Source organism: Festucalex cinctus, chromosome 2 (assembly GCF_051991245.1).
Source record: "Festucalex cinctus isolate MCC-2025b chromosome 2, RoL_Fcin_1.0, whole genome shotgun sequence".
Taxonomy (NCBI): domain Eukaryota; kingdom Metazoa; phylum Chordata; class Actinopteri; order Syngnathiformes; family Syngnathidae; genus Festucalex; species Festucalex cinctus.
This window is the reverse complement of record NC_135412.1, coordinates 5493449-5565537: the sequence shown is the minus strand read 5'-3', so window position 1 is coordinate 5565537 and position 72089 is coordinate 5493449. Positions and strand designations below refer to the sequence as shown.

At 39.4% G+C, this 72089-nt stretch overlaps 3 long non-coding RNA genes across 3 annotated transcripts; all 3 read left to right on the top strand.

Moving 5' to 3' along the window:
* Positions 1-30908: 30908 nt before the first annotated feature.
* On the top strand, positions 30909-33234 carry LOC144014917 (uncharacterized). Its single transcript, XR_013282638.1, has 3 exons — positions 30909-30987; positions 31097-31177; positions 32229-33234. It is a non-coding gene; the product is annotated as an uncharacterized LOC144014917 (long non-coding RNA).
* A 9856-nt stretch (positions 33235-43090) lies between these two features.
* Positions 43091-45810, top strand: LOC144014918 (uncharacterized). Its single transcript, XR_013282639.1, has 3 exons — positions 43091-43533; positions 43627-43727; positions 45119-45810. It is a non-coding gene; the product is annotated as an uncharacterized LOC144014918 (long non-coding RNA).
* Positions 45811-56017: 10207 nt separating this feature from the next.
* On the top strand, positions 56018-68156 carry LOC144014915 (uncharacterized). Its single transcript, XR_013282637.1, has 3 exons — positions 56018-56057; positions 58995-59103; positions 67890-68156. It is a non-coding gene; the product is annotated as an uncharacterized LOC144014915 (long non-coding RNA).
* Positions 68157-72089: the final 3933 nt, after the last annotated feature.

The following is a 72089-nucleotide window of genomic DNA, read 5'->3' as shown; positions in this document are numbered from 1 at the left end:
ATTACCATGGCAACCCAATATCGCCTACTTGAAGGCTGTGATGTCACTTTTTAGCACGACCATAGTTCTCTGCAATGCAGAAGCTGTAGACTGTTACAAATCCATCCATCCATTTTCTATGCCACTTATCTTGTTCAGTGTAACGGGGAACTGGAGCCTATCGCAGATTACTTCAGGCAAAAGGCAGACTACACCCTAGTATGGTGGCCAGTCAATCACAGGGCAAATCTCGAGACAGAAAACTATTGTCACTTACATTCGCTTTATAAATGACTGGGAATTGAACCAGACCAGCGAACCACAAACAATCATTGACTCTGTCAGAAAGAAACCTTATGTAGCAAGTCACATAACATTCATTTGTTGGTAACATTGCACATTAGTCTGTCCATTTACAGACACACAAAATGGAAAGGTCAGCCTGGGAAGGATATGGCAAGATATCGCTAGCAATGATGCGTGATTGTAAGGGAGGGGCATGAAACCAGCAGAGGAGTTTGCAAGCTGTTCCACCGCCGAGAAGATATATTTTCGCTTTTCCACTTCTTTTGAGTCATGTGACCAGATTGTTGGCTAGACTTTTTATTCCCTCGAAAATTAATGGATTACTATTCATGCTCGCTTGTGTCCACTTTCCTGTTACAGTGACTTGCTCGCCGAGGGTCCAAACTGAACTACTACTTATTTCTTCTCATTTGATTTTAATGTCTGCGATTGGCTCTCAACCAGTCCAGGGTGTACCCCGCCTACTGCCCAAAGTTTATAAGTTTATACTTCTTCCTACTCCTTTTCGAACATGTGTCAATGTGTAGCTAATGACTGGATGAATTATTGCAAAATTGTTATTTTTGTTGCTCTAATGTTGTGTTTGTTGCTTTATCTGTCTTGTATTTTTTCCCCTTTTTCTATATGTATTCGTATAATTTGTTTTTATACATGTTTGAAATAAATTAAGAAAAAATAAATAAAAAAGCCAGCTGAGATAGGCTCCAGCACTCCCCGCGACCCTTGTGAGGAATAAGCGGTCAAGACAATGGATGGATGGATGATTTTAATGTTTATAGCCTTGCACAAAATGCTGCAACCCTCATGTGCTAACCTCAATGAACACCTGACAGGTAACGAGACAAGCTCCATCTGTGCATCACTTGTTTGCGTGACGCGTTGAGCTCATTGACAGAAGAGTGACATTTGATGTGGTGCAACATGGCTACCAGGGAAGATGTTGAGGAACGGTCATAAATGTGACCTCTAATACAGGGGGGAAAAAAATATCAATTCTGGCTTCTTTTTGAAGAATCGGTGATGGACAGTTGGGCCTGTTTCTCCTGGGAAAACAACATAAAGTTTATATTGCGCCACTGCGCTAATATGGGCGTGCATTCTACTGCAGCCTTGACTGACAAGGCAAAGATGCGAGGTTTTTCTTTAAATGAGAACCGTATTTTTCGAATTATACGTCGCTCCGGATTATAAGTCGAACCAGCCAAAAAATGCATAATTAAGAAGGAAAAAAAACATATATTAGTCGCAGTGGAGTATATGTCGCATTTTGGGGGGAAATTTATTTGGTAAAATCCAACACCAAAAACATACATGTCATCTTGAAAGGCAATTTAAAATAAAAATAAAAGAGAGAACAACAGGCTGAATAAGCGTACGGTATATATATTATCATGATATGAACGTCACGATACGATAATTATCACGATATTGTCGGGGGGTTGGTGATATTTAAAAAAGATCACAATATTGTAGAAAAAAAAAAGCACAATATTGTGTTTTTGTGCATAACAGCAATACATATAAAGCACCTACAATCTCTAATAACAATATTGAGGCACTTACTTGCTAATGCAAGCACTCATTGATCGCTTCACAAGCAAATTAGATCCTCCTTCATCTGACAATTACAATAGATTTTAAACATAGAAGGCCAAAACATCCCTAATGAAAATTAAATTGCACTAATAAACTAGCCACTAGAGGGAGCTAGAACTGCACAAGTGGAAATCAACATGACTTTTTTAACAAATGTGTTCCTTTTAAAATATTGTGAACATGACGACGACGATATTGTGGTAGTTTTAATATCACGATATCACGATATCACCCTTATCGTTACATCCCTAATACTAACGTTACATGACTGACATGCCTGGTAATGTCAGTAACGACGTAACATATTAAGAGTTTGTAGCGAGCAGTGACGGGAGTCGGAGTGTTGAAGGGCGGAGCCAAAGGCTGGCGTTTTATTGACATCAGCTTCTGAGGTCTTAACAGCAACTCCCCACTCAGCTCGAAGCTAACAGGCTAACTCCCCTTTTCCACATAACAAAAACTTCCCACCTGGAACTCTCCCTTCGTCCCAACGTTCCGTGGGTGAATTATGTTCCCATCACGACAAGTTATTCATATAACTCTAGCATAAAGAACATGCTAACAAGTTTACCAAACTATCAGTTTCACTCCAAATCACTAAATCCAATGAAATCTTCATCCTCGGTGTCACTTTTAAACAACTCCCCCAATTCGGGAGGTAGACGATGCAGTTGAACTTATCAACACAGGCCTAGAGCGCCCTCTTGCGGTTCAGTGTGAAAATAACATGTGAAATTATATAATAACGTGTTAATTTCACACATAAGTCGCACCCCCTGGCCAAACTATGAAAAAAACTGCGACTTATAATCCGGAAAATACGGTATGTGCTCTCCTGAGTTCCTTCCTACTCGTAAGAACTTGCCTCAGATGGACAAACCTGCGTGCATGCATGCATGCATGCCAACTATTAGTCCCAAAATTGATTTACTTTTTGTTGGAATAATTTGACAGCTCGGTGGGACAGATCTCCAACCGTCTCCTCATGCCTTTGCCCGTGACTCTTCCCTTGCATCAGACAGCCAGTGATGGATGGCTTAATTAAGATGAAAGACAATGAGTGAGTGCTTTTCATTGTGTTTGGTCTCAGTGGTTTGTGACAAAAAATGGATTACTCTTCTAAAAGTGGTCTCCTTGGGGAAATGTCACATTTAGCATTGAAACACATCTATCTGGATTGGCTTGGAAGAAAAAAAAAAAAAAACTGCACACACGCACGCACACCCACACAAACGCATCCCTGGCATTTAGATATGTCTGTGGTGGTTTAAAAATAGAGACATTTTTTTTGTTGCTGTTCATTTGCTTGAAAAGAACTCAAACTGAACACTCTGCTCCCAATAAGAGAGACCGTCAAACATCCGCACCTTGTGCAAACATCAGCCTCGTCGAAAGAAGCATACAAACACGCACGCACACACGGAGCTGGGCACATCCAATTCACAAAACCTTCCGCTGCCGTTATTGCCTGCCTCGGTAATAACATGTTATCCTTTTGAGTATTCTGTCATTCTGTTTTAAGTACACAGGGTACACCCAGAGACAGACAACGACATTTATGTGGTCACAGAGTGTGAACTGGACCAGGCAAGTGAACCACTAAACCAGCGGTGTCCAAACTTTTTCATTTGAGGGCCACATCCAGAAAATCAGAAGGATGCAAGGGCCACATAATGTTATGAAGAGAAATTGTGTTTAGTCCTAAAAATTGTACAAATAATTTATGTGTTCTTTTGCATATTTAGAAAAATGCTACAGTATATAAACCAATTTATTTGTAATATGGCAGTTTGTAATATGGTTTTGGAAATTTTCATTTTATTTTTTATTTTTTATTTTTTTTAATTTAGTTTGTTCTAATTAGTTTTTTAAGGTAGGTCTGATAGTTTTTTTGATTAGTTTTAGTTCTTTAATAAATGCTTAGTTTTAGTTTAGTTAGTTTCAGTATTAGTTTTAGTTTTTTTTTGTTTTTTTTTGTTTTGTTTTTTGTTTTGTTTTTGTGTATTACTTGTGCACAATATTTAAACAAACAGCATGGGCGCAACGTCATTATTTTGGTTTATATCAAAATAAATCTAAAAACATAAAATGCAATTTCAGGTAGTTTTTCTTTTTTCAAAAGCATCTTCGTTTTTATTTTATTTGTATTTTATTTCGTTAACAAAGTTGTTTTGAATTTTAATTCATATATATATATATATATATATATATATATATATATATATATATATATATATATATATATATATATATAATCTCGGATTCAGGAGGAGCAGTGTGGTTTTCGTCCTGGCCGTGGAACAGTGGACCAGCTCTACACCCTCGGTAGGGTCCTCGAGGGTGCGTGGGAGTTCGCTCAACCAGTCCACATGTGTTTTGTGGATTTGGAGAAGGCGTTCGACCGTGTCCCTCGGGGAGTCCTGTGGGGGGTGCTTCGGGAGTACGGGGTACCGGGCCCCCTGATACGGGCTGTTCGGTCCCTGTACGACCGTTGCCAGAGTCTGGTCCGCATTGCCGGCAGTAAGTCGGATTCGTTTCCAGTGAGGGTTGGACTCCGCCAAGGTTGTCCTTTGTCACCGATTCTGTTCATAATTTTTATGGACAGAATTTCTAGGCGCAGCCGAGGCGTTGAGGGGTTCCGGTTTGGTGGCCTCAGTATTGCATCTCTGCTTTTTGCAGATGATGTGGTGCTGCTGGCTTCATCAAGCCGGGATCTCCAACTCTCACTGGAGCGGTTCGCAGCCGAGTGTGAAGCGGTTGGGATGAAGATCAGCACCTCCAAATCCGAGACCATGGTCCTCAGTCGGAAAAGGGTGGCGTGTCATCTCCGGGTCGGGGATGAGATCCTGCCCCAAGTGTAGGAGTTCAAGTATCTTGGTGTCTTGTTCACGAGTGAGGGCAGGATGGAGCGAGAGATCGACAGGCGGATCGGTGCAGCGTCTGCAGTGATGCGGACTCTGTATCGGTCCGTCGTGGTGAAGAAAGAGCTGAGCCAAAAGGCAAAGCTCTCGATTTACTGGTCGATCTACGTTCCCACCCTCAGCTATGGTCACGAGCTGTGGGTCGTGACCGAAAGAACAAGATCCCGGATACAAGCGGCCAAAATGAGTTTCCTCCGCAGGGTGTCCAGGTTCTCCCTTCGAGATAGGGTGAGAAGCTCGCTCATCCGGGAGGGACTCGGAGTCGAGCCGCTGCTCCTCCGCGTTGAGAGGAGCCAGCTGAGGTGGCTCGGGCATCTGGTTCGGATGCCTCCTGGACGCCTCCCTGGGGAGGTGTTCCGGGCATGTCCCACTGGTAGGAGACCCCAGGTACGACCCAGGACACACTGGAGAGACTATGTCTCTCGGCTGGCCTGGGAACGCCTTGGGATCCCGCCGGCGGATATCGGCCGATACTGCAAAGCTGGGTATCGGTATCGGGAGCAAAAAAACAGTATCGGAGCAACACTAATTACAATGCACTTTGTAAAATCGTAAATACTTGAATCTCTATAGGAAACCCTTCTATGTTGTGAATGTGTTTGTTACTCTGCTAATGTCCACCGGTCTAATTAACCCACCAAGTTGTTTCATTTTCGAGTAAACACAGCTACGCACCTCCAACAATTTCAGTTCAAATTATTGATGTTTCTTGATGTTGACCTACACCAGTACAAAAACATATATTCAGAGTTACCATTTGCTTTTGTTGGCTCATATTGTAATGCGGAGAAATCCACTGCACAGAAATATAAATGCAACACTTCCGTTTTGGTTCCATTTTTCGTGAGCTGGGCAAGATACTTGAATTAGTTGTCCGTTCCCACGACAGCTCTCCACCAACACTCTTCTTCTACCTATGTTGCTTCCATGCACCCTCTCTGTCAATTTCATCCTTAATGCAATTCTCTTTGTATTGAGTCGGAGCTTGTGCGTTTCCCCACCTGAAGACCTCCAAGAGATTTTTTCTGGCAGAATTTACTGTGCACCAGTGCTCAATCCCTGGCTTTTGTTTTCTATATTTTATCGTGCGTTTCCTCTGTTGTCGAGAGATACTTTACTCCCTTCTTCTCTCCGAGATGCCACACGATATAACAGTCCTCCCACGTCTGATCCGCTGCCAAGAGGGCGAGTGGCGCATTTGTGCTGTTTTTGGATGTCAGTATCTGACCATTCGTAGCTACCTATCTCTCTGTCATGTTAGTCACCACTCTTTAAAAACAGGCAAGTCATTGCAGCATGTTTTTTTGTTTTCTTTAGGAGAACCAACATTTGTCTTTGATAATATATATGTGATATAGTGTGCATTGTGCCCCCAGCTCCCCCTCGCAGGCTAGATCTATCAATTCCCTGTCACAATTAAGAAACATATACTGTACTGGAGGATGGGTACATTTTTATTTTTTTTTAATTTATTTCAAACGTGTATAAAAACAAAGTAATTCTAAGAATACATATAGAAAAAAAGGAAAAATACAAGACTGATAAAGCAACAAACACAACATTAGAGCAACAAAAATAACAATTTTGCAGTAATTCACCCAGTCATTAGCTACACATATACACATGTTCGAAAAGGAGTAGGAAGAAGTATAAACTTATCAAGTCCTACCCCCTTAACGTTCATTACACAATAAGTAGTAGATACATAGACTGTCTCTGAAAATTTGAATATTTTGATAAAGTCCATTATTTTCTGCAATGCAATTAAAAAAACAAAAACGCCATACAGTCTGGATTCATTACAAATCAACTGTAATATTGCAAGCCGTTTATTATTTTAATATTGCTGATTATGGCTTACAGCTTAAGAAAACTCAAATATCCTATCTCAAAATATTAGAATATTTCCTCAGACCAAGTAAAAATAACTGCCATAATCAACTTGCAATATTTCAGTTGCTTTGTAATGAATCCAGAATGGCATTTTTGCTTATTTAATTGCATTACAGAAAATAATGGACTTTATCACAATATTCTAATTTTCTGAGACAGTCCTGTACATATATATATATATATATATATATATATATATATATATATATATATATATAAATTTTCATGTCAATATCAACACTAATAATGCAGTAATAATAACAATAATAATAATAATGATAACAACAATAACCAATATTACTTTTCATTGACAAGCACTTCCTCTTTCCTATACTTTTCAAAAATGTTGATTTTCTATTTCCTTTTGAACTGGTCTATGTTTGGACATTGTTGTAAATCAATACTCAACCGGTTCCAAATTTTCACTCCACATACAGATATACAAAAAGTCTTCAGTCTCTCACAGAGGATTATCTAAAACGTTTAGAAACCTAACAAATCATGTTATTCTTTAGAATATGTGTAATGTCATGTAACCTACATACGCGAAAACATAGCCTTAACAAACAGACTACCCCATACAAATTCCACAATGGTTTGATCCTTCACATGATGATTCTGACGAATCACTGACACATGGACAAACGCCCGGAAGAACATTTTCTCTTGATATTTGCTCACTGTGGATGACATAATGTTATTTGGTGCATTATTTTTTTGCTCATTTTAATGACTGAAGATGCTTTTGGAATTTAGGCTATTTTTCTGGAATGAACGTTATCTTTTTGGTGAATGCAGAAATAAGCAGCAAATCAGCCACAAGACCAGCTTTCATCTTTTTCATCAGTCAAATATGTAGAGAAGAAAAAAAAAAAAGTCTCAGTCCTCCCACATTCATAGAATGATCAGGAGCAGCCATCTGTGACACCCCCCCCACCTCACCCACATATCCTCACACTCTTCTCACTCCAGTGTGACAGTGTAGGTGACAAAGCTAACGACAACTGAGAATGATGTGTAGTTGCGCCCTTTTTTACTTCTCATTTTTGTCAGATGTGCGGTAACTACTGGCAGTGTGACTTCTTCTTCATGTTCTTGGTGTAAAAGGGTCTGCGCCACGTGTGGCACACGATAATATGCTTCGTTTCAGCCACGGGGAGCAGCATTTCTTCGATGACTCTTTTCGACATGCTGCTGGTCGCACTGTCCCTACTTGTCAGAGTCGGGTCTGGATAACACGCCGTAGCACGGCGGCAGCGAGGGACGTGAACCACTCTGTGACTCGCCGGCTGTGACACTTTGGCGCATTTGATTTATTCCAGCTCATCTCCCTGCATGCTGTCAGTCAGAAGTGATGCTGATGTTTCACCTATGTGGCAGAGGCCGGCGTTTAATACACGGATGAGAATCGAGCCATTTTTGACTGTGGAGGGTAAATGGATGAGGCACATTCCTCGTAACAACTGATTAAACAGTCAGCAGTTGTGCTTGACCCTTGAGTCACATCTATAAGTCAATATTTCATCGTTCACCTACTGTGCCAACAGCTGATGTGCTGTACTGATCTTGTCCAAACATAAAAGAAAAAACAAACAAACAAACTAGACAGTGTTTATTGCACATCAAAATGTTGTAACACAGCTTAACTATGCTATAGCGTTGAGCAGAAACATTTGTTAGTTTAGCTTTTTTAGCTGCTGGGCTACTAAAAAGGAAGAAAAAAATATATACATTTACCACTGTCCATTTACTGCTTAACATTTACTCTAGTTATACATCTCCATTCCAGGAAGAAAATTTACTCTATTTATACATCTCCATTCTAGGAATTCTGCAGAAAAATTGAAACCAACCAATTGTTCGATACATCTTAGTACTTTATGAGTCACATAGGGCATATTTTAGCCTCCACATTTAAACACACTGGGAACTTGGTCCTCAATCCATCCATCCATTTTCTCTCCATAGCCTTTCTTTTTTGATCTGTCCACCTAATGTCACTCTGTAGCCCCGCTATCCGGAGCGCCTCAGTTCCATGGTGTAAAAAATGGATGACCAAAGGTTGATCCATTTCCTTTTTTATTTTTGATAACCTGTGTTGTGTCAAGCGAACCATCAATGAATTTTTGGTTTCGCCCACATATGCATTTTTTTTGCAGAAAATCAAATACACGTAATGTTCAGAGTTTGGGCTGAATCTTTGATCCAAATTTATTATTGATTTTTTTCCCACATGCATTTCTCACAAATGATAATCTCATAAAATATCTGCTCAGAGGTTGCCGTTTTTTGGCTTGGAGTGTTGGTAATTTTGCTCGAACAAGCAGGTCCTGTAAGTTCTTATTCCTTCTGAATGCAGATATAATTATTGACTTTGGCATCCAAGGTACTGGTCCCAATACCTCTGCATAACTTTACTTCATTCTGTTATGGAGGATCTTGGCTACTGAGAAATACATTGATATAAATTGAATGAGTTTATCTGGATTTTGTTTTTTTTCTCTTGATAAGATTTCAGACATCTTCTCAGGAATGATCTAGAATAACCTCGTTTTCGCAGCGCTTTAAACAGAACCTTTTTTTTCTTCACTCACTCATTCACACACGTAAGCTTCTGTGAGTGAGTGAGTGAAAAAAAAATAAAAAATCCGTGCGTGCTTTCAAACTGCCGCGGGAGTGTCGTCACGCAGCCGACACGTTCGCCCGGCCCTGTTTGTGACACGCCCCGCCCCCGCTCTGCGATTGGCTGGAGGGTTGTAAACACTGTCTTTCCACAGAAACCTCCCGCTGTTTACAAAACAAACACAAAATGGCAAAATACAGGCTGGGGAGGTGGGGGTTTAGGGCGAAGACTAACAAAAACACAGATGTGTAGACTGAAAGTTAAAGTGTGTACATCCTGTATTTAAAAAGTGCATTTTCCTGAGTGAATCCGGCAGACAGCCCCTTTAACTCTGCATTTCTATCTTTTCAGGGTGCAGGTTTTTTTGTTTTTTTTGTTTTTTTCTTTTCCAGAATGGGCCTCTGCATCCAACTTCACTCGAATCAAATAAAGCATTGTTTTTATGCAGTTATGCATGAACTTGAGTTGAGTTGAGCTATCAGCACAATCAATTTATTTCCTGCAACTCTCTGAATGTTTCTTTTTTCTACCAACACTTCTTTTTTTTTATTTTATATTTTTTTTTATTGTTTATTTGTTCTACCAACACTTCTAACTTCATCACTTCAAACTTCATTTTGCGTTTGCAGCACTCAACCAAGTCTATTCCATGGTAAAAATAATCAAGCTTTATCTAAAGGACAAAATCCTTTTTAAATACGGCTGTTTCCACCACATTCACATAGGTTGCCAACATCACATGCAATCTGTTCAAGTCAAAATGCAATATAGTAATGCCCACTATTTGGGATCTGAACAAAAGGCTGCGATGTGAGTCGCCTAATTTATGTGCAACATGCCTACCAACAGTGCATCCAATCTGTTAAAGCGGACATGCATTTTGACACCTGCTATTTGCGATCCTAGTAAATGATGCGGGTTGTCTCAGCAGCAGCTGGGATTTCTGCTAAGTTCTATTATAAGTATGATCTCAATGTGACACATCCCACCGTTAGGTAAAGAAAGAGCTAGATATCCGATTTTGATGGTGACATAAATAAAGTTGTCTTTCCAGCTCAGTGTAAGAGGCACTAAGAAAAAATTGACATGTTGGCAGCTGTATTCTTTCCTTCTTTTTTTTTTCTTCTTCTTCTTTTTTTTCCCCTTTCCTATGGCTCCTTCAGTTGTTTTTTTCTAGGTATTTCCTGTTGTGACAAAGAGAGAAAGTGACACTTTTTAAAGGCATTAAAACAGAAAAGACATGCTAGTTGCACAGACTGTGCTGGTGATTTCTACATTGGGATCACAGCTGGAAGAATGTCATCAGCTGTTGTATTTTTGCGTATTGCAACTTTTTAATCAGTGTCAATGGACAGCAATGTAGAAGTGACAGTAGGCATATATCATCCATCCATCCATCCATCCATCCATCCATCCATCCATCCATCCATCCATTAGTGATAGACCGATACGTTTTTTTCAGGGCAGATGCCGATACCGATTATTCGTCGTCAAGGAGGCCGATAACCGATATTTCAAGCCAATATCATTTGCAGTAAAAGAGGAAATAATTGTGTAAAAAAAAAAAAAAGAACCTTTTTAATTTTAAAACATATAAATAATAGACAGTTTTTGATTAATTAAAAATTTTAACAGAAATTGTAGAAAATGTAGGGAACTTCCAGGGTCATCAGCAATGTGTTAAGCTAAACTCAAAACTAAGCAAGCAAATAAATAAATAACTAAATAGTTTTCTACTGTAAATAAAGTTTTCCAAAATTTCAACAGGATTTCTAAATTTATTTGTTTATTATTATTATTATTATTATTATTATTATTTTTATATAAATTAAAAAGTGTTGGGACTTCCCAGTGTTTGCAGTGAATAAATAAATAAATAATTTTCTAAATTTTTCTACTGTAAATAGTTTTCCAAAATGTCAACATAATTTCAATTTTTTTTTTTTATTATTATTTTTAGTGAATTAAAAAGTGTTGGGACTTCCCAGTGTTTGCAGTGAATAAATAAATAAATACATACATAAATAAATGTGTTTTCTTAAGTTTTCTACAGTAAATAAAGTTTTACAAAATTTCAACATCATTTCAAATTTTTTTTTATTTAAATTATTTAATGACATAACTTGATTCCAGCTTTATTGCCCTTCAAATTCGTAAAACGGCCGATGCCGATATTTGTCAACAAGTCAAATATCGGCACCGATAATCGGCCCGGCCGATAATCGGTCTATCCCTACCATCCATCCATCCATTTTCTGAGCCTCTTTTCCTCTCAAGGGGCCGTTTCTGTGGAAAGACAGTGTTTACACCGCTCCAGCCAATCGCAGAGCGGGGGCGTGTCGCAAACGGGGCCGGGCGAACGTGTCGGCTGCGTGACGTCACTCCCGCGGCAAGTTGAAAGTATGCACGGATTATTATTATTTTTTCCACTCACTCACTCACTCACTCACTCACTCACTCACTCACTCACTCACTCACTCACTCACTCACTCACTCACTCACAGAAGCTTATGTGTGTTTACAAAACAAACAAAATGGCAAAATACAGGCTGGGGGTGTGGGGGTTTAGGACAAAATCACCCCCACACGTTATGAAAACCCCATATCTATAAATTGAGAAATTTTTTTTGTTTTTTTTTTGTTTAAATCCTGTATTTAAAAAGTGTATTTTCCTGAGTGAAATCGGCCCCTTTAATGTAGGTTTAGAACTGATATAAATTTGCAATTAATTGTGAGTTAATTATTGAAGTTGTGATTAATTTAAATAATTTCAATTAAAAACTTTAATCGCATGACACCCCTATATATATATATATATATATATATATATATATATGTTATTTTTTTTTATGTGTGCCCCTTCCAGTTCCATTTCCTCTTCAAGTCATCTTAACAAATTTACTAAATTGAAAACAAACGAAAACCAAACAAAGCAAAATATTTGAATGAGTTCACTAATTCACATCAGGCTTCCTCAATTCTGGTCCTCGGCGGCCAGAGTCGGGCAGGTTTTAAATTTTTCCGTCGTCCAACACGCCTGATTCTAAAGATCAGGATCGTTATCAGGCTTCTGCGGAGCTTGCTGATTAGCTGATTATAGGAATCAGGTGTGCTGGAGTAAGGAAACGTCAAAAACCTTCGAGGTTTGGGGGAAGCCTGGTTTCGATATTCGTTGAGCTGAAGTCTTATAAGATTTGCTGAGATCTCGCACAAGTTCTTCTAGTCTCATTAGCTATGTGGAGATATTGTGTACAGTATTTGATGGATTTGCCGTCAGGGACCTCATCGGAGTTTGTCAACCTTGTAGTGCAGTTCTATTCCTAAAGGAAAATAGATTCCTTCATCCACCGTAACATACAGTAGATGATCGCGTTTCCTTGAATCTGCTTGAAGGCCTTGCCTTCTATCAGTTTGATCCTTGACTTGCAGACCCGCTCATAAAAAACACAATACAGCCTGCAATACCCTCTGCCTCACCTCAATCTCATTTACCTTCATAATTCCTTAGCCGCTCTGCCAACACACTGTCTCCCTCCTCCTCTTCTTTTTTTTTTTTTTTTTTTTTTTTTTTTTGCTTCGTCCTCCAGCTATCAGGCTGTGACGCAATCCTGTTGCCATGTCGTTGTCCTCCGGCTTGGAAGAATTATCTCTCTCTCTCTGCGCTCGGTGCGTATTAGTATGTGCTGGTGTGTGTGTGCGCATCCATCCGTGCGCGTGCGCGGCGTCGCCGTCGCCTGTTTGAACACGAGATTTGCCTCGTTCGCTTGTGCGCCAGCATCAAGCTCGACAACCATGAAGCCTCTGTTGAGTTGGCCTGACATTGATGTTCACCTCCGTCATTAGCTGCGTTTATTGCACGACCGTATTTTACAGAATTTTATCAAGCATGGCAATGCGTAACATTCACGCCCTGAATAGTGGCCATGAAGGAGCTTTTGGAAGGCAGCTGAGTCAGACCTTCCTCAATAGCTTGTAAGCGGGTGGAGGGTGGGAACAATGCAGTGAATGGGGGAGCCTGACTACAGTATTAGTCTGTGTTTTTATTCTGTCATTTTTTCTCTCTCTCTCTCTCTCTGCAGGAGAGACATTTCTTGGCTTGCTTGCTAATGAATTACATCCTGCCTCACACCAAGTAGCAGAGAGAGAGAGAGAGAGAGAGATGCACGCATGTGTGGAGGGGGAAGTGGTTATGGGATAGCGAGGAGTGACAGACATGAGGATGCAGTGGAAGTGAGTGTGGGTCTCATTACTCTCTGATCTTGTGATCTCTACCCGTCAATGATGCTGAGTGGTGCTTTGTTGAGTGTGAGGGAACTGAGAGAAGATAGTAGGAAACAAATAAAAAAAAGAAACAATCAGAAACCAACAGCCCAGAGCTGAAGTCGAAAACAGCTAATTTGCTGTGGAGTTGTCATTTTTTTTTTTTTTTTCCCCTTCTCCCCTCTCTGTGCTCGCCCTCCTTTCCTGGAGGAGGAACGGTAGTTAATCCATCGCCCTGGCTTTGAGGATTGGCTTTGAAGGATGAGGCAGACAAGCTTGTGCCAGAATACAAGGAGCTAAAATGTTTGCAGTGTCTGATGGCTCAGTAGGAGAGGCCTTTAAAGTGTGAAGCTTACTCTCGGTGGTTTTCTGACGTTTCAGTGTTATGTCAGAAGCACACTTTTATGGCGCTGTTGTTCATGTCATTCTGCCGAGCGGCTTGGGAGCACGCAAAGGAGCGAGCATCAAAGCCAACAGAATTTTGTCAAAAAAAAACAACAACAAACGTATAATGTTACTTTCCAGTCATAATAATAATGATTAATAATAATAATAATAATAATAATAATAATAATAATAATAATAATAATAATAATAAAGATTTACAAATATGCCATTCCATCATATCAATTGTAAGGCACCCAGATTCACTCCATGAACTTCCTAAATATAACACCAAATCCAATGGAATTTGGATGATTAAAATGCAAAGAAAAACAGAATCCAATGATGTATGCATTATTTTCAACTTATATTCAATTGAGCACACTACGATGACAAGATATTTAATGTTCAAACTGAGAACATTATTCTTTTTTTTCATATATTTTTTCATTTTGAGTTTGATGCAAAAATCGACTACTTCATTAGTGTGTTGAGTGACATAAAAATTATGTATTTTTATTGACCATAGAAAGTTATAAGTTAAAATTACATCTATTTGCATAATGAAATTGTCCGCCGATCGCAGTTTCAATCTTGATATTCCAATTGATCAAAGTAAATCTGTCGGCTTACTTTAAACGGGAAATCTGATTTTTTTTGTTTTGATTTTTTTTTTTGCCTTAACCCAAACATTGACTGCATGTAAACATAATCACTGATACAGCTTCAGATTTCTATAGCCATTTTTTTTTTCAACTTTGTAGACTCAAATCTAAATGTAACTTTATTTTGTTAGCCATTGCACAACCCACTCATAGTTAGGCGCATGTTGCTTCAGCAATCTGAAAATTTCAGGTGACAAATTTGGACACATACTGTAGGTACAGAACCAAAAGCCTTAAAAAATGTTCATGATGACCATATTCATATTACGTTATATTAGGGGTGTCAGGCGATTGAAATTTTTAATCGTAATTAATCGCATGACTTCAATAGTTAACTCACAATCAATTGCAACTTTTATTTCTGTTCTTAATGAACAAGAATTTTTTTTTTTTAAGTTTTCATACTCTATCAAAAACAGAAACAAATGTTAAACTAATAGATGGCTGCTATCTTTTAGTAGTGATATATCAATTTCATAATTCATAAAATTGAGTTAAAATTAAAAAGATGTACTAAAAAAAAAAGTGTGATATTGATTTGTGTTGGTCATTTTTCTGCCACTAGATGGCATGATTGCATTTTGTAAGATATTGGTGACAGTTCAGTTCATTTTTCTTTTCATAATAATAGCAATCTAATCTTTAACATGAAGTAACTTGTGAAATTCTGCACATTTTTTAAAATTGCAAAAATACAACTTGACCCCAGTCTCCACAAATATATGCGTTATTAATAAATGCATTACTGCTAAATTTTGACTGGATGTCTCTGCTGCGTTGCGAGTGAAATTGTTACTTTCCAAGTAAGGGGCGGTCATTAATCGTGCGTTAAAAAAATTAGTGGCGTTAAAGGAACTTTAAATTAACTCAAAATTAGCGCACTAATTTTGACACCTCTACATTATATTGATTTTGAACTGATCATAGGCACTGTTTTCAAGGAAAAACTTCTTCTATCAAGGCATGTTTGTTCCCCCATTTCTAAGATTCCTCAACATCAGCAGTGATGACTCACTTGCTTCCCCTGCAACTTCCCTTTGCAAGTGTCTTTCCCAGTAAGCACCTTTCGCTCAGATTGCAGGACGTCCTTGATTCATCTGACAGAGGCCTCGCTTGTCACGCCGGGTGTTGTGTTACGGTGGCAGCTTCCTCCCTGTCCTCAGTGTGTTGCGGAGGTTGGCGGCAAGGGTCTCCGAGTCTGAAAGGCAAAAAAATGGGATGATAACAAAGCAGTCGTGTTGAGCTAGGCATGAATGTGTTTACTGTCAGTTTTGTTTTGCATTGTTTTTAGTCATTTCGGGAAGTGTTAGCTTGTTTCGGAGAAACAAGGGCAGCATAGTTGATCGACTGGACAAAGTAAAAACAAAAAAAAAGTAAATAAAGGAGGTTTTTTTCACAAATTCTTACTTTTATGAATCTTGATTATTACTCATATGGATGACTACGGCATCAACAGCAAACACATATATGTAATTGGAGTGATTCATTAACTCATTTACTCCCAATAACGTATAAATATGTTTTTTTTAATGTTCTAAGTGTCCCAAAGACGTATTTATACGTTTTTTTGTTTTTGTTTTTTTTATGCTAGAGCATACAGAAGGCTTTGATGCAGCCTCTCAACTGCAAAGAACGGTTGCAGAAATGGTAGTTATTACACAAACGGCCAGCAGGTGGCAGCAGAGCAAAGGAGATCAACCAGGGCCATGTAGAAAAAATGCTTAATTACTTACAATTTTAAATAGATTAGTGAAAACTGATGAAACTTAGCTCTTTTCTAATGCTAATTGCTGCAAAACGGAAACAGATAGAAACATACTTTTTTTTCCTGATGAAAGAAGAGACTTTAATCTTTCTTTTGATAGGTTCCATGCTTTTATAGCAATAGAACACAATATTCTGTGGGCCTTGCAAAATCAGTCAAAATCCAGTAAAACAGCAGGGAGCGAACGGGACTGCGTCTGTGAAAATGGTTGGGAGTGAATGAGTTAAACATATTTTCTCTGTTCCATTATATTTCCTTTATGAAGTGAAGCTAAAACCTCATCCAGGAAGCAAGTGGTAAATATGTGAAGCAAGATACACAAAGACACACAGAAACACACAGTGAATAAAATAATTTGAGCTGTAGACTGATACTATATGCATCCCCTTCCGTCCCTAAACGTATGAGTCCTCATACTTCTGCTTGGAGGGGGACAAGCAAAAGGAAAACCAGAAAAAAAAAGGGTTAGTCTGTCTATATTTTCATGATGAAGTGAGCTTGAGTGCATGGATTATTATATCCATATTTACAAATAATCACCTCTGATTGTGTTTTGTATTTAATGATAGGGATCAGAAAGAAGCAAATTGAGGAAAACAATGATGCTAATGGCATTTATGGATTTGAATTTTCATTTTCGCAACTTGTGATGATCTCATAAATACCGTACTCCATGGGACAGCCAACATTTTTCTCATATCTTTTTCGATATTGACTGCTTGGTAAACATGAAAGTGCTGCATGCGGCGGCTATTGAAGGTTCACTTTCATGATGTTTTAGTTATTAAATTTAAGAAGGCTTGAGGGCATAACGTTGGAAACCATATGGACCTTTTGATAAAGCTTTGAAAACTAAAAACATTTTTAGAAGGTCAACTGAGCTCCAGCGACACACACACACGCACACACCCACACCCTACACCTCCCCCCAAATCCATGTTACACACAAACTACCTACATTGAGGATCAAAAGTTTGGGCACCCCAACTAAAAATGTTTATTAATGTTTTAAAAGGCAAAGGAAAGATGGCAAAATCTATCAAATGCATCAAATTACAGATGAGAAATTCAGACATTCTTATAACATGCAATAATAATAATAAAAATAATAATAATAATTATATATATATATATATATATATATATATATATATATATATATATATATATATATATATATATATATATTTTTTTTTTTTTTTTTTTTTAAACATTACACTTGTGACTTTTAAGTTTCACTTGATCAAGCCATAGACTTTTGTCCTTCAAAAGAAGCTTTGCAATTGTATTTTCCTTTAGATTCATCCTAAGGTAAGTCACATCCTTTAAAAAAAAAAAAAAAAAAGTGGGCTCCTTTGTACTCTTCTCATGGAGAGTTTTGATGCTTGGGGCAAGTCAGATGCTTAGTACAAGATGTTTTTCACATGAGAATAACAAGGCATTATTTTTGTGTCGTTTAAAACCTCCATCTAGCGAAAGAGACAGTCTATATCATGGTATCGCCTGTTTTTACATCATATTTCACTTAAGCCAGTTGCCTGATAGTGCTTTGGATTCTAAGCAGTAAGTATCTATTTCTAGCGGGGAGCTATTGATTGTTTACAAAAGCACATTGCAACCGTGCGCCCCTCGAAACTCCAATTAGATGTAGCGACGCGGCTGCTCGAGGAACGGCGCATCCCTTTGAAGTCTAACCACTATGGGATGAGAAAAAGTAAATAATGGATTATTATTGTTATTATTATTTAAATTGAGTGCTCCTCAGAAGAGTATCATACTTCAAGAGCACACAATCCTCCTCCTGTGTTCTCCCAAGCAAAGCGAGGATGCACTTCAGTAGCATGTAATTACTTTAACGTGTAGTTTCCCGCAAGAGGCCAATTTCCTTTTTTTTGTTGTTTTTAAAAACAAGGAATTATTTGATAGTAGCAATGTTGTCATCTTTGCAGGTTTCATGTTGTAGAGCTTCCTCATCAGTCAAACAAAAGTTTATCTTCAGGCACTGCTAATAGCAAAGGCTGCCTGTGTGGTAGGAGTGCAAAGAGAAATTGGAATAGCACCCTCCCCCACTGCACTCTGACTTTTAGAAATTGGGAGATGCTTTTGAAAACAAACACTGTCTCATGTTCAGCATCTTTACTCGACTCCTTGCGGTCCTCCCAGCAGCACAAGTCAGCCTCTATTAAATCACAACACTTAATCTGCAACTGCGCTCGTGGATATTTACATGGCCACGGTCTCATTTAGCCCACCGCTGTCCCCTCTGCCACTTTAACACGCCCACTCTCCCTGCTCACCTGATCCTCCAGCCTATCTGTCACTGCGGGCTACGGTAGACCCCCATATTTCACAGGGTTTACTTTCCATATTTTTTACTTGAAACCTGAAAATCGGCGACTACCGATCAAACCCCGAATATATTTTATGTAGTTGAAATCAGAGACGATCCACCCACTCAAACACATGAGTTGTCATGACTCGGGTCATGCAGGAGTAACGTTCGGGTCTTGTCTCATGTCTGGAATCACGCATGGGTTAGGTTTGAGTTCATGACCTGTTAAGTTTGAAGTCAAGTGTCTGTTTTGTACTGGTGTAACCATCATCTAGTTTCAACTAGTTTAAGACTATGTGATGTCAATAATCTCTAATGCAATGTGATGTTATGTGATTCTCCCCGTGCCCGCGTGGCTCTTCTCCGGGTACTCCGGTCTCCTCCCACATTCCAAAGACATGCATGGCAGGTTAATTGGGCGCTCCGAATTGTCCCTAGGTGTGCTTGTGAGTGTGGATGGTTGTTCGTCTCTGTGTGCCCTGCGATTGGCTGGCAACCAGTTCAGGGTGTACCCCGCCTACTGCCCAGAGCCAGCTGAGATAGGCGCCAGCACCCCCCGCGACCCTTGTGAAGAATAAGAAAATGGATGGATGAATGGATGTCATGTGATGTCAAGAATCTTTAATCGCGTTACGGGTTCAACAGCCCATCAGGTAATTCCATGTCAGTATTGGCACCCACATTTTTTAACAATACACTTGCCTGCGATGTACAAAGCATGACTCCACAAACTGGCTGCTACCGTATCATTGGCGAGCCCCCCCCCCCCTGCAACACAAGGATCAATCACACAGGAGAAAAAAATGGCCTGCAATTTGCCACTGACTTTTGGAGGTATGTGCTTTCATTGTACTGTATTTGCTAAGTAAATGTGCTTTAAGCAGCTTTGTTACAATTGGCAGGGTAAAGACGAGCTGGCCTGTTTTTCTTTTCATGTTATTCCATTACGGTGTAGTACGACAAAATCAGTGACTTTTTTGCATGTTCGCTGCATTGTTCCCCTCTGTTGTTGGTTGAAATACAATTAGTAAAAAATAAGGAAAAGTTCAAATATATATATATATATATATATATTAGGGCTGGGTATTGCCGCCACCCTCACGATACGATACGTATCACGATACATATGTATCCCAATACATGATCTTCAAGGCGATACGCATCGTGATATTTTACATTAATTTACTTGCATTTTATAAGAACAGCATATGCATACCTAAAGGATCTGTTTATTTTGCTGAATGACAAAAACGTTTTTGTTAGTAGGTCTTCTGGTTTACCACCAAGCGGCATGTCTGGTCGAAATGTGTACGCGCATATATCAAAGTATTAAAATTGCAGCTCTAAAATGTGCTTATTTGAAATATTTGGGGAAATAAAAATAGCATTTTTCTTTCATGTTGCACATTTTATTTTGTTTTTTTTTAAACAAAATATAGGAAAATTGGTACATTGAGACATGTGCCATGTTATGTTTATAAGTAAATAAATGTTGATATTCTTTCATTTTTCTTTGCAAGACACAGTGTCCAATCACCTGCGAGCTATTTTTGCATTAATTGAAGGCAATTAACTTCAAAGACGCTGCTGGTTTTTATTTTTTTTTACGTACAATGCAAGCTGCAAAGGCAAACATTAACTGCCTATTTAAAGTGAACGAGCAATATCGATTCTGACGCCTGCGTATCGATACGTGTATTGTAATGAGGCCCGCAACGATATATTGCTGTATCGATTTTTTTGAGCACACCCCTAATATATATATGTGTGCGTGTGTCTTTACACTGGTTGGTGGTGTAATAATTTTGTTCAGCACTGAACTACTCCCTAGTTTAGTAGAGCAACAATTTATTAAAAGTAAACCCCAGTCAATCCAACTGGGAAGATAATGTAAACACATACATGAGTAAAGAGCTAACAATGCTATTTGCTAGGAGTAAAAATAAATAAGACTAAACATAATTGTGTTTTGCTCGCCCATTAAGGTTGGGATAATATTTAGAAAGGCAGCCCAACAATATCCAGGAAGCAATTAAATTGTATTAAATGTCCGCTGGAGGAACCGATGGACCTGAAGGAGGGGGTTGGGAATGGTGGGTTTCAAATGGATGAGACTTGGTCTAATTTTCTTTCAGGAGGCCCTGGCAATAAAGTGTGGCTTATGGTGATAAGTGGAGAAGAGCCAGAGCACATCATTGCACTTATATAAACCATTGGAGGGATACATGGCGTGCGTGCGCCCATGTGGACGTGCGCGCCGTTTCAACAATCATTTCCAGCTACAGCATATCTTGCTCTCCGCAGCTTGACCTTGACATTGTTTCTTAACTAAGCCCTCCCACAAGTCTGCTTTGTCACTCACTCGTCATCTTCATCGCCATCCTTAATCTGGAATAACAGCTATTCTCCCAAATCCCATCACAGCCTTAAACCAGAAGCCCCCGCCCAGCTCACAAACAGCAAGTCGAGAGGAGACAAAATCACTTCTGACAATGGGGGGAAATGATGGGTAAAGGCGGACGGGTGGTGGTGTGGGGGGGGTGAAGTGCAAGTTGTCAACTGTCAACCAGTCGTCACATGCTCTTCATGTCAAACATATCAACACCTTGTTTGGCATACGTGTTTTCACTCCAGCTCACCCATGACATTTAACAAGGTAAGCAGTGTAAATGGATGGAAGCATGGACATTCGGTTTTAAGACAAAAAAATAAAAAATAGTCAATGGTTTCATTCAGACATAAACAGTAAATCAAAATGAAGCTTTATTTATACGCTGGAGCATCTAATATTGAAGACAATCACTTCAGAAATGCTGCTCAATCTTATTTGTACATGCTTGAGAACCTTTTATCTCCATTACAAATCATAAAAATATACATTTTTTATATTATTGTATAGGGGTGTGAATTGCCTCGTACCTGACGATACGATCCGTATCACGATTCATAGGTCACGATTCGATTCGATACCGATTAATCCCGATATGAATTCACAAGTCGACTGTTGCGATTTTTTTTTTTTACTCAAATTTAGAAAATACCATTCAGTAAACTTGTACAGGTACACTGTAAGATTTGTATGAAATTTGATTATTTATTGATCTCAAACTTCAGTTTTATAACTGTGAGCCACTGTATTTAACAAACAGGTTGTAACCTTTTTTCACATTAGAACAGCATTGAAATAAAATATTAAGGCTTAATGTTCCATTAATATAACATTCTTCCATGTTTAAGGTGTGAAAGTTAGACGTTTTGTTGAATATTTTTTCATCAAAAATGGATGTTAAAAAATCGATTCGGCTGCCCATTGAATCGATTCGAGAATTGCGTGCTGTAGTATCGCGATATATTGCCGAATCGATTTTTTTTAACACCCCTATGACATTTGCAATGTGAGGCTACGTGCACTACTTTCACTATTTTGCTTGTGTCAGCACGTGTCGACCAATCAGGGATGACAAGTTAGGTCAAACGTGTTCGGGACACGTTCTACAAAGGGAGTCGTAAAACACAAGTATACTTTTAAGCACCACGTTAGCATTGGCTATTACTTGACGCAACATAATGCATTAGTGAAGTGTTTTATGTGATGCTAATTTGTAAAAGTTACCATGTTTTGATCACTACTTCGGCCACTTCTGATATCAGAATTGGTGCACTTTGATTTTCAGAATAAAAGCTTCATGCAGGAAGAGCTATGATAAACTTGTAAATGTGGCTAACTTAGAGAACAGCGTTCTTGATAGCTATCATTTGTAAAATGTACTCATTTGGTCATTTAGTGTTTTTATTCATCCTAATGTTTGGGTTGAATTAGCAATCTTTATTTGTTTATTTCTCTCTCTCTCTCTCTCTCTCTCTCTCTCTCTCTCTCTCTCTCTCTCTCTCTCTCTCTCTCTCTCTCTCTCTCTCTCTCTCTCTCTCTCTCTCTCTCTCTCTCGCACGCACTCACACATTGGCACACACTCAAAGTAGGATGTACCAAAGCATAGTGTCTTCTTTTGGGTGCTTCATGTGTTTATATCTAAACAAGTATAATCTCCCCAGTGTTGTTAGCCTCACACTGGCTTGCAATACAATTTACAATTTAATTTGAAATCCTTCTGCTGACCTATTAAGCACTGAATGATCAAGCACAACTAAAGTATATATTAATCAACTCCTGGTGCCCCAAACTATATAGTGTTTTGATCCCAAAACACAAATTCACTTGTGTTCCCCAGAATCTGCCAAAAAAAAAAAAAAAAAAAAAAACAGAACAGGAGGTACAACTTTCAGTTACCGTTCTAGGGATCCAGCGCCCTCATTTGTAATTAAGGCTGATGCTCACTCATTGTTTAAGGGCAAACTTAAATTGTTCCTCTTCTATAAAGCATATGGTGAGGGATGATTCCAAGCTTTCTTCGTTTTTGTGGCTTAATTCCTCCTGTATTGGACACTGATTGCATGATTTGGTGGACAGCTCTCTCTCTCTCTCTCTCTCTCTCTCTCTCTCTCTCTCTCTCTCTCTCTCTCTCTCTCTCTCTCTCTCTCTCTCTCTCTCCCTCTCGCTCTCTCTCACACATAACCGACGAGGCAGACAGCCGCCCCACATGGACCCTTGGGACTGCTCATGTTTTTGTTTTTTTTCCTCAAGCGGGAGTTCTCCTTTGCCTCCATCGCGTAGTGCTTGCTCATGTGGGGTTTTAGTTACTGCTCAGTTAGTCTTTTAATAAGTGAGGAGCGTGATCTCTGACCTGGTACATGTGTAAAGTGCTTGTGTTGTGTTGTGTTGTGACTTGGTGTGATATAAATAAAAGTGAATTGAATTTGCAACCCCCTAGTGATATATTTCTAATGGATTCATGAAAGGGGTCATCTTTTGCTTGGGGAATATTTTAATTTATGCCAAAATGGAAAGTTGTTTTTGTTTTTTGTTGTTTTTTTTTAATTTTTTTTTATTTTTGTTTTTAATGAAAAGGGCACTTTGTTTTTAAATATTACAGTATTACTGAAAACATGTCTGACCAACCTCAATAAATGGATCTTTGACTGGCTGAAAAAAAAATATTGAAAAATATAAAAAAAATAAAAAATTTAAAAAAAAAGCTAAAATAGTAATTAATAAGTACAATACTGTGGAATTCATCAGAAAAGGAGAGGCAATAACTCATTTGCTCCCAAAAACATAGAAATACATTCTATTTTAAATGTTTTAAGTGACCCAAAGATGTATTTATAAGCTTTTTTTTTTATGCTACAGCATGCAGAAGGCTTTGATGGTTGAAGCAATGGTAGTAATTACAAAAACGGCCAGCAAGGTATGAGAGATCAACCAGGGCAATGTTGTAAACGAGCTGATTCCCCACAGTTTTAAACAGATTTGTGAATAATGATGAAACTTAGCTATATGCTAATGCTAATTGCTGCAAAATGGAAACAGATAGAAATGTACTTTTTTTCCTGATGAAAGAAGAGACTTTAATCTTTCTTTCTTTCCATGCTTTTATACCAATAGAACACAATATTCTGTGGGCCTTGCAAAATCAGTCAAAAATCTAGTAAAATAGCCCGAAGCGAACGGGATTGCTTCTGTGAAAATGGCTGAGCGCGAATGAGTTTAATGATATTGAGCACGATGTAAAGGAAATTCATCAAATTCAATTTCATTAAAGAAATTATCTTGTGTTTTTTTATGTCCACGACATCATCATATTTGTAGTTAATAATCATTTTTGGTAATTTAGAATGTCCAATTAATCCTAACATGGAAAAAATGGACACAAGCCCAGGGAAGTCATGAAAACACCACAAAGAAAATCTGGAGCCACAATCCAGAATCCTTAACTGTTGTGTGTTTAGATGTGAACACACCACCAATCAACCGAGTAACATTTACATTCAACGTTGCGTAAATTGATGTATTGTAATCACAATATACTGATATGCCTATGTATTGTATGCCCATTGATATTCTAGGTTTATGAGAAAATGTCCAATTGCAATTTTGATGAATCTGATTGTACAGCGTGAACTCCTTATGCAGCCGTGCACCATAGTAGTGCTAAAGCAGCATTTTCTCTCCCATCGCCTTATTTAAAATTCATTCTCCCACGCATCCTCCAAGGAAGAACAAGCTTATACAATATTTATCTCCCTAGTATATTCCTCAGTTGAGCTTTTATTTTTATTTTTTTTACTTGCACAAGACTACAAATTATGTTAGTGAGTACAATATAAGTGGTTGCCTGCAAGGTGTATTACTCATTCAATTCCAAGTGCTTGTCTACAAGAAGTATGTAACTTGAAGTGGAAATTGCTGTTCTTCTTCTTTTTTTGAGAGCGGCTTTTTATAAGCACAACTGAGAAGTTTGCCGTCGATGCCGACATTTTCATACCTTTCAATTTGAAACTTATCTTTCGTCATGCAAAAACGATAAAATAAATATAGGAGCTTTATGGGGGGGAATATTTGTGCAACATCCTGAACCACTTGAACACTCTAATACAGGGGTGTCAAACTCATGTTAGCTCAGGGGCCGCATGGAGGAAAATATATTACCAAGTGGGCCGCATCGGTCAAACAACGGTATATAACTTAAAAACGGGTGCTGTAAATTATACGCAGATTTTTTATATTTGTGGGCCAGCCCTAAATTACGGAGCTCAACTGTCATGATATTGTTCCAAAAAAAAATAAAAAATATATATATATATATATATATATATATATATATATATATATATATATAAATGCAAATGGAACGCGGCAACGCTGAGTTCTGGATGTGTTAAATCACATGCGTTGCATATATATTGTTCCCAGAATGCATTGTGTGGCGCAGTTGTTTTATTATAACATTATATTACATTCTATTATATTATTATTATATTATTATTATATTATTATTATATTATATTACATTATAAAGATGCTAATCCTTGTCATATCTATTTGTGTTACGAGTAATTGAATTTGTGTCGTATTTAAGACGTTTGTTGGTCTATGATTAAAAATAATAATAATATCCATCCATCCATCCATTTTCTTGACCGCTTATTCCTCACAAGGGTCGCGGGGCCTGCTGGCGCCTATCTCAGCTGGCTCTGGGCAGTAGGCAGGGGACACCCTGGACTGGTTGATAATAATAATATAATAATAATAATAATAATAATAATAATAATAATAATAATAATAATAGTAATTAAACAAACTGTAACTAAGTTGTGTGTAAAATAATGACATCCTGGACGATTCCCCTGTACAAGTTGCATTGCTCATCTGAGGACTGCTTGTGAAATTACAAATTTTATATATTTTGATTGTGGCCGGCTGATTAATTAATCCAACATTACTATTATTATTTTTTTTTCAAGCTTTACAAAATCATCTCGCGGGCCGGATTAAACCCCTTTGCGGGCCTGATCCGGCCCGCGGGCCTTATGTTTGACACCCCTGCTCTAATATGATATATCATCATATGATATATATATATCATCTTGATACATATGAAATATACACTCGTAATAACAAATTGCTGTTCCATCTTACTTCATTGGTCACAAATATTCAGTAACTTAATAATACCAGCATGATATAAAAGTCTATCAAATAAACATTGTGGAAAACAAATAAGGGAATGTACTCAGCATATTTTTATTTTAAGCATAAAAGCAGACTCATTGCTGCAACCAGCGGATGAATCTGGTCGCTATCGGCATCGAGCGCATCTGAGGCGGGAAAAAAACTTATCAAAACGACAGTGAAAAGATCCAATCAGCAAAGAGTGGACGTGACTTCATAAAAGCGGGACGTGTGTGGAAGAGTAGTAAACAGACAGACGTACATCTGAAACATATAATATTCATATGTAAGTCGATGAGTAAAGCAGTGGGAAAATACGGAGTAAATTCAACATGGCTACTCAAAGAAAGACAATAGTGAATGAATTATGTCGTCGTTGCGGTAAAAACTTGATGATTCAAGTGATGATAGACTTCTGGTGCCGAAGTCGTCACAGCACAAAAACAAATTTGATTGTGCGGTTCGTTTTGAGCGGCTAAAACCGCTTTCAGGTGAGTGACCAGACCACTTCCTTTCCTTCAAGAAAGTGGGTGTGGCTTGCCAGGCAATAATTTATAATCATCATTAACATCCTAAATTCCAGAAATTTCACATCATTTGTTAACGCCACTTTTGTTTTTAAGATTAAAAGGTGTAGGTATTTTTAAAAAGCTATAATATGCAACTTATATCTGGATATTTATAAAAACAAATAAAAATAATAATAATAATAATAATGAAAAAAGATGAAGAGCCCTCAAAAAGCATTTGACACGGCCTTACCCTTATTGAGGTTATCCATTCATCCATCCATTTTCTTGACCGCTTATTCCTCACAGGGGTTCACGGGGGGTGCTGGAGCCTATCTCAGCTGGCTTTGGGCAGTAGGCGGGGGACACCCTGGACTGGTTGCCAGCCAATCGCAGCTTATTGAGATTATGATTTTTGTCAATTCCGGTAATACTTTTCTACTTATTTTTGCACTTACTCTAAGCATGTTTTAATTACAAAGTTTTTAATCATCACTGATCTCATTTATGAATGTTTTAAAAAAAAAAAAAATTTTTTTTAAATAAGTTTAACTATAGCATAGATGGTTGTTAGTTACTCATGTTATTTGAGCCCCATTGCTGAAAACATGTCAAAGAAGCCAGCTAACGTTACCTCCATCACTTCAAAGTCCCTTTTTTCCCCCCCAAATGTTACCACTGCTTACCGGCAGTTCCACTTTCCTGTCCACGGCCCATTCAATAGCTTACATTGGTTGTGGGTGGCTGCTCTTCTCGCCGATGCTGCTTCAAGCTTTCAGCTGTCCGACGTTGCAGTTATTAGAGCACTGCTGTCACAGTAGTTAAGGCAACAGCAGCCACTCACGTATGTGTGATTCTTGCACATTTTTGCAGCATGTCAAAAAAGATTCTGAAGTGAGACTAATGGTCCGCTCCTTCAAAGAGAAAAAGTTGAGCATGTTTCATAGGCTATTATGCTGATTGGGTCATTTTATACTGTCAACTGTAAAACGGATGAGTGGGTCAGAAAAAGGAGAAAAATAAATAAATTAATTAATATTAGCGCCATATCAGCCCGGCAGGCATCTGCCCACTGTGCACGATGCTCAGTCCATCCAGCACATTTATCACCCAGTAATCCTGAGTGGAACGTTTGGATTTCTATTGTATATTTTTCTTTAAAAAAAAAAAAAAAAAAAAAATGATAGTTTTGTCTTTATTTTGACCTCTGTTAAAGCCCTCCTGTTGGCACTCACTCATTTATTGGGTAGCCGTAAGCACCGGTGGCAAACAGATGGGCCGGCAGTGACAGCGACACACTGCTTAGGCAGCTGTGCGAGCGTGCACGAAAGAGGTAATGAATAATCATCTACCAAGAGCGTCCGACTGATTCATATTAATAACGAGCTGTTCTAATTACGTTTTCACAACTTGCCGGCTCTCTCATATGAGAACGGTATGTTGTGATTTGGATCACAGTTAGCTCACTTTTCGCGCTGCGACACATGGCGTTCTATGTTGTCATGCATAATACATTTTGTTTAATTTTTAAAGTTTGACCGGCAAATATTTTGATCCCATAAAATACGTTTTTTCTTTTTTGGGGGGGCAAACCTGAAAGCAAGAATCACATCACACCAGATGGCTGAGATACCAGAGGTCAAAAGTCAAACCGCAGCCCAAACATCTTGCTAACTGACAGCTTTTGACCTGCAGCAATTATTTGTCGCTGGGACTGCTAAAGCCTTGTTCAATTTGTTTGATTAAGTGATCCTAACAAATTGGGAGTAGTTGAGGTCACTGATGAAACCGACTTAATGACCTAGTTATAAATCTTCAAACTTTCAGGAATTATTTATCAGTGCCAAAGCACAAATTCTGGGAAACATTGTTTGTAGAAGGTAAGGTGAAAGGTCATATTGGGCTATTGTTTTTTTTTATTATTATTATTATTCACAGTGATTGCTAAAATACAAATTTACAACACACTTGAAATGACTTTGGCCAATAAAGTTAATGTCTAGCTGCTAACAGATGTCTCCCCACGCTGGGAGTCAAAGCATTAAAACCTGCACTCATGATGTCATCCAGGGACACTTCCCATTAATGGTCGATTGAAAGTGAATTATTGACCTCCTCTGGTGTCACCTAACTTTCTTTCCCCCTTTTTTTTTTTTGGTGAATATAAGGCTTTCAGCTGTGTATGACAATTAATCGCCTGTCTGCTGATGGGATGCACAGCAGTTGTTCTACTAAGCACTGTCTGCACAGTAGCGACGTGGGCTTGCTGTCTGGGTGACATCACCAATACTGTTTATTACGCTGTAATTCATCTTAAGAAGAGGCTTATACAAATGCAAATGATGAGTGAGATGATTCATGTAGAGTGGAAACACAACTTAACATCCAGGAAGGTAATGTGTTGAAAAAATTTCATACCAAAGGAAATTTTGACAAATTAAAGTCCTGGTCATTTTTCATGGGAGAAAGAAGATTCTGCGAGGGGATTCTGCTTTTGAGATGACTAGAAATGTTTTCTTGAAAGCGCATGAACATTTTCTAATTGGATGACGACTCCTTTTATTTCAGCTGTCATGTGAAAATTAACAGCCGTTTGCAGTGTTTTAAGTGGGCCGGAACGCGACGGTACGGAGCTCCGGTATTTCTAAAAATCGTGGATTCGCAGACTGATACAGCACGGACGTAATAAATAACCTGGGCTGCTCATGCTGAAGCGAGAAGTGAAGCCGGCGGAGGCCATTTTGCGTTGCCAGCTCCACCAACAGTAAGTTGAATGCTGTACATTGACTTTTCCACTGCATACGTTTCCCCCCACATTATTTTCTTCCTCTACAGTGTGTGGTGTATAGTTGTGCCAATAAGTCTAAAACAAGTGTGGGAGAAGCTCTAAATGCGGATTTCATCAGTAAGAATGTGAATATAAATTTTATCTCATGTGGTATTTTTCAGAGTCCTACTCAAAGATCGGACTGCATCATCAGAACCAGTTATCAGAACTATAAACAATGAAACGAGTCATCTTTAAAGCAAAGTACACAAGAAAAAAAAATCACTGTGAAATGTAAACCTAACTTCTGCAATTAAGTCACCATTCACAATACTGAGATAATATCCGAATGGACTAATATTGCAGCCAGTGTACGCTACGATACTGATATTTTTTCTCTAAAGATTAACAGGTATTTGATGACTAAAATCTTGGAATTAATGTAAAATAATTAAATACAAAGTATAATTATAATCAAACACTGTTCTAATTGCTTCCTTTCCTTTCCTTCTGCTTTAAGTTATAGGCCATAACAGGAAGTAAATAAAACTGAGTTAACTGAGTTATTAAAAAAAAAAAAAAAAAATCTTTAATGAATTTAAATTAATCTCCAGAGTTAACACTTGGACTCACTGAGCTACAGTCCCACACAAGCACACTGCACTTAAAACACTACAGTTGCAATGCTGTTTGGTTTATAATAGATAGGTAGTTGATTTAACACTATTTGGTGTATCAGCTTGCTAGCAGCAAAGTCAGCTAACTGCTTGTTTAAAAACAAAAAAACTCAAAATTAATAAATGTGTCTTGTTGTTTTATACCAACCAAGAAACTAAAGTTACTTTGGTGTTAAAATGCATCTCTGCCATGACATGGGTGGCTGGGGTGATGGTTAAGAGAAGGAAGGGTGAGGTGTGTATGCGTGAGTGTGGATGGTGCATTTGAATGGAACAGTCGAACCAGATGGGACTGCAGCAGTGACATTGTCAAGGCAGCAAACACCTGTCCACCAGATCAGGATAACTCTTGTGACTTGGTGATCAAAGTACCAAGGATGCATTCATTTTCAAGTCTCGAAACTTTAGTAAAGACAATTGGGAAGTGTAACAGAATACTGTACTATTTTTGTATATATAAAAAGGCATTGAGAACAATTTGATTAAAAAAAACTAAGCTGTGGCAATTAAGAAAAACCGTTACTTCCTTACATATTGTAAATGCCCGTTAAAATGCATTTGATGTCCTAAATTTTTTTTTATTAGTTTGCGTGAATGGACAATATGTTGTCCTACAGTGCCACCTAGTGGCGTTTCTGCATTTGTTGAAATGCGCACACTTCAACGTCTTCTTCTGTTTTGTAACGTCGGACTTCCGGTTTGCTTCTCTTCAGATCGTGTGCTCGTATGTTGACAGAGAAATGGTAAAATATTATACAAGTATACGAGATGGACAGAACATTCTTTATTTTGTTTTTTTGTTAGGATAGAATTGACATTGTTATTTACCTCGTTGTTTTGTATTGTTCTTAGCTCCAATTGGGGACGTGTATACTAAGCTAAGACAAGCTAGCTGATAGTGGAACTTTTAGCGCCCTTGGAGAGCGGAATGAGGTATGGAAATACAAAGTTTGTTGTTATTTTGATGACATGTTTAAAATGAATGTCTTTCTTTTGCTTATGAGTAAAACTCCATGTTGTTAGAATGGAAGAAATATTTTCTTTGTATGGTTTGGCAGAATGTTTCAGAATTTTTGTTGTTGTTGTTGTATTTCTTTGTAGCCAGCTGGGATAGGCTCCAGCACCCCCCACGACCCCTGTGAGGAATAAGCTGTCAAGAAAATGGCTGGATGGAATTCAAAAGTCAATAATGGTGCAAACAATAAGAGGAGAAATGACCAGATTGTGGCAATGTGGACTGTGCATGTGGACAACGCCACTTGGGGACGTGCAAAGTTGCACCCCAGGAGTTTTAAGCAGCAACTGACAAAAAACAAATGAAAACATGCAGTTCAAAATACCCACCGGACAAGATGTGGTTTCAAAAAGTTAAATAAAATAAATAAAATTAAATTAAATAAAGGAGGAAGTGGAATGAGATCTGCCAAATTAGAACACAGACAGCACTACAGGGTTTAACATGTCAGCGGTGACAAATAAAAAAAAAAAAAAAAAAAAAGAGAGGTTTCAAAACTACACAACAACCCTGAAACTGCGAGAAGGAAGGGGGAAAAAAATTGTGATCTTTTGGAGAATTACAGCAGCATCACTGATGTAACACTGTCACAAGCCTGCTTTCCACTCTGTTCCTGACCACACCTCAGATAGTTATCTTATCCCTCACCTGCAGTTCCCAGCTGAGGCTCATTATCCAACCATCTTATAAGCAGCCACACTCCGCTTTAGCTTTACTAAATTGACTGCTGTCAATGGAAATAAGTTTCCTTTGATGCTGATAACTGTGTTGTGTGGTTTTGTGTCCTGCCACTCCCCACTGCAAAACCTATTTTATTGTTTAAAAAAAAAAAAGAAAGAAAGAAAGAAAAACAACAAATTACTAAATATTAAAACATACCAATTTAGAATGAAAGTTTCAGTATTCTTACCGTATGTTTTTCCATTTTATGCCAAAGTGATTTACGATCAAATTGTCCCGCCCCTCCAGATGACCCAGCCTGGGCCCGGTCAAGATGAATGGAATAGTGGGTGGCCAGTGGCTGCATGCAATGTCAGCAGGGATGTAGCGGAGTGATGCTTTGAGTCAGTATCATGAAGAGAGACCCCTTTCGGATCCCTGAAGGTCACCTCTGAGAAGTATGTGGGGTTTCCAACTACTTTCTTCGATCGTACAAAATTCAGAACAGAACTTTTGAAACAACATACATAAAACCCATGAAAAAAGAAAGTCAGCCTGGTGCTGATCATTTTTCACCAATTAAAGTAACACAAAGGACTTCTGCTTTCGTTGATTATGGAGGCACCATATGGACGAAAGCGGTAGTGTTTTGCCTTGAATGAAGACCACATTTCCCATGAGGACCAGCGCATAGCGTCGTGAAATCCTCATCTCCCGGTCGCCTGGAGTTGGATTGAAATAAATTTCTGTTTGCGTGAAGAATGTAGAGCGATGAGGTAATTTATCCATTTTGTATTTTTTCTTTACACAGCATTGTAACGTTTCTCAAGTATGTTAACAGCAGATGTTGGTTGGTGATCTTACCTTCTTTATTGTAAACATACAAACGGCTGCACTCCCCCTCCCTCCCTTCCCACGATGCATTCAAGGGATGCACGATAATGCTTTTTTCAACCGATACCGATAAAGCAATTATTTAGAAAGTGCCAATGTCGATAACCGACAAGTAAGCCGATAACTGTTTGCAAATTAACTTGAATACAACTGAAATCAAAATGGTCGATAATTGCCGATAATTATCTGCAAATGTCTTTATGATCTGGTTTATCTGTATGATGTCAAATTGGTTGATAATTGCCGATAATTATCGGCGGATTTCTCTATTATCTGGTTTATCTGTTTGACGTCAAACGGGTCGATAATTGCCGATAATTATCGGCGGATTTTTCTATTATCTGGTTTATCTGTTTGACGTCAAATGGGTCGATAATTGCCGATAATTATCGGCGGATTTCTCTATTATCTGGTTTATCTGTTTGACGTCAAATGGGTCGATAATTGCCGATAAGTATCGGCGGATTTCTCTATTATCTGGTTTATCTGTTTGACGTCAAACGGGTCGATAATTGCCGATAATTATCGGCGGATTTTTCTATTATCTGGTTTATCTGTTTGACATCAAATGGGTCGATAATTGCCGATAATTATCGGCCACCGATATTATCGTGCATCCCTAATGCATTCACAAGCACTCAAAAACAAGAAAGCACACAACAACTTTTGAGTGTTGCTTGGCTGGTCGGGTATTTATTGCTACCAAACAAATTTCCGATAACTAACATTACCATAATCATTTTTGTTTTGAGCAGGAAAACAGCCGAGCCCCACAAAGTGTCGGCATAATGCAGTATGGACACATTCTGGCCGATGGGCAGTCATTGAGCATATACAGTCTGTGCCAGGTGCGTGCACGTCAGCCCGAGTCGGCCAGCGGCAGTTGTGCAGATGTCACAGCAGCTGGATTGACTCTAAAGAATGCGATTTGTTGTTTCACTTTAACGGGGCGCTGGACTTGCAACCTCTGGAGCGTGCAAGAGAAGAGGTGCTTTGGGAGAATTTGGTCCAGGCGAGGGATAAATAAGTACCGTATTTTTTGGATTATAAATCGCAGTTTTTTTTAATAGTTTGTCTGGGGGTGCGACTTATACTCTGGTGCGACTTATGTGTGAAATTATTAACACATTATTATATCATTTCACATGTTATTTTCACACATGTTATATGGAGGCACGAATGGGCGGTAGCCACTCAGTGTCACCAATTATTCACGGTAAAAATAGTTTTGGTAACAGAAAAAACACTTGACTCCATGTAATGCCAGAACCTGGTAAGAAAACAAAACAACGTTAAGCCATTCTTATTCAACGTAGCAATGATAGCATATGTAAACAAAAACGATTTAGGCTAAAAAAGTACATGTTTCTAATTGCTCTGCTGGATGGGTATTTACAGAAATTTAGTGACCACAATATTTTCAGGTGTACAATCAGATTTAATACATTAATCGTCAGAAATCCTACTCTAATATAGCTAACTTAATTGAACCTTGCAAATTGAACTGAATGTGTGATTTCAATGGCTTACTCCCCTGTAAACTCATAGCCTGATATTTTTTGTGTCAACAGAGGGTTTCACCCCAACAAAATGAATGTTTTTGTCTGTCTGATTACATTGTTTTTAAAAAATAAATCAGACATTGTTCTCAGTACTTGAGTATTCTTTTTAGCGAATACTTTTTTTTACTTCTACTTGAGTAAATTTTTCAATGACTACTTTTTACTTTTACTTGAGTAATATTATTTTGAAGTAACGCTACTCTTACTTGAGTACAATTTTTGGCTACTCTACCCACCTCTGCTGATAGGAGGCTGGCGAGGCATCTTAAAACAGCCAGGGCGGACACGGCTGACTGCCAGGGCGCAATTCCCGGCCATGCCGACGAGTCCGATACTGTATATTCCAAATGTATTGTTGGACTGTATTCCAATAAAGATTATGCTGATATCAGCAAAGGTGACCATTGTATACAAAAACAAAACCTGAGACTCTGGGGGCAATTTGGAGATTGTTTGGCAAAGGGACAGCCACAGTATGGAAAGTTATGCCTCATAATTTGGTGCTCACAATGAAATGCTAATCAAGGCTGGTTGAGTGCATAATGCAAACTTTGCGTAAGTGAAAGAGGCTGAATGCTTATCAGAGGGGCAAACCAATGTGGAAAAAGGGGTTGACAGCATAATGGCTGCCAAGCTCAGTAATGCAGTGTGCAGTGTGTGTTGTGAGAGTGCGCGTGTGTGAGTGTGAGGGACGAACAAACTCAATCAAATACTCCGCAGACAGAGATCCCAAATGCCCAAATGCATTAGCATTTAAACAGGAGCTCATTATGATGATTTAATAGGCTGTTTAGTCTTTTATCAAAAGAAACAAACCTTGATGTGGTAGCTTGACAGATAAAAGTCAAAAACAATTATAAGTTGCACATCTGTTGGAAAGAAAGTTTAACATTCCTTCCATTTCTGGAGGAAAGGAATAGTTGGGGCGACACCACTGACAATATTACCCGCACAAGCAGCTCAATGTGACGGATCCTGAAAGCCCGGGCAGCCCTTGGTTGATTGACAGATTGAGATTGCCATGCATAAGCAAACACTTCAGAGAATTATGTTCCTATGCTGAGCTGGGAAGAATTCAAAACATATGTTAATGTCCCTGAGGACATTTTAAGTCGTAGGGTGTTTTTGTAAACAGTGGTAAGGTATTGCGGGTTAACAGTGGAGGAAATCGATTTTAACATTTGTACACACTTGTACGCTCTAAAGTCAAATCAATTCCCCCCAAAGGCCTTCAATTGTGTCATAGTTTATTTATTTAAGTAATGGGCATTCATCTCGAGAACCACCTCAGCCGACACCTCTTAATGTGTTCATACAGAAAATCTTGTACTACAATGTTTGTGGTCCAATTGTTACAAATCCATATTGTGAAAACAAATTTGATTTATCACCAAATTATCTTGCCAATTACCCCGAAAGGCCTGCCCCTTGAACCCCATTCATGATGACTGAGTAGCCCAAAGGGCCCCCCCCTTTCCATTTTTCGGCTGGTTATTTTTAGACTTTGTCTGAGCTCTTGTATGCACCTTGACACAGAACTCTTTTCAGTGGTGATTATGAATTACAGTAGCTGGTTGCCAGGAATCACAATTTCTTTGAGAGCCGCTTTGGCCAAAGCTGCTCCATTTGACAGTAATCCACAAACATGGTGACATTTTGATGTAATGTGCTTTTTTTCAATCTTGTGTAGAGTTTGCATGTTCTCTCTGTCTCTGTGTGTGTTTTATTCTGGTACTTCAGTTTCCACATTTGAAAGCATTCATGGTATGTTAATTGGGGACTCCAGTTTAGGTGTGATTGTGAGTATAAATGGTTTGCCAGTGTGACTTGTGACTGACTGGCGACCAGTCCAGGGTGTAACCTGTCTAATCTCCAAGCAGCTAAGCTAGGCTAGACCATGAACTGGATAAGTGGCAGAATATCCATCCATCCATTTTCTTGACCGCTTAATCATCACATGGGTTGTGGGGGGTGCTGGAGCCTATCCCAGCCGGGTTTGGGCAGTAGGCAGGGTACACCCTGACCTGGTTGCCAGCCAATCGCAGGGCATACAGACGAACAACCATCCACACTCACAAGAACACCTAGGGACAATTCGGAGCGCCCAATTAACCAGCCATGCATGTCTTTGGAATGTGGGAGGAGACCGGAGTACCCGGAGAAGACCCACGCGGGCACGGGGAGAACATGCAAACTCCACCCAGGGAGGCCGGAGCCTGGACTCGAACCCGAGTCCTCCGAACTGGGAGGCGGACGTGCTAACCACCACCATGCCGCCCAGTGCCGGAATATTGCGTTGTAAATTAAATGTGGCTTTTTTATTTATCCAGCTATATTCTACACCACTTAACCTCATGAAGCTCACAGGTATGCTGGAGCCTATCCTAGCTGACTCTGGCGAGAGGCAAGTTAGTTATACCCTGGACTGGTCTCCAGCCAATCAATTTTTGATACGTTTCTTATAATAAACGCACGGTGGAGTGCTGTTATATTGGTTTATGTACAGCTGGGTCCTCAACTGGTTGGTTGAGACCAATTTTGGATGAAACATATCAAATATTTCCATGTTGGACTGTTTACTTTTACTAGAGCCTATGGGGATTTTTGTTTTTCACATTCAACGCAAAACACCCAAATCTTTTCTTTTTTTTTACTACAATATCTTTTTCTCAGCCAATGTCAAACACATTTCTTAAACAAGGTTGGGTTGGGAATATCTAGTTTTGCGAAATGCCCACATCTGCATCTCTTCTTCCGCCTCTGCCACCACTTGAATAAGTTGCTCTTCTTGTGGGATTGAGAGCACCATTCCTCACTCCCATCACCATCTCTCTTGGGCACTCCAGATTCACATCGATCTCTTGGCGCTCAATCAATAATAATTAGAAAAGCATTTAATGACTTTGTGAACTCCTAACCCCAAACTGCTACATAAAAGCGCTGTGAGAGAGGGGTGGGGAGGCGTTGCTTTTTAAGTAGGGGAGGCTTGTAACTTCAAGTCTGAAAGCTGCAAATTTCAAGTGGCCTTTTGGGGAGATGAGAGGCGGAGGGGGGTTATTTGTATGGCACTCAGATTTGATATCCGGCCAATGATTTCAGGGGTGTGTGGTGGGGATCAGACCTTACAGGGTCAGTCAAAATGATCTGACACATTTGTAGGTTTAATAAAAGACAAATAAAGTAAAGAAACAAAAAAGTGATTTTATTTTCGAAAAGTAGGTATAATGCTTTTTTCATATTATGCCTTTTTGTTTTGTTTCTGTGTAGTGCCATTATTTTTTTTTGTTTCGTTTTCAGTTGATGCCATGAATTGGACTGGTGAACGTCGCGCTTTCATTGTGGAAACGTTTATCAAAACAAACGAATCTGTAACTGCAACACAACGAGCGTTCCGTTTGCACTTCAAATTTGGTAGACATGATCCCGTACCAGCTCGTAACACGATCTTGTTATGAGTCACCAGCTTCAGAGTTACTGGATCTACATCGAAACTTTCATAATGACGTTTACCATATATAATCTCAATCATGAGTGCTCAATACAGTACAGAAAGATGCTCTCATCCTTTTAACCTCATATGCTATTTTATTACTGTGAGAGGTTATTGACTGAGCCTTGGTTCCTCTGTGTAAAACATACAATAAGCAATTACTATTATTAGCGGTATATGCACTCATACAATGCTGTATGTTCATAAAAAAACAAAAACAAGCAACCTCTGACAAGTTCCACTCTGGAAATCCACAGTCATCAACGGACAGCATTTGTTGAGTTGTACAAACTGATGAAATGAAACAGACACACCAATGAGTGTCATTGGTACAAATGTTTGCACCACTAAACTTTTCTTACTCATGCTGGCATTCATTTGAATTTCGTCAGTCCTCTTGCGGTTGCATATGACAAGGTTTATCTATCTGTCTCAGCTCCAGCCAGAGAAAATCCCTCTTCATTTCAACTGGGTGATTTGCTTGTGAGTATAGAATCAAATACGCAGTGGGTGCCAGAATGTGAAGTATTGGCAAGGAGAACCATGTTTGCATGTTTCAGTCTGCCTCTTACATAGCTGATGGTTGTATTCCAACATGGTTGAGCTGTAATTCTCATGTGTGACACTCTTTCCAAGTTATTTTCATTTCACTGACTCAAAGACGGTGATTGAAATGCCTTCCATAAATGGACAGCTCAGGAATCTTAACATGTCGCTGGCCTTGCCTCCAAGACAATTCCATGATACTAACTGCAACTGGGGGAATGTGACTTCCATCTCAGTACATGGGCTTATTTTAATTGATTAGCATGTGATTGATTATCTGTCCTTACCCACTGTCAACACTAACAGGAGATCAGCATATATACTGTGTTTTCCAGTGTAGCTCCATCTACCCATCCATCTTCTGCCGCTTATCCGAGGTCGGATCGCAGGGGCAGCAGCTTTAGGAGGGAAACCAAGATTTCCCTCTCCCCGGCCATTTCAATCAGCTCCTCCGGCGGTATCCCAAGGCGTTCCCAGGCCAGCCAAGAGACATAGTCTCTTGTCTGGGAGGCGTCCAGGAGGCATCTGAACCAGATGCCCGAGCCACCTCAGCTGGCTCCTCTCAACACGGAGGAGCAGCGGGTCGACTCTGAGTCCCTCCCGGATGACCGAGCTTCTATCTCGAAGGGAGAGCCCGGACACCCTGCGGAGGAAACTAATTTTGGCCGTTTGTATACGGGATCTTGTTCTTTTGGTCACGACCCACAGCTCGTGATTATAGGTGAGGGTCGGAACATAGATCGACTGGTAAATTGAGAGCTTTTCCATTTGGCTCAGCTCTTAATTCACCACAACGGACCGATACAGAGTCCGCATCACTGCAGACACTGCACCGATCCACCTGTTGATCTCCTGTTCCTTCCTGCCCTCACTTGTGAACAAGACACCAAGATACTTGAACTCCTCCACTTGGGGCAGGATCTCATCCCTGATGCGGAAAGGCATTCCACCCTTTTCCGACTGAGGACCAATGTCTCAGATTTGGAGGTGCTGATCTTCATCCCAACCGCTTCACACTCGGCTGTGAACCGTTCCAGTGAGAGTTGGAGATCACCGCTTGATGAAGCCAACAGCACCACATCACGCAGAGATGCCTAGAAATTCTGTCCATAAAAGTTATGAACAGAATCGGTGAGAAAGGGGAGTCGTGGTAGAGTCCAACTCTCACTGGAAACGAACCCGACTTACTGCGGACCAAACTCTGACACCGGTCACGCCCCTCGAGGTCTCACTGTCATTGTCGACGTGAGCGTTGAAGTCACCCAGCCGAACGAGGGAGTCCCCAGGGGGAGCACTCTCCAACACACCCTCCAAGGACTCCAAAAAGGGTGGGTACTCTAAACTGTTGTTGGTGCATATGCACAAACAACAGTTAGGGCCAGTCCACCCACCCGAAGGCGGAGGGAGGCTACCCTTTCATCTACCGGGGTGAGCCCGAACGTACTGGAGCCGAGCCGACGGGCAATAAGTATGCCCACACCTGCTCTGTGCCTCTCACCGTGGGCAACTCCAGAGTGGAAGAGAGCCCAACCCCTCTCGAGAGGACTGGTACCAGAGCCCAAGCCATGTGTGGAGACGAGTCCGACTATGTCTAGTCGGAACCTCTCGGCCTCACAAACCAGTTCAGGCTCCTTCCCCGCCAGAAAGGTGACATTCCATGTCCCAAGAGCAAACTTCTGTAGCCGGGGATCGGTCCTCCAAGGTCTCCGCCCTTGGCTGCTACCCAGCCCACTCTGCACCCGACCCCTTTGGCCCCTCCCACCGGTGGTGAGCCCATGGGAACGGGGACCCACGTTGTCTCGTCGGGCTATGCCCGGCCACGCCCCATGGGTTCCGGCCACCGGGCACTTGCCAACGAGCCCCACCTCCAGGTCTGAATCCAGAGGGGGGGCCCCGATGACCCACGTCCAGGCAAGGGAAACGTGATTCCATTTATGTTATTCATCATAAGGGGTGATATGAGCCGTGCTTAGTCTGGTCCCTCAACTAGGACCTGTTTGCCATTGGTGACCCTGCCAGGGGCATAAAGCCCCAGACAACATAGCTCCTAGGATCATTGGGAGTGGACACACCAACCCCTCCACCACGGCAAGATGCCGGCTCACGGAGGGGTCCAGTGTAGTGTAGCTGTTTCAGCTAACATATTTTTGTGTATCGGAAAACGTTGTTGGTTCTGCAAATGATCATTAATGTGAAGAGTTGAACCAGTGGTTCAAGCATATTGGGTTTGTCAACTTAAAGAAAAAAAATTACTTTGACAAAGAGCAATGATCCATGAATGCCTGCTGAAGATTGTTTTAAAATGATGACTGGTAGAGGAAAGAAGTAATCTGTAGCAATGTCCATGGTTGTCTGTATACTGAACAAACTTAAGACCTCAAGCGAGTTCTGCATCCTTTGATGATTTTGGCTGTTTCAGACAGAGACCGTTGCATGATTGGAGGGGGGGGGGGGTGTATTTGTCTGCCTGAGCTAAGAAAACAATGATTAAATAACTCACAGTGAGACAAAGAAGAACACTAACAATTGTGTCCCTGGCACTGGCTGTGGGCTGTGATGCCATATTTCTCCCAAGGGAACGTCATTTCAATGCTATTACATGCAGTGGACCTCAACTATGATAACATCTGCATATAATTGACAGCCATAAATGCAATCGATGTTTTTTTTTTTAATTCTTGAAAAAACGGACATGAACATCCAATAAGCTCTGTAAAAATCTGCTAAAGGTGAATCTGGGGTGCCCAACCACAAGTATGCGATCATTCCTGCTGTGTGTGACACGAAGCGAGGAGGTAGGACTCAGACGCAGAGTGACAGTTGGCCAACAAGGCTGCAGTTTTAATAGATCGAAACTCAAAACACCTCTCAAAGAGGGAAAAAAGGCTGAACAAAAAGAGCTCCAAACTGGAGATACAAAAAGGGCACTCAAAAACAGGGACAACTAAAGGCGCTCCAGAAGGGAGGAAAACAAGGGGCAAACAAAGGGCGCAAGACAAAACATCAAACTAGGACTGTGGATCAAGGACTGTGAGGACGCTTCCATGCACTGAGATGTGACACTTCGGCAACGAGGAGAGAATTCAGGTGGCTTTTATGTCCGGGTTGATTAGGAACAGGTGGTAGTGATCATGGGCGTGGACCGGTAATCAGTGAGGCTGCAGGAAGGGTAAGTGACCTGGGGTGAGATGAGAGTTAGTACTTTCAAAATAAACCGGGAACCTGACTGTGAAAATAAAAGCATGACCCGCCACTCTGGTGGCGGCGTGACAGTGTGTTGGCGTGGGGGTGTGGTGCCATACTTGCCCAATATTATGCGCGGGAAAATAAGACTGGAGATTTAATACATAGCAGGCATCACTCTGGAAATTATTGATGTTAACATAATTCAGCCAAATAGCATCTTTGTGCTTAACTCATTCACTCCCAGCCATTTTCACAGAAGCAATCCCGTTCGCTCCCGGCTGTTTTACTGGATTTTGACTGATTTTGCAAGGCCCACAGAATATTGTGTTCTATTGCTATAAAAGCATGGAACCTATCAAAAGAAAGAATAAAGTCTCTTCTTTCATCAGGAAAAAAAGTATGTTTCTATCTGTTTCCGTTTTGCAGCATTTAGCATTAGAAGAGAGCTAAGTTTCATCAGTTTTCGCAAATCTATTTAAAATTGTAAGTAATTTAGCTTTTTTTCTACATGGCCCTGGTTGATCTCATTTGCTCTGCTGCCACCTGCTGGCCGTTTGTGTAATAACTACCATTTCTGCAACCGTTGTTTGCAGTTGAGAGGCTGCATCAAAGCCTTCTGTATGCTCTAGCATAAAAAAAACAAAAAAACAGACAAAAAAACGTATAAATACGTCTTTGGGACACTTAGAACATAACAAAAACATATTTATACGTTATTGGGAGTAAATAAGTTAATTGTAATTCAAAGTAATTGTTCAGGGAAGGGGAATTATAATAGTCTGTGGGCAGTAAAATTGTATCATAATGAAGTTGCACAATGAGAGAATTAAGTCCAGAATAGCACCAAACTAGAAAACTGAAATATTATGATAGGCCTAGCCTGTACAGTAGGGTGGTGCAGCTACAAGAGCGCTTTGCATCGTTATCTGCGGGCATGCATCCAAAAGGACACAACTGTGGCATGTTTGATGTGGCCCAGATGCTCTGGAACATGGGATGCATGTGGCCAGTAAAAAGAGATGAGGATTCGACCCCATCTGTGCACATCACAACCTGCAGCTGTTACTGTATGCTAGCTGAGGCAGGAACCAAAAAGGGAAACATTGTCGTTCTGTTTCTGAGCTGTACATTGCACATGATGCAATGTATAACTATTAAAGAGATACTTCACTTATTTAGCCCATTATAGCAATAAAAAGTTAATATTTAGTCTATAATTAATTTGATACTTTCATTATTTTTTCACATACAATTAGTACCTTTAAAAACACATTTTGCAACTTGCTGTCGACTGAAAATGACATCACAAGGGCTCAGGTAACCAATCACAGCTCAGCTTGTGAATGTCACGTGACCAATCCGAGAGAATGTGTGAGCTGTGATTGGTTACCTGAGCCCTTTGTGATGTCATTTTCAGTCGACAGCAAGTTGCAAAATGTGTTTTTAAAGGTACTCATTGTACATGAAAAATAATGAAAATATCAAAGTTATTATAGGCAAAATAATGTTTGACTGCCAAAAATGGCTAAATAAGTAAAGTATCCCTTTAAGCTTTTTACCATTAGAGAAATATGTGAATCTACACAAGCTGTGCCATAATTCTCCACAACAGGGTGTATTGAGCCTACAAACCAAAAAATAAATTTAAAAAATCTGTGTAAATGCTGCCATCTTTATTTCCTTTTCAATATGATGCTTTTATTTTGACATGTTAAACCGGAAGTTGCGGGCTTACAGCGTTTCGTAAATTGACACAGCCACAAGCATTGGACGACACATCTTTTCCTTTCTTTCGAGCTGGTTGTTTTTTTGTCATCATTATTCGTTGGAAAAGTTGAGCAAATGGATAAAGTTGATTTAAGAAGCTGCTAAAGCATTCATGACTGTGATGATCACTTGTGGAAGAAGACTGCCGTTGATTGAGCAGGCCAAAGTGGTCAGTAGCATTTCAATTATCTATCGTTAGCTTAGATGCTAACACAGTGCCATGTTTGTAGTAAATGTTTGTTTTGTATGTCTAAACTTTTAGTTCTACGGTGTATTGCTGAGCAATAAACATCTGTGAAAGGCACTGGAGACTCGCATCCAATCAATGGGCGGTATAATCTGATCATTTCATTCCCCAAAAAGGCAAGTAAAGAAAAGTAATTACGAGTCAGAAATGGTAAACTTGAGCAACATGCCAGAGTGACAAGATGCGCTAAATGAAAGATAATATTTAGCAGGTGGGATGAGGTGCCTCCTTGTTAATTTCTAAATCAGTAATGAGATGCAAATTTTGTCAATGTGATGAATCTCTGAGGGGAGTCGAGGCCTGCTGCCTGCAACAGCAGGATACCTGTTAGCTGTGTTGTTCTCAAGTATTGCTCCACAATGAGTCATTCTTTGAAATTCACTGAACTCTACAAACAGGCACACTTCAGTAGTCTCTCTCTCTCTCTCTCTCTCAAATATTTGACGCGTGAGTAGCGAATAGAATCGTGATTCTGCCTTTCTTTCTAAATGTTTTGTTTTTTAGTATGTTTGTGCGTTTCCTTATTTGGGTGTAGAGAGGGTAGTGCAGCCTTTATTTATGCGGATGGTGGAGAGTGTGGGTCGTACCTCTGTCGCAGAAGCGCCAGTTGTCGTGGAAATGCCATTCCATTAAAGGGTTTTATCCCCTAACCACAGTGCATCAGGTGTTTGACACACCAATAACTTTGGTGTCAGACAGGAAAGAGATGGGGGATGAAAATGTAGTGCAGACCAAAAAACTTGTGAATTATTTGATAAATAAATAGCCCATGATGATCTGTTTGAAGTATCTCAGATGAGAAAAAAAGATTCATATATATATATATAAATATATATATATATATATATATATATATATATATATATATATATATATATATATATATATATATATATATATATTAGAGCTGGTTATCGATTCTAAATTCCTCAGCCAATTCGATTTAAATTCACAAGAGTTCAGTTCAATTAGATTTTTTCTGATTCGATTCACTTCAATCAGATATTGAGTAATTATTTAACATCAATTCTTTTTCACTATAAATAAAAACTCTACAAACATTAAATTCCAAATTAAATTTAAATTAGAAAGTAACGACCAATCATGACTCAGCTTGCAAATGTCACATAACCAAACTCAGAAAATAGGTGAGACTGATTTTGGTCATTACCTAAGCAACTGTGATAAAATTCTCAGTCCACAGTAAGTGGCAAAATGGCCGCACCCTTAGATGGGTAAAAAGAGGTGGATTTTACTGCTTAAAGTCAAATACAGTATCTGTATTTAGATTTGAGTTTTGAACAACAAAATCAGTGGCCTTTCTCTTTAGCTTACGTTAATTTGTTTTTTAAATGTTAAAAAAAAAAAAAAAAAAAAAAAAAAAAGACATTGAGAAATATATTTAGTTTCCTTGGGTTAGAATTATACAATCCAAATTATTTTTAATGGATTGCCATTAAGGGGCTAAATGCTAAGAACCACTTTTTTTTTTTTTTTTTTTTTGCAGTTTGCACAGCCTGAAGTATTTCTGTGAATGATTTTTCACAGCTGGATTTGGAGATTTTCTGCCATTTGTCTACTACAGACTCTCGCCAGGAGGCACTCAAGGGCGTTCCTCCACACACAGATCTTAGAACTGAGGCTTGAACAGAACAGACTTGAGACGCTCGTTTCCCACAGTGTTGAATTCCCATATCCACTGCAATTAATCCCTGGCCAGTTGGAGGGCTGTAGTTATGGTTCTCCTTCTGGAACATTTTATTCAATATCCACCGAGGAGCTCAGCCAGTTTAACCATCTGTTTCTTATCCCCACCTGCCATTGCTCAGTTTGGCACAGCATTTCTTGTGTCAAACTTTTGCCATTTACAGATTATGGAGTATTGAAACAGCGTTGGAGTACATTGGACACCTGCAACATGTGGGTTGTTTTATGTGTTCCGTGAATGTAATATTTGTAAACACATTCAGGATGCAGACGACTGACCTCCTCAAGGTGTTTTAATTCTGAGTACCGTTTTTTTTTTTGTACTGATGGTGTGTGTTTTGAACTGATGTATAACCATCATCTGGTTTTAACTGGAAAAATGCTATGTGATGTTTCAACTGGTTAAAGTGTTTGTCGAATTATTACCTCTGTTCCTGTGTGCAGCTCCCATTGTTTCTCGCCTTTCGATGTGAATAAATATTTAAAATCTTATTTGTGTCTGCACTTTGGGATCTAATCTCAGCACATAAATTGAGTTTCAAAAAAGGCATATTGGCATTGTTCTCCCTGGGCATTGATTTGATTCCCATTTTTGAACCCTGTAAACTCTGAACGTTCTCAAAACGCTGAAAAAATATTTGCAAACCTGAAAACTGGGTGCGAATCTCCAAAAACGCGGGGGAGTGGGGGGAGTAGGAAGCGGAAGTGAACTTCAGTCCAATCATCTTTTCTGTTTGTTGAGCTGGGTGGGTCTAACACTTTGTGGCCAATGACTGACGATGTCGCCAGTGCAAGCTGTTGAAGTCACAGGGCGGCCATCTTGCCCCTCCCACCTCGTGCTGAGGCCGAACGGCAAGATGTGTGGCTTTACCATCGATACAATATATTATAGAATTTTGGAACAATACTTACCACGTACTTATACCATATTTATAATTTCATCATGAGTATCTTGTGGCCAACGTAGCAGGAGCAAGCATTACTTACCGTGTCATTTTTTGCAAGATTTTACTCCCAAGTTGGGTTCAAATTCATCGCGCTTTGTGAGACAAAGACAGGCACATTCTTGAAGAATTATTTAAACAACTGCACAAGGAATTAAAATAATTACACTAATGCAATTATTTCTCTTCTCTTCTTGTATTCGAAACATCAAAGTTATGATGAGTTGCATGTGGGTGATGTGTATGCATTGTGCCTGTAGCTACTTCAAGGCAAGTTTATTTGTATAGCACATTTCATACACAAGGCAACTCAACTAACAACATTCCTTCAGGAGTCAAAGGGGTGGAGGGTGGAATGAATTGTGCATACATTACTGCCATTTTTAAGATAAAAGTTCTCCTCTAACCTTCCACAGTTTGGGTTTCGGTCAAACTAGAGCTGAATACATGAAGACGAGCTAACTTCTGACAACTCTGCCCTCTCTTTAGTCTCACTTCTCTTATGTTTTTATATATACAAATTTCAGAGCTGCACCCGCCACCTCACCCTTCAGTAGACGTCAACCACCCACTGCGTCTCTTCGGGGCGGATGCAGAAAGGCCCTCTTTGCATAAACAGAATAACTCTCAAGTATTGTTTGTCCTTGTAAAAGTAGAAAATGCAAAAATGCTACCTGTTTTTTTTTTTTATTTTTTATTTTTTTATTTTTTTTTATCAAACCTAAACAAAGGAATTGCTCACCTGTGGAGAGTGAAATTTGGAAGAAGAGCAGATAACTGTTTTAATTATCTTGTAATGCCTTTACAGTTGATTCGCAATGTACTAGATCAGAGGTGCAACCCCCCCAAAAAAGGTACCAAATAAAAGACTTTTTTTTTTTTTTTTTTTTGCTCTTCAGTGTCTATGCAGCAAATGAAAAATACTATTTTCAAATATTTTTGCAACAAGTACTCACATTATGACTGGCAGAAATTCATTTCATAGGATAATGTAGGGGCAGGACGGACATGAGTGTTGTGGATTTTTAATCATGTACTGATATGCTAAACACCGGATGTCATATCAGTCAGTAACACATAGGCAGTCATCATTAACGCTACCTCACACAAACTAACCCCGAACCTTGATTTGGAATCTTTACTATTGCTGACATCCTTCTGTGATGGTAACACAAAAAACAACAACAACAACAAAAAAACACTTGGATTTAATTGCTTTAATGGAAATAATCTGAAACCTTGCATGATATACTGATGTCTTATGTGATTTGCTCAAGTCATGTGTGGTGATGGCTTTTTGTGTGACTTTTCACAATAATTGTAGTCAAACTGAACTAACTGTACTGAGAAGTGAGTCAAAAAAAAAAATGCTCAGTGAAACTCCCACAAAAGTTTGGAAGTGCAGCGTCAGCATCTCATATAATCTTCTCTATCATTAAAATGAGTTGAGTCACCACAGGTGACAAAATCCTCAAAATATGCATGATGTTTGGATTTGGATACATCTTGATTTTGACAGATTTATGTTAACTTGTTGATCAAAACAATAATCATAGGAAATGCAGTTCCTGTCAGTCAAGATTTCGGTGCTGGTTACAAAGAAAATTCCCCACACTTTACAATGGAAAAACATACAGAACATCACTTTGAGAAAATCTATTCAGTTTTGCATATAAGGCAAGATAATACGGAAGTGTAGAGCTGCCAATGTGGAGTAAACATTTTTGGCAAATATGTTCGAACATACTTGCAAATATGTTCGAACGTATTGAAATATGTTCAAACATACTCTCAAATATGTTCGAACATACTCGCAAATATGTTCGAACATACATGTAGGCTACATGCTACAAAGTTAGCCTACCTTCCCATAATGCTACGGGGTATTATTTGCGCATGCGCGAGTGAAAACAAAACCCCATTTTTTAGGCATTTGGGCCACATTACCAATTTATTAGAAAATTAAGTAGACAAAAAACAGTGTTAGTTTAGGTCCGTCATTTGTCACCCCATAATGCAATGGGGTATTACGCTTGCGAATACCCTGTGGCATTATGGGAAGGTATGCTAACTTTGCAGCATGTAGCCTACATGTACGTTCCAACATATTTGCGAGTATGTTCGAACATATTTGCGAGTATGTTCGAACATATTTCAATACGTTCTAACATATTTGCAAGTATGTTTGAACATATTTGAACATAGCGAAAAATGTTTACTCCACATTGGCAGCTCTACGCTTCCGTAAGATAATATATGTGACAACAAGAGGAAAATACCAGCCATGCTCTAATTATAGCTATAGCCCTGTGGTAATGCTGACTTCATCAGTGTTTGCATGTTCAGCTGATTTATCCTGTCCCAAATTTCAAAGATTTTATCGGTAATAATTTTCCGGAAATGCACTGTATACTCAAACGTGTCTCGGCATTCCATATCATGGGCACCGCATGGTATGTACAGTGTTCATCAATAACGACAAACCCCTGCAGGCTACCGACGATTCAACCATTGGTTTAGTTTAGAATTTAACAATCTGCAGCAACATCCCTATAATGAAGCTCCAGTCAGCTTTAAATTCCTAATTGTACCTCGAAAAACCCAGAAAAAAATGATCTCAGCTGCTGTTCAGTTATAACGAGCAGGACAACTGCCTTGTCCTATTCAAGGACACAGGATTTTTAAGTTTATCCACCTGCAAAACAGCATCAGGGGCAAATTTAACGACCGAGTTTTTCCTCTCACAACACAATAACACAATGACATCCCGCGACATGGTCGAGGCTGCTGAGACATTGCTTTGGCTTTTTCTGTATAATCAAAGTGCCAAGTCCAAGGGCATGAAAACTTTGTATTTCAGTTTGAGTGCATTTTTTTTTTTCCCATTCCCCGCACACTCAGGTCAGAAGGCTCTGTTTTTGTACATACATCACCGTTATGGCTTGTAGCTTCTCATCTCAAGCTCTCACAAACTGTGATTTAATACACGGTTTGACCTGTACATTGTGTCTGTGGCTCGAGAGCAGCTAGTGAAACAGCGCTTGTAGGCGGATCATTAGATCTTTCTTGTCCAAGCATCTTTTACGTAGACTGCTCATTCCACATTGAAGTAAAAGTACTGCCAATGCAATGCTGAGAAAGTTATTTTTGATGGCGTTATCTACTACTGCAGGTCTAACTTCCCCAAGCGGTTTTTATCTATTTATAAATACCATAGATAAAGATCCTTGTTGATCAACAGTGGGGGAATTTGGGTGTTACACAAAACCATAATGTCTGAATAAAATGCTCAGTGTCCTAAACCCACTTAATTAAAATGGTCACCCTTTTGGAAGAACCTTGAGCACTTTTCACGTAGTTAAACACAACTTGCAACATATTTTAAATGCACATTTTTCACTTTGATGCAACTGTGTTGCATAATGGTAAATACATTTCGGAAAACTGAAACTCCCACATGAGCAGAGCATCTCAAAATTGATCACACGGCAAATGACATGAAGAAACCAATATAACGCAGTTCAGTGAGCACTGCTTGTTGAAACTTCACTATGGATGGACACAATCGGAGAGACAGAGGCGGGCTTAAGGCTGCATTCAGACTGCAAGCATATCTAATTCCAGTCAGATTCTTTTCTCAAATACGATTTTTAGGGCTGACTGTCCACACTGTTTTCAGCAAGTGGGATCTGGCCACATTTTTTAACCATTTAACACACAGTTTTTCCTGTGTACAAAATTCAGAGGGCGGCCACCTCCACCTAGCCTGAGCCACTGTTATCGCTCAACACATCACTCCAGCTTGATTGAGCCGATTGAGTGTTGATTGAGCTTGGCAGGAATGAAAATACAAAACGAATGAAAATACAGTCAAACCTCGGTTTTTGAACATAATCAGTTCCAGAAGGCTGTTCCAAAAGCGAATTGTTCGAAATCCGAAACAATTTTTCCCATTATAATTAATGTAAATAATTTTAATCCGTTCCAAGTCTAAAAAAAACTTTTTCCGTTTTTTTTTTTTTTTTTTTTTTTTTTACTATTTTACACCGTAAACTGCACTGTATACTGTTTACCATAAATAGAAAAGGGTAGAAATAGAACGTTTTATTTTAATAGAAGATATCCTATCTAAAAATATATATTTAAAAAAACAAAACAAAAAAACAACAAAATGCACTTGCTTTCTTATAACAATCTGCTCCAAACGAACTTTGAACACGAATGTGCTACGGAGGAAGCATCATGGGCATTCGAGTTAGCTCGGCTCTCGAGTGAGTCGCGTTCAGGTACGCTCGGCTTTTTCTTCCGAGTAAGTTGCGTTTAAGTACGCTCCGCTTTTTTCAGTTTGGTTGAAAGCCGATTTTTTGTACGAGTTCTGAGACATAAAATTCTCAAATTTTCTGGTCAAAAACCGATTTGGTCGAGAACAGAAGCGTTCGAAAACCGAGGTTTGACTGTAATAATAAAATAGCACAATTTTGGCCTCAAAAGAGGCCGGCCCACCGGGTATCTGCCCCGTATAACAGATGGCCTGGTCGAAGTGACTGCTGTAAAAAAGGTCACATCAAAATCTATTCGTAATAACTAGTCACGCACCCATTCTATGCATAATGTGCCATCAGATTTGTCTTTACTCCACAAAGTTTGTGGTAGCCTTTTGCACAGTACTGCAGTGCATAGTAGCCGTTCTATTCCCCCCCCCCCCCCCCCCCCCCCAAAAAAAAAAGAGCTCTGTTGAAGGCTTCATGAGCGAGGCAGTTTCAAAAGGAAAACATGGCCTGAAATGGAGCACAGTTAAAGTGGACCGAAATCGTAGCCTAGATATTTGCAGCACTGCACAACAGCATTGAATATAATTATCCAGCAGGAGGCTTGCTGGTTCGTTTCAAAGAGCATAGCATTTTTTGGAAACAAGAGAGTGTGGCCTCAAAAGATAAAATTGAGCCATTTCTTTCATGCCCTTATTGAATGGCATTTATCTTTTAAGAAAAACACCTTCATTAAAGATTAATTATAACCCTTGCACCCTCTGGCTCAATGGTAGTGTGTGGGTGTGCAGGTTTGGCTGCAAGTGGATGCTTGCTACCTAATTAGGCCGTATATAAATAGACGTAGCATAGTGATGGGCTGACTTGCTCTCATTTAAAACTGAACATTTGAATGCAAGTTTTATTTACAGTATTTGCCGCACTATAAGGCGCACCTTCAATGAACGACATATTTTAAAACTTTTCCATTATATATAAGGCGCACCGCATTATAAGGCGCACCTTCAATGAATGACATATTTTAAAACTTTTTTCCATATATATAAGGCACTACAGTAGAGGCTGGGGTTACGTTATGCATCCATTAGATGGTGCTGCGCTAAAGGGAATGTCAACAAAACAGTCAGATAGGTCAGTCAAACTTTATTAATAGATTACAAAGCAGCTTTCTGACAACTCCATTCACTCCCAAAATGAATAAACAGCTGTTTTATTATTTTCTCTGAGGTAAAATATTCGTATAAGCCAGTGTTCCAAGATGGCGGGATCTTCCGCGCATGCACGTCACCGATCGTGCAGGGTCACCGATAGCGTATTGACAGCGAGACCTGTTGCGGCTCAATATTAATCCATATATAAGGCGCACTGGATTAAAAGGCGCTTGGTCAGCTTTTGAAAAAATTGAAGACTTTTAGGTGCGCCTTATAGTGCGGAAAATATGGTACATTTCTGTGCTGTTTTGTATAGTAGGCAATATACAGTATTCCAGCGTCCACTCCAGAATGGTTGCCACTCAGTCACAGGCCACCTAGACAGACATCCAGCCACCCTCACATGAATGGCTAAAGTCACTGAGCAGGAAATAATGCCATGATACCTGCAAGGAAGTACACATTTACGCTTGCTAATGGCACAACAGAGTTCAGCTGTTGAAAAAGCAGCAGGAAGACAGTGAAGTCAATTCTACATAAATGCATTTTTAAGAGCCGATGTAGAGTGATCCAAGTTGGCCTTTCGGAATGAAGTCTCTCACTTGTCCATGTAGCTGAGTTTAAATGTCAAATCTCTTTATGATTATTTAAAACGCATCAGCTTCAAACCGAAAAGACATCTAAAAATTTCATACATCACTTTGCGAAGGCCGATCTTTATATTTGAAGGGATTATATGTCTGTGTTGACACAAAACCCTTGCTGATTTGTTATATTTGAACCCTGTTGCCTAGCTACCAGTTAAAGGGCATAACTGAGCAGGTTGTTGGCAGAATATCATGCTGGCAAAGGCATCTTTTTTTTTTTTTTTTTTTTTTCTGCATGGTAGTCAGTAGGGGTGTGAATTGCCTAGTAACTGACGATTCAATTCGTATCACGATTCACAGGTCATGATTCGATTCGATACAGATTAATCCCGATACGAATTTATAAGTCGATTGTTGCAAATTTATTTATTTTTTTTACTTCAAATTTAGAAAATCCTAATCGGTAAACTTGTCCAGTGTAAGATTTGTATGAAAATGTATTCTTTATTTATCTGAAACTCAAGTCTTATACAGGATGTAATCTGTTTCATGTTTGAACAGCATTGAAATAAAATATTAAGGTTTAATGTTCCATTAATATAACATTCTTCCATGCTTAAGGTGTGAACCCTAACCCGAAGTAAGACGTTTTGTTGAATATTTTTCCATAAAAAATGGAAGTTTAAAAATCGATTCAGCCACCTATTGAATCGATTCGAGAATTGAGCGATTTAATATTGCGATATATTGCTGAATCGATTTTTTTTTAACACCCCTCGTATTCACTATCCCCGAGTGAAACTAACTTCTTTTGAAGACATCCCAAATTTATATTGAGGATTAATAAAGACTGCAAAAGCACAGTCACCATAACAGATGTCCATGGATAAAGAGTACAAGCTCTGGCTATGATAGACTAAACAGCTGATGTAGTAGCACAAACTTTTGCCGCAAACATATGCATAACAGGGAAAACAGCTTCTCGTGAAGGTGCGGGCATATGGCCGGCCCGTGTCTCGACAGCAAGATGCTGTGTCACCTTGCTTGCCACCTGTAGCTGCTCACTGGCCCAGAGAGGAGGATTTAAGGTGATGTGTGCAAACATGGGTCAGCATACATATTTGCCTCTATTATCTCAGAGGCCATATGCTTATCTTGTTGATCCATGCGGCATCCGACAGCGTGTCACACTCTGTCGCCGTGGCCAGGCAGGCGTGAAGAGCAACATGAGGAGTCAGGAGCACAAAAGGCCTTTAAAGAATATGGGCGTCACCTCCAAGTCAATACTTTCTCCTCTTCTTTCTTCTTTTCTTTTTTTTTTCTTTTCCCCCTGATGGCGGGCATGTCCTGACAAGTCACAGCAATTTGCATGATATGATATGATATGATATGTACAGTGTTACCTCTACTTACGAAATTAATTGGCACTGGAAGAAAGTTTTTAAGTAGAAAATTTTGTAAGTAGAGACGCATTTTCCATGGAAATGCCCTAATCCGTTCCAAGCCTCCCAAAATTCAGACGTAAATGTTTTATAAAGCATAAAAATGCATCAAAACATGTAACAAATATATGTTCCAATAAGATTATTGCACAATAAATGAGAGTTGTACTTAATGTAAAAAACAAAGAATAGAGTAAAGAATAAAAGTGATGGTCATTTATCGTTTTAACTGCTGTCCGCTTGGTTTTTTGCCCTCTTTGATTCATGTTCTCGCTGTGTTTTTGCCTGGTGTTTTGTAAAGAACTGATCCAATTATGTTTGTTTTTTTTAACAATCTTGTTTATTTTTATTTAATTTATGTATTTATGTATTTATTTATTTATTTTTATTTATCGCTCACTCACTCACGCTTACAACACGTAAGCCGCACATCATCTCCCGAAGGCAAGTGACGGACGGTTCCACTCCTTCACCTGGAGCCCTTGTTTTGTTTTAAAACAATCCTTCGAAAATGTCCAAGGCAAACATCATCATAGTGAGCGGATCGCCCGACCGGTGAACACTTTTTCTGGGTGATTCTTTTCAATAAAGTCCGAAACTTGATGGAAACCTCAGGTACGGTGAGGCATCTTTTTCCAAAAAAGGACCGTCTTGTCGTAATTAAAAACTTACTGTGCAACGTAGCCTTCATCAATCACCAATTGTTTGAAATTTTGCACAAATTCGTCGGCCGTTAATACAATGAACAGGTCTGCTCCAAACGAACTTTGAACACGAATGTGCTCCGGAGGAAGCATCCTGGACATTCGCGTTAGCTCGGCTCCCGAGTGCAGTCGCGTTCAGGTACGCTCGGCTTTTTTCAGTTTGCTTGAGAGCCGAGTTCTGAGACATAAGATTCTCAAATTTTCTGGTTGAAAACCGATTTGGTTGAGAACAGAAGCGTTCGAAAACCGAGGTTTGACTGTCGTTGCAAATTAAGTGCGCCACTGTACCACCATTGTGAGAAGGAAGCAAATGATGCTACATGTTGTACCCGTCACCATAAATTCTGGTCGGTGTGGCAAAAGGGAGCCAATTATTTCTCTACTTCACGGCGATTGCTGCGTGTTTCTCGTTCTCAAATGTGACAGATTAGCGCAGAGAGCAGTAATGAAAGGGACGCATGTGGATAATAAGTCTCGCTTGCACCAGTGTTAATTAAACGAAAGAAAAGACAGCATATGGCTCGGTCTTGTATGCGTTCGAGTGCTGTATTCGGAGTGTTTTCGCTGCGAAAACGGCTGCTTACGTTCTCAAGCTACGGCGAGTAACACCTTCAAAGGAGGCGGGATGTCTTCGTTGACATGTCACATTCAGCAGCTTAATGAGGGATTCCAGTCATAGGCAGGCTCTTCCTCACTGCAGGCTGAGGGCAGGATGCGCTCCGAGCAAATGAGGGATGGAAGAAGTAAGTGTGACAGCGGAGGGGGAGGAGGAATAGGCAGGATAAAAGTGGGGCAGTTTCAAGCTGCTGCGGGATGCAGGGAGCGATATTTTGAGGACACGTGAAAAAGGAACACCAGGGGGACCTTGGCTGGGGAGGTCAAGGTTCCAGGTTGCTCAGTACATACCATCAAGCTGAGGTAACACAATGAAGGCGCAGTGTGGCTTTAAGAGAACAGCTTTGTGTGAGGTGCGAAAAACTTATTCCACGATCATGTGACAGTAACTGGTAACCCATGGCAACACCCCCCCCCCCCCCCCCTCTTGATTGACTCAGATATCATATAAAGATACTAATAGCAGTCAAGTCCACATGGTGAGAGGGCATATAGCGTTAACTTGTAATTAAGAAGATATCACATACATAGTGTTCATTCTGCTTAATGATCCACTGACTTAATTGACTATCAATGAATATTTAACGACAGCAGCTGCCACATTTGCAGTGGAAATTAACCAGTTGGAGCAGCTTTGTCTGAAAGTCAATGTGGGCGGTATCGTTTAAATATTTTCTGACATTGTACACTGGGGGCTGGGACAGGGGTGCAATGTTAACGCTCTACTGTATACCAACATGCATATTATTAATACTCAAGCTGCATGTGTAAACTTGAGCTTGATCTGGCACAATCCGCAACACCATCCCAACAAAAATAAATATACAATTAAAAATAAATAAACAGAAGCACACGTTGACCATAGTTTGTGTCCTGAGAGATGACGTGGCTGGAAAATGGAGGAGTGAAAGGGGGGGGGGGGGGGGGGGGGGATGTGAACGTCGTTTGGAAAGTAGGTTGAGAAAGTCAAAAATAGCTTCAAAGGGTCTCAGACTTGAGAACAAAATCCCAAGAGTAAGCCTTCTGAGGTAAGAAGAAAAAAATAAATCCAAACTCAATGAGGGTTTCTATGATGTTAAGCATATTTGATGGTTGCTTTCGGCAGCCTTTTTAGTCATGTACTACACTGTAAATAAACAAATGGGACAATAGGAGCTACTGACATTGCATTGGAATATCATCAAAGCTTTATGACAGAATACAAAAACATGCAGACTACGCTAGATGCGACACTGAATACTCTAAATTGCCTGTATTGCTGAACGTGAATGACTTTGTTAGCCCTGTGATTAGCTGGCGATCAGTCCCCAGTGGATCAGTTCTTGAGTAAAGTTCTGGTAACAAATGGCTAGCGGTGTCAAATAGATAGCGTCTGCAAACTACTGCCGAGTGACAACCTGCATGTGCCAATCACAAAACTAACAATGGCAACTTTAATGGAAGTTTTCATGGTGCCAGAATGGCAAGCTAATCCATGTTAGAGGTCAGAGTTTGTCGGTTAAATTCAAATTAGGCCTCCCGGAGTGGCCTGCATGTTTTTTCAATTCAAATTTTTATTTCACTCTTTAAAAATAAGGAAATGGAAAGTGGACAGAAAGAAGTAAAATTTGTGATGTCTGCCAAGCAGTCAAGACATTTTCAATGTAATGATTTTGCAAAATTCAATATATATATATATATATATATATATATATATATATATATATATATATATATATTAGTAATTGTGAGTCAATACATCATCCATTTTCTTAACCGCTTACTCCTCACAAGGGTCGCGGGGGTGCTGGAGCCTATCCCAGCTGTCATCGGGCAGTAGGCGAGGTACACCCTGAACTGGTTTGCCAGCCAATCACAAGGCACACAGAGACGAACAACCATCCACGCGCACAAGAACACCTAGGGACAATTCGGACTGTCCAATTAACCTGCCATGCATGTCTGGAATGTGGGAGGAGACCAGAGTACCCAGAGAAGACCCACACAGGCACGGGGAGAACATGCAAACTCCACCCAGAAAGGCCGAAGCCTGGACTCCAACCCGAGTCCTCATCATAACCATTGCACTGCCCTCAAACGTTTTTCAACTGAACAGAGTGTAGCAGTTGGAGTGAGTGTAAATCGAGCGGGGCACTGGGATGACGTGCTAAAGAGATGACTGTTAGTGTTCCGCTGGCTGCCATGCAAGGCACTGCCAAGCCTACTGGGAGCAATTTAGGATTCAGTGTTTCCCACTTTTCTCTGGTTTCTTAACAACTGACAGTGAGAAGTGACGTATATCCTGCATTGATCACCAGGACTATGTGAATGACTAGATTGCCAATGAAACGTCCCTCATTACAGAAAACAAAATTCTAGATTTGCCAGATACAGTGGATATAAAAAGGTTATCATGATGTAATAATAATAATAATAATAATACATTATATTTAAAAGGTGCCTTTCCTGACACTCTAGGACACCGTACAGTATATTAGGAGAGGACTAAGAGAGAGAGAAATAATAATAATTAAAAAAAAATGAGACTGAATGAGAGATTGAATAAGTTAAGTCCTTTTTTTTCATACCAGCTATTGATTAGGTTGTATTTGTTTATTTATTTGACAATCATGACAATTATTATTCATGTTCCAAAACAAAAATAGCAGTTTAAGTTAGTACGTTTTCTAGGTTGTGATTATTATTATTATTATTATTATTATTATTATTTTATTTTTTTCACACTTCAGCACATTCAAGTGAGGCTACAGAATATGAACGGTCTGAATTCATGTAAAATTTGTCGGGCTTGTCACCAAGCAACAGTTGCATTTAAAAGCAGAAACTATTAAAATGATTTCGTGTCAAGGGTTTGTTCTGCTACAATCGTGTTAAACAGGTAACCAGGGAGCCGTTTCAAAAGAGAAGACATTTGTTTCTTGTTTTGATGTGCATGCCTGTCAGTTTGGGAGCATGCTTCAGGGCTCTTTTTTTTTTTCCGCTACGAAAAGTAAATGTATTGTAAATCTACTCCATGTTCTTCTCTACATTATGCATTCTTTGAGGCTGGAACAAGTCATTGATCACTGACTGCAGCTTGTGAAGTAGGTAGTGAAAAAGGACATCAAGATTGGCCTAAACTTATACAACTTTATAACGACTGCATTTAATTGATTGTGAAGTAAGCAAATTCAGTCAGTCTGGTCTTGTAACTAATGATTACAAAAACACGACTCTGTGTTTTGCTTAGTCAGATGTTCCGATCACGGTTTTACTCATTTATTTTTACGTTATATTCACAAATTTCCTTCTCAGCATGTTCAGTCTTTATTCCATTTTACAGGCATTGAAATTAGTGTGGGAGCTAAAAGGGTGAACCCATCTGTTTCATCATCAAAGTGTTATTATTATTATTATTATTATTATTATTATTATTATTATTATTATTATTATTATTATTATTAATAATAATAAGAAGAAGACAATCAGGCATTATTGCCAAGGTGATCAGGTCACTCTTTTCTGAATAGTTTCCATGTAAACTCATAAGGGAGGCACATAATAGCTTTGGTATATAGTATAGAATATTATTATTATTAATAATAATAATTATTGTTGTCATTATTACACATTATTGAAGAAGGCGGCATGGTGGGTGACTGGTTAGCACATGCGCCGCCCAGTTCTGAGGACTCTGGTTCGAGTCCAGGCTTCGGCCTTCCTGGGTGGAGTTTGCATGTTCTCCCCGGTGCCCGCGTGGGTCTTCTCCGGGTACTCCGGTCTCCTCCCACATTCCAAAGACATGCATGGCAGGTTGATTGGGCGCTCCGAATTGTCCCTGGGTGTGTTTGTGTGCGTGGATGGTTGTTCGTCTCTGTGTGCCCTGCGATTGGCTGGCAACCAGTTCAGGGTGTCCCCCGCCTACTGCCCAAAGCCAGCTGAGTTAGGGCTCATCTTTTTTTTTTTTTTTTTTATATTTTTTTAAGAATCATCTGAAGTCTACAGAGAAGCGACGCGGGACGAGGTAAAAATAGTATTTTGGGAAAATGAGGCAAGCCTTTTCGATCTCATATCATGGAAACATCTATTTTAAAGGTAAGGTCACTTCATTTCCGCACGTAATAAATGAACCATCTAAATGACTGGCTGTATTATTAATATCACCACAAATGTCAACTTTATGCTTCATGTTTCAAAGTTGGATGAAATTAAAGTCAAATATAAAGTCATAACTGTTACTCAAAACAGCTTTGCAGATTCACATACGTCACCCGAGTACCCCAGGTTATATCCTTTCCATTTAAATAAATAATGAATAAATAACTGAGTCTGGATGACATCCATCGGCAAGCAATCGGGCGTCTCACTCAATAGTAACTAATGGGTGCGAGTGACGGCATGACAATGAGGTGACGTCACATCCGTCCCAAACATGGCAACAAGTATTAAAATTAACGGGCTCTGGGGTGGAGGAGAGGAACCGTCACTTGCCTTGGGTGCCGGTTGGCATGGATTTGATTCCCCACCTGGGAGACCATGTAAGTGTGTGTGTGTTTGTGTGAGTGAGTTAAAAAAAACAAAAAAAAAACTATTAAAATTATCAAGCCAAATTATTTTGGCAAAAATAAGACTAGACACAAAAATGGGAACACCAGCTATTTTTATATTTTCTTACATCATCTTTACAATATATGCTGCGTTTCCCCATCAATACTACAAAATGTTACTGTGTGTTACTAGGGATGTCACGATAAGGGCGATATCATGATATCGTGATATTAAAACTGCCACAATATCGTCGTCATCATGTTCACAATATTTAAAAGGAACACATCTGTTAAAAAAGTCAAGTTTGATTTTCATTTGTGCAGATCTAGCACCCTCTAGTGGCTATTTTATTAGTGCAATTTAATTTTCATTAGGGATGTTTTGGCATTCTATGTTTAAAATCGATGCTAATTGTCAGATGAAGGGGAACCTAATTTGCTTGGGAAGCGATCAATGTGTGCTTGCATTAGCAAGTAAGTAAGTGCCTCAATATTGTTATTAGAGATTGTAGGTGGTTTATATACATTGCTGTTATGTACATAAGCACAAAAAAGCACAGTATGAGCTCTTTTTTTTTTTTTTTTTTACAATATTGTGATCTTTTTTAAATATCGCCAACGTCCCCACAATATCGTGATAATTATCGTATCGTGACCTTCATATCGTGATATCGTACCGTGATGTTTGGATATCGTTACATCCCCATGTGTTGCGTTTTAAAATAATAACAGGAAATGTACTAACAATGCCATGTAAAACCACAACAAAAATATCTTCTACCTAGTTAAATTATAACTCAAACAAAAATAAAATAAATCCATAACAGCACACATATTGAATAAACATTAGTCAAACTTCTACAGTACCAAATCTCTGACATCAAAGCTTCCTTGGCTTTCATTTTATATCTAGATAGAGACAAAGAATCAGTTCATAAGTGCAAATTTATATTCCATAATTGGACTCCACAGTATCTTAATGAAAACTGTTCTTGAGACGTGAGATACATTAGTAGGTGCAAATTATTGACTTGTCGACTTGAATAACCATTTACTTGAGAATGCGAAATGAAAAAAATGTTTGAAAACTTTGAGGCTCGGCTGAACGCATATAGTCCAATTTCAAAATGAATATACTTATCTGAAGAATATCTATGCATTCATCCATCCATTTTCTGAGCCACTTATCTTCTCGAGGGTCGTGGGCATTTGAAAGCACGCACAGATTTTTTTTTTTCTTCACTCACTCACTCACTCATGAGTGAGTGAGTGAGTGAGTGAGTGAGTGAGTGAGTGAGTGAGTGAAAAAAAAAAATCCGTGCGTGCTTTCAAATTGCCGCTAGAGTGACGACATGCAGCTGACACGTTCCCCGGCCCCGTTTGCGACACACCACCCCCCGCTCTGCGATTGGCTGGAGGGGTGTAAACACTGTCTTTCCACAGAAACGTCCCGCTGTTTACAAAACAAACACAAAATGGCAAAATACAGGCTAGGGGGGTGGGGGTTTAGGACGAAATCACCACCAAAGATTAACATAAACCCAGATGTGTAGACTGAGAGAAAATTAAAGTGTGTACATCCTGTATTTAAAAAGTGCATTTTCCTGAGTGAATCCGGCAGACAGCCCCTTTAAAATCCGAGGTAATTTGCTGACTAGCTTAGCGCTTAGCGCCGTTGTTTGTGTATGAGCGGTGACCTGAAGGTCAAAATTCAGTGTCATCTGATTGGTTGCCCTGTATGAAAGTAACGGGATTGATGATAGGCTGACATCGTAAATTCTGCTGCCGTTGTTTGCGCTTGATTGGTCACCCGAATGTCAAACTCGGTTACATCAATCAAGTGATAGGATGAATGATAGGCTGATATTTTTTAATGTCACGCCTTGATCGACCACTACTACCGATCGACGTAATGAGCACCCCTGGTTTAGCGATTGGCTCGGCTCCCAATGACCCTGAACACGTGTAGAAAATGGATGGATCAATTAAGGTGAATCTGTGTGATTGCCTTGTATGATTTTAGGTGATTGTCCCTGTTGAAAACAAAAAGTGCGTGTTTAATAATGCAGTCCCTGATTTATGCATATACCAATTTGAACTTTGACCCCAATCATTAATCCGTTATTCTAAAGCATTTTTTCAAGTGTGCTTGGTAAATCGATTAAATGAACATTTACTTGTCATGTAATTTCACTTTTGACGATACCCCAGCCACCTTTTGTCAGATACCAGCGAAAATAAGTTATTTTTAGAATTTGGACAAATTTTGAGATAAAGTTAAACACTACATTTCAAAGATGAAAATACTTTCAAACTCATTTGAACTTCAGTCAGGGGAATTTATGTGTTGCTGGAGTTGTTTCAAGGAAGCCATTACGGAAAGGTCGGACATGAGGTTTGTTCTTTAATTAAGATTCCAGAAGATCACGGCACAAAAGCAGCACACTAATTACATTTTTTGCCGTAATGTAAGGTCAGGTGGTCACCGTCTACAATTATTTGTAAGATGAAAAAAAGAAGACTGAAACCTTAAATGTGAAATTTTCTTACCTTACTTTGCCTTCTTTTATTAAAAAAAACAAAAACAAATGCCTGCATCATGAATTAATGTTATGGCTTGGTGAATCAGGGGTGTAATTAAGAACGGCATGGTGACCAAACCCTTATCTCCCCATTTTCTGAAATTCTGAAGGCCAAAGAGATATTGGAATCCGATGTCTACCATAGAAACAGTTATTTATATTTATTATTATTATCACCCACAGCCCTTTTAGATCCGAAGTTATGAGCATATTAATACACAAGTTATGATAAGGTAAAAATTGTAACCTGTGATGTTGCTCACACTCATCACTTACATCGTTACTCTGGTCATGTGGGAATTATTGATCCTTTATGTATGTGTTGAGGTTTGGTGGGCTTCAGAGAATATTTAAATTTAAAATTCTGCCCCAGCAGAGGCGATTCTAGGATCACAAGAGTGATGTTTTACTTAAATTTAGGTTCAGTGTTGCAATTGGACATTTTATTATATAATTAAAAATGTTATGTAATTATGTTATTATACTTTTGCTTTACTTTTATTTTGCTTTACCTCAACCAGAGTTTGACAGCTTGTTTATTCAATTGTTTGGCAAAGATGGAGAGAAGCAATTGAATATTATTTGCACATCAAGGATGGGTTACTCCAGGGCAATATCTACCCCATCACCGCTCCACACTTCATGACTACGCCCCTGCATGAAAACATGGGAAAGTAGTTCTGACAAAGCTCGCATCCAAATTACATTTCATATTCTTCGAACTGGTGGGAGGATTAAAATGTCCTCATTTCTTTTCTCTTGCAGTCACTAAAAGTCGGCCTGGATAAAAGTGTCGGGCAAATGCCAAGATTTAATATTAATATTTTCCTTCTTTGAAGAAAGAAAAACACAGAGAAGCCGACATCCAGCCCCAACATTTTTTTTTTTTTCCTAATCTTTTGTTAATGGTAAATGACGTTGGTCCAAATGGCAACAGATAAATGAGGATTTTTCAGTCGTTTTGGAGTCAATTATTTATTCAACCTTGGCTCCATTGAGGGATTGAGGTAGGAGGGTTTTATTATATCTACATCAATATAATAACTTCTGACGTTTAAGACTTTTCTAAAGCGGACAAAAAAAAATTCTAGAAAAACTTGAGAACAAACTCTTTATGGAGATGCAGAAATGTTCCTCATGAGCTGTTAAGATCCTTATGGGTGTTGACATTAATTTCACAGAAGATTGTAATGCCTGTCACTTATCTTAACTGTAACCCTTATCCCAGTTAATGGATTTTACCTGCATGCAAACTCTAATGTAACCACACAGAACTTACTCATATGAGCTCGAGAATGAAACTGTAATGATGAATTTACAAGATGGACAAGTTGGCCTCAGCAGGACATATATGGTGCATTAACGGATCAACAATTTGCTCTGCTGCCCTGTCACAGTACCAAAACGAGCCAGCAAAGTGTCACCAGATGGCTAAAGTCTAAGTTCTAAACGTGTTGCAGCAGGCTCTCGTGGAGGGTGGCAGCAATAGCCGTTAAAGACCATGTGAAGCTGATCAGCTGGGTCCCATTTTACAGCAACGGATGCTACTCTGGTACTTATACAACCGCACTTGAGGGAAGTGAGGAAACATGGCGACTTACCTGCTTGCCATTCCACCTCATTAAATTGCAGTAAAGTACCCACTGGCTTGCTTTCAAAATGTAGCTATTTTGCAGAGGAGTGACAAAAGGAGGCGCTGCACCATTGCAATAACTGAAATTAACTAACTAAAGCATCTTTCACCAAACATTCTCAAGAGAATAATAGTTCCAGTTATGACCATATCCAGTGGTATCCATTAGGGCTGAAGTTACAGTGGAAAGGGGAAGTAAAAAAAAACAACTTAACTGTAAGTTCTATGTGCCCCTAAACACGGTATTCTGATTCATTCATTGTGTTAGTAGAGCAGCAAATTCCAACCCGTTTTTATCCATCTCAGGCAGACAGACTGGGAATGGGAACAGAATTCTGCCCTGGAAAATATTCATCAACGGGTGTTTTACAGGCATGCGCGGAATCCTGTTCATTAATAGCTAGCTGTTGTTCATCGCCAGGTGATGGGAGCGCGTATACCGACATGTGCCGGTTAATATTTTTTGACTTTCGACCGGGGTGGGTAGGGGTTTGTGTTTGGGGGATTAGGTTTACATGCCCGAGAAAGGACCGGCCATTCGGGAGCTGCCATTTTGCCACTTGCTGTCAACTGAAAATGGCATAACAGTAGGGGTGAGTCAGATATTTGTACAACATGAGTATCCGGTGTAGATAATTGTTTTTTTCCCGGATACAAATATAACACGGGTAGAATTCCTTAACTCATTCACTCCCAGCCATTTTCACAGACGCAATCCCATTCGCTCCCGGCTCTTTTACTGGATTTTGACTGATTTTGCAAGGCCCACAGAATATTGTGTTCTATTGCTATAAAAGCATGGAACCTACCAAAAGAAAGATTAAAGTCTCTTCTTTCATCAGGAAAAAAAGTGTATGTTTCTATCTGTTTCCGGTTTGCAGCAATTAGCATTAGAAGAGAGCTAAGTTTCATCAGTTTTCACAAATCTATTTAAAATTGTAAGTAATTTAGCTTTTTTTCTAGATGGCCCTGGTTGATATCCTTTGCTCTGCTGCCACCTGCTGGCCGTTTGTGTAATAACTACCATTTCTGCAACCGTTCTTTGCAGTTGAGAGGCTGCATCAAAGCCTAATTCTGTATGCGCTAGAATAAAAAAAAAACAACAACAACAACAACAACAACAAACGTATAAATACGTCTTTGGGACACTCAAAACAAAAAAAAACAAAAAAACGTATTTACATGTTATTGGGAGCAAATGAGTTAATATCCGTGCTGAAAGAAAGCCGGCCCCTACCTCTTCTCCGCAGCGTGCAGCACACAGGCAGAGTAAGAAAGAGAATAACGCCTAATTCACACTGACCGTGGAATGGACACGGTGCGTTTCCCGTACGGCTTCCGCACGGACTGCAATTCACACTGCGTATGTTTGAAAATCTGCACCTGCCAGACCACAAGATCACGGGGGTTCACGCTGGAGACTTGAGTTCACGCGATAACAACCATGTATATAGAAGTCCTATTTGTAAACAATAGCCACGCTTGACTGTTGTCACATCGATATGCTTTTTTATTTCTGAGAGTTCTACCATGGGTAAGTACGTTTTGTGTTTAAATAGTTATTTTTTCATGTTTAATTTATTCGGAGCTAAAAAATTTTGCCTTAAATGTCCGACTCGTGTCATGCTATGTAGTTAGCTAGCTTCCCTCCCAAAAAAACAACTTCGCAAACTGTTTTATTTTGAAATATACCGGATTTACCTTGATGCGAGACGCCCGACTTCCTGTCTGGCTCATGTAATTTCTTCAGCTTCATGAAAATTCACATGCGGCGCCCGGAAAAAATAGAACGCTCGCGGAAACCTTCCGCAGACGCACCGCACTGCAGGTGGTGTGAATTGACACGTAGACTTGAATGCGTTCTATTCACCGCGGCCATTCCGCAGTCGGCGTGAATTTGGCGTAAGAGAGGATCTCTCCGCGCGGCGTCGCCTTTTGGCACGCGGACAGTAATTAATTCTCTTAATTGGTCCTTATTCTTTTTACAGCGTACTCATATTTAGTTTTGTATGTTTGTTAAAGTTACGTAGGAAACTTGGTTAGGAACGTTATGCAACCGCAGCGCTCTTGACAAGGCAGAGCTTGGTTCATGTTGCGTCAGTCTCTCACACACTGGCTGCCAAGTTCATTTTTATTTAGCTGGTAAATGCACAGCTGAACAGACTACGAATCAATATATATTAGATCCCCCCCTGCACTCCATCAAAATACAAATATTGCAAGTTAAGCCTTACACACACAGGTTAACACCCGTTAGGTAGTAAAGAATTAAATAAAACATTGAAAACAAAAAATGATAGAAAAAGAGATCTGTGTTGCTATGACAACTCTTGTTCATTGAAATAATAGTTCATTAATTCCTGTGCTGTATTCAGCAGTATTTTCCCGAGTTTATAAACTTGTTCTGTAAATAGTTTCTATACTATTGTGATTAAAAACAGTGAATATTCATTTTCAGACTGTTCTGTAAATATTTATTCATAGACCTAAAAAGATTCCTGTTCTGAATCATTAGAAAGAAAAAAAAAAACATGTTCTAAATAGTTCCCTTACTATTGTGATTTTAAAAAAAGTGAATCTCAATTCTCACTGTTCTGTAAATATGCATTCATTCAAATACACTTTATGAGTTTATAAAAACTTTTTTGAAAAACAGTTCTTCTTTTGTGATCAAAAGCATTGATTTGTATCTTTATTAGGCTATTTTGTAAATAGTTTTCAAATAAATAAAAAATATAGAAACTTTTGATCAATCCATATCAATTTTCAAACCTTTTTGTTTTCAATTTCGCACTAAAAAATAGAGTAATGTATTGATGTAAGCCCCACCAATTTTTGTTAAACCACGCCCACTTCCGGTTTATGCCACACCCACTCTGAATACAGATACAGGTACGGATAGTGCTGTACTCGCTCATACCTGCATAACAGTGCCTAAGAGCACTTGCGAATGTCACATGACCAAACCCAGAAAACAGGTGAGCTCTAATGGTCGTTTAGTTTACTGTACTTCCAAATATTTGTTTGCATTCCAAAGCAATTTCTCCCATTAAAAGGAATGGATATACAGTAGAAGGAATCCACTCCAGCGGGCGCATACGTTCAACAAAGAGCAAGGAACGGAAGGCAGATGAGAGGTGATGGTATTGGAGATGCAAAAAATCTTCTTGACGCCATCAATAACTAGCCTTCATACTCAAATTACTTTCATTCTTTTATTCACTTGGGTATGGCAATCCAGGTCCCATAATGCTGGCCTGTCTTTCCAGCCTATTTTTAGCCCCCCCATCAACATTTTAATGAATTATGGTCACAACTTCCGGTATGAACCAGGAATGGAATTCTGTTTACATGATAACTGTTTGTGTGAGTCCACTCTCTATACAGACTACTTGGGAAAGCCATTTGTTGCCGCTTAAAATAGAAAACATTACAATACTGCTTCCTCCTAGTGTAGTTGAGTAGGAGGATGCCATAAAAAAATGGCAAGTGGCAATGTACAGTTGCATTTATAGATATTTTCTGACCTCAGTCACCTCAGGCAGCGAGGCAATGAGCAGTCTCAAAAGCTCTGAGGCATATCAGTACCTACACAGTAATAATTGCTGGTGTGTCTTATTTTAATTAAAGCAGACATTCTGTAGAGCCCAGCCAAATCATTAATCTTATATCAAGCAGACTACTTTTCACTGGTAACAACATCACCTAGTATGTGTTCCAAAAAGCGGGAAAACCTGGTAAACAAACATTACTAACTGCAGATTAATATTGAAATACTGAACCGTTGAAAAATGTATTTTTGTGTTGCAATGATCACATTTTGAGGCTAATACTTACTGACCAGCAACAGTCCAAATGCCCGTCACATTTGAATTGTACAGTAAAAGGTAAAACTTCATGTTGTTGCCTGATTAGTATTAAAGTACTGTGTCCCTCATAGACGTGAAATCATACCTGATGTCCTTAAACTGACACTGCTTTCAGTCTTGAAATGGCTCCTGGCAAGTATTCTCGTTGTAATGCAACCACACAGTTCGATCTGCTGCTCAAAATGCTGGTCTTTTCCAAACTGGTCTTTTCGAATCAAGATTTTCAGCATAATCCTTCCGTGTTCCTTAGGTGGTGAAAACTTTGGACTTGGACGTGCTTCGTGCCATCCTGGCGGATCCAGTTGCGGGCATGCTTCGTTTCCTCCTTGCGAATCCAGCTGTGGTGTCTGCGCTGGCGACTCTGGACCTGGAAGCCCTTCGAAGGGAGCCCGCAGCCTAGCCTAGCCTAGCCTAGCCTAGCTTAGCCTAGCCTAGCCTAGCGCGAATTCGGAGGGTCGGATGTCCTAGCGGGATCGCTAAATCCCGCCCGGGTAGCAGTCTAGACTGGTGCGAGTCCAGACCCAAAGTCATGAATATGGTAAGATTAAATACATTTTACTTGCTTGGTCTTCAAATGCAGCCTTTTGTTTGTTGTGAAGTTGGCTTCTTTCACACATATATATACTGTATTTTTTAGGGGTGTTAAAAAAAAAATCGATTCGGCGATATATCGCGATACTACATCGCGCGATTCTCGATTTTTTTTTTTTTTTTTTTTTTTAGGATTCAAACCTTGAGCATGGAAGAATGTTATATGAACGGAACATTAAGCCTTAATATTTTATTTTAATGCTGTTCAAACATGAAACAGATTACAACCTCTATAAGACTGAAATTTCAGATAAATAAATAATACATTTTCATATAAATCTTACACTCTACAAGCTTACTGATTAGTATTTTCTGAATTTGAATGAAAAAAAATCGAACAATCGACTTATAAATTCGTATCGGGATTAATCGGTATCGAATCGAATCGTGACCTGTGAATCGTGATACGAATCGAATCGTCAGGTACTAGGCAATTCACACCCCTAATATTTTTCTTCCTAAAATAAAACATCTTTAGGTTAGCCCATCCATTTGTGTTAAAGTAGCATGCTTTATAACGGCTACAGTAGGTTCTCAAAAATAAAGCTCTTGTAAAAAAAATATATATATACTGGTTAAAATAGCAAATGTAGGCAAAAAAGGTTGATAAAAAGGCAAAAACTGATCTTAAATCATGAGCCGAGGCGACAGAGAGAACGCCGATAGGACACCGGAAGTCACGTGAGTCAATCAATGTGGACCACACTATCACCATTCACCCAGAAAAGCTTCAAGAGCGTCTACTCTGATTTGTACCATAACTTTAGGAATAAACAATTGTTTGTTTTTTGTTTAACAAATCTTATTAGAAAACATTTAAGAAAATGATTATGAACACAGTTGTAAATCGGGGGCCCTCTGTTGTCAAATTCTCACTCTCATTTGCACTTAAGTGTGACTCATACTTACAAAAGCTGACTCGCGTCACTTCCCCTGCTCTGCGAAATCCTACTGAGCATCCTGAGCTGGTGCGCCAAGCTGAAGGTTAATTTACATCACATCACTCCACACTTGCTTGTGTTAACAGGAATGTTGATCTATCACGTATGATCGCAAAGCTACTGTGTGAGCCACCTAGCAATAAAATTAATCACTTATTTGAAATGAGCTCAAATGCATTTACATGGGGCTGTTATGACAAGAAAAGTTCTGACCAAAGTAGGTTGCTGAAACATGTCATGCCCCCCCCCAAACAAATAATTCACAGTGCTATGCAGCATGTCGACGCAAACTATAAACATTCCACATCCCTTGCATAAAGAGACAGTGAAGCAGACTTTATCTGAAGAGTGGAGGTGGCATACTGGGTGCTTTTGATTGATACCACAGACATGATCCATAGGATTTCACGACTGGCATATGTCAAATAAAACAAATGTTTAAATACCGTATTTTCCGCACTATAAGGCACACCTCATTATAAGGCGCACCTTCAATGAATGACATATTTTAAAACTTTTTCCATATATAAGGCGCTACAGTAGAGGCTGGGGTTACGTTATGCAACCATTAGATGGTGCTGCGCAAAAGGGAATGTCAACAAAACAGTCAGATAGGTCAGTCAAACTTCATTAATAGATTACAAACCAGCTTTCTGACAACTCCATTCACTCCCAAAATGAATAAACAGCTGTTTTAATATTTTCTCTGAGGTAAAGTATTAGTATTAGCTAGCGATTTAAGATGGCGGGCTCTTCTGCGCATGCGCGTCACCGATCGTGCGGGGTCACCGATAGCGTCTTGACAGCGAGACCTGTTGCGGCTCAATAGTGATCCATATATAAGGCGCACTGGATTATAAGGCGCTTTTGAAAAAATTGAAGGCTTTTAGGTGTGCCTTATAGTGCGGAAAATACGGTATCATAAGTCACAATTGCCACATGTATTAGAATGTGTAGTTATTATGAGCTACACAGACAAACTCAAAGCCACTAACACGAGTCAGCAGCCGCTCGGCCGGGCACGGAAGCAGTTACATGAATCAAAACGTCCAATATGATGTCTTACCTTCAAGAGGTGCTAGTCCTTAATACAGGCTCCTGATCACGCAAGAGGAAAGATGCTTAACTCTCTGGGAGAATACATGCACCATTAGATTTGTGCAGGTGACGCCCTCATTTAAACGTTGCTCCACCCAGCGGTCTGGCTGTGATTGAATGTGCATAATTGACACTTGTGCAGCCCAAAAAGTGCGCACACAGGACAAATATGCCCCGAATGCACAACTAACGCTGAGGTCTAATGTTATTAAAAGGATATGGATGCTCATAGGGAGAATAGATATCGCTATAGTGAGATATCGCTTCCATTAATAGGAACACCACAATATGCTGTAATGTCTTAAATGTCCATAATATGGATTTCTCACTCATTAAGAAGCTTTCTGGGTCCCAACGTGTTTCTTTTCTTCTTAAACACATTCTGTTGTGTTAAGTACTACTCATACTCATTGCTGTTGTGTTTTTTTCATGTTAATTAAAAAAAAAATAAAAAATAAAAAATAATACAATATTTGCTTGACATTGACAAGATAAGCTCATTCAAGCCGGACTTATATGCTGCCTCCCACCTGAGTGAATTTCGTAATATTTGATTCAGACTCATATAAATGTCAGTCGTTATTTCAAGATTCTGCTCCATTTGCTGGTTATTATCATTAATCCACTTCGGCCATTACAGTCTATAATATTATTTTTATGGTCCCTCAATGAAACTCGAGAAATTTAGATCATGTACCTTAAATTGGTGTAATGAGTCGCACAAGAGAATGAATATATCGGTAACAATAAATGTCCAAGTAAATCCGGTCTGCTGTGTCACATATAAAGGTCAATTTACTTGCTACTTAGTCATTCCATCGCACATGACTTTGAAGTCCTATCACAAATGTATTCGACCAAAGGTTGGGCTTCATGTTTTTAGGGCCCGAGCAGCGACCGCTGCGAGGTCCCTATTGTTTTTCAAGGAATTCTTATTAGGGCCCGAGCAGCGACCGCTGCGAGGTCCCTATTGTTCCTGAAGGAATTCTTATTATTATTCTTCTTCTTCTTCTTTGTTATTATTCTTTTCCGCAAACAACCACATTATTGAGGCACTAAACATGAACGAAAACTCACCAAACTTTACACGCAGATCGGGCCTGGCGAAAAATTTGATATTTTAAAGTCGCCATACATGATAACAGAAAAATGGCTCTGTAGCGCCACCTACATAGGTTTAACGGATCCCTGTCCCGCTACGATTGTCCTATGGCTACGAAAATTGTGTGGCACCTGTAGCACATCCAGATGAACAAAAACCTCTTTGATATGTGTACCCTAAAATAGACAGGAAGTGAGGTATGAGTATTTGAATGTCCAATTTTGGCCCATTTTTGCACATTTACAGGGGTCATACTTTTGCCCGCTTCTCCTACACGGTTAACCCGATTGACTTCAAACTTGGGCTGTACCATCTCAACACCTGGGACAACATCATGGTAAAAAATCTAAAGTTTTTGACATACTATATGACGGTGGCGGGGCATCAAATTTACAGTTTCAAAATTCTTACTTAACGAAGCATTGCCGGTGGTACGTTTAATCTAGAGCTACGAAAATTGGTACACATATGTAACAGACTATGATCTACAAAAAAGCCTGTTGGTGCCATATGCTAAACCTAACAGGAAGTCCGCCAGAGGCGAGGCATCAAATTTTGTGTTTCAAAATTCTAACTTAACTAGAGCTGCGAGCAGCTATAAAGGGCCCTCGCAACCCGGGCCACGTTGGGGTATATGCAAGTCGGGGGACTTGCACGTTGGGGTACTGTTAAATAGACAAGGACCATGGAAAATAGAAATGCATTTGCCGTGCCTTGT